Raw genomic sequence first — 55684 nt, forward strand, 5'->3', positions numbered from 1 at the left:
CACGAAGAGAGTGACTAATTTTGTCTGAAGGATTGTTGGCTAGCACAAGTGGGAAAAACTCCCTTCTTATTTCCCTTAGTGTCATGGAACTTCAACATCTATCTGGAAAATAAAGCAGATGGGCTTAGGTTGAACCTCTCATCAGCATGACAAAAGTATGTCTAATGTTGCACCACCTTGTGGGAATCACACTCCATGCTGCAAAACTAGATGGACCCATTCTTGATCCCATACTATCCCCCATCTCCAACCTCTCTTTCCTTTCCAAGGTCCTGGAAGGAGTTGTTGCTGCGCTCCTTCCTCTCCCACCATTCTCTTCACCTCCTAAGGACTTACATCAAATCTTTTAGATAGATATCATTCCTTCAGGCCGGGTATCAGCTCATAATGTCATTGGGACCCAAGTTATTCAATGTAATATACTTTCCATCATACTTTCATACAGCACAAACAAAAGACAAAATAAAAAAATTAAATAAAAGGGCCATCTGAAGAGTGATATACCAATGGGGCAGAGCAATTTACCTTTTGAATGATTTCTGTGAGTTAATCAGGTTTATAATAAAAGTAGATGATTGTGATGCATATCAATCAAGAACAGAGCTCTCCACTGACTCAGTTGTCAAGGCTTTAATTTTCTCATTCCTGAAACTAATTCTGCAGCAAATTTAGAAAAGTGTCTCAGAACTGAGCCCTGTTCATGCTCATTACCTCAGTATGTCCAGGAAGTTTGAATTAAATCAAGAAGGTCTCCGAGGCAAAGGGGCAAAGATTCAAATATCTGTCCTGTGCCAATCAGGATTGCCCCCAGTGACTGGGGGGGAGGGGTGTGGGGGGAGGGGTTTGGGGGGTAATTGATCCCTGTGAACAGGGAGACTGGGCCCCAAAACTACTGCTACACAAACCAGACTAACCCCACCCCAGACTCGCCACTCCACCTGGTAAACCCCTCCCCCAGCGGTCCCTCCCCCACAGCTAGTCCCTCCCCCACAGCTAGTCCCTCCCCCACAGCTAGTCCCTCCCCCCACAGCTAGTCCCTCCCCCCACAGCTAGTCCCTCCCCCACAGCTAGTCCCTCCCCCACAGCTAGTCCCTCCCCCCACAGCTAGTCCCTCCCCCCACAGCTAGTCCCTCCCCCCACAGCTAGTCCCTCCCCCACAGCTAGTCCCTCCCCCACAGTTAGCCCCTCCCCCACAGCTAGTCCCTCCCCCACAGCTAGTCCCTCCCCCCACAGCTAGTCCCTCCCCCACAGCTAGTCCCTCCCCCACAGCTAGTCCCTCCCCCACAATAGTCCCTCCCCCACAAATAGTCCCTCCCCCCACATAGTTAGTCCCTCCCCCACAGCTAGTCCTCCCCCACAGCTAGTCCCTCCCCCCACAGCTAGTCCCTCCCCCACAGCTAGTCCCTCCCCCCACAGCTAGTCCCTCCCCCACAGTTAGTCCCTCCCCCCACAGTTAGTCCCTCCCCCACAGTTAGTCCCTCCCCCACAGTTAGTCCCTCCCCACAGTTAGTCCCTCCCCCACAGTTAGTCCCTCCCCCACAGCTATACCCTCCCCCACAGTAAGTCCCTCCCCCCACAGCCAGTCCCTCCCCCACAGCCAGTCCCTCCCCCATAGCCAGTCCCTCCCCCCGCAGCTAGTCCCTCCCCCACAGCTAGTCCCTCTCCCACAGCTAGTCCCTCCCCCACAGCTAGTCCCCCCCACAGCTTGTCCCCCCCCACAGCTTGTCCCTCCCCCCACAGCTAGTCCCTCCCCCCACAGCTAGTCCCTCCCCCCACAGTTAGTCCCTCCCCCACAGTTAGTCCCTCCCCACAGTTAGTCCCTCCCCCACAGTTAGTCCCTCCCCCACAGTTAGTCCCTCCCCCCACAGCTATACCCTCCCCCACAGTAAGTCCCTCCCCCCACAGCCAGTCCCTCCCCCATAGCCAGTCCCTCCCCCCACAGCTAGTCCCTCCCCCCACAGCTAGTCCCTCCCCCCACAGCTAGTCCCTCCCCCACAGCTTGTCCCCCCCACAGCCAGTCCCTCCCCCACAGCTAGTCCCCCCCACAGCTAGTCCCTCCCCCACAGCTCGTCCCTCTCCCACAGCTAGTCCCTCCCCCCACAGCTAGTCCCTCCCACCACAGCTAGTCCCTCCCCCCACAGCTAGTCCCCCCCCACAGCTAGTCCCCCCCCACAGCTAGTCCCCCCCCACAGCTAGTCCCCCCCCACAGCTAGTCCCTCCCCCCACAGCTAGTCCCTCTCCCACAGCTAGTCCCTCCCCCCACAGGTAGTTCCTCCCCCCACAACAACAAGATTCCATTTATAAAGCGCCTTTCATGTCAGGAGGACGTCCCAAGGCGCTGCACAGTTGGGTCATGACCCGAGCATTGGGGGGAAATGGTCAGGGTGAAGGGAGGGAGCGAGGAGGGGGGAAATGGTCAGGGTGAGGGGAGGGAAGGGGGGGTAGAGAGTCGAGAGGGGAGCTGAAGGCACGGTCGAAGAGAAAGGTTTTGAGACCGGCCTTGAAGGAGGAGAGGGAGGAAGCGGCGAAGGCACTGGGGGATGGAGTTCCAGAGCCTCGGGGCTGAGAGGCTGAAGGCCCGACCACCGATGGTAGGGCGGTTGGGGCGGGGGACATGGAGCACACCGGAGCCGGAGGAACGGAGGGTACGGGCAGGTAGGTAGGGGGATAGTAGGTCGGAGAGGTAGGAGGGAGCGAGGCCGTGAATGGCCTTGTAGGTGAGGGTGAGGATCTTGAAATCAATCCTCTGGGGGATGGGGAGCCAGTGGAGGCGAGCGAGGGTGGGATAGTCCCTCCCCCCACAGCTAGTCCCTCCCCCCACAGCTAGTCCCTCCCCCCACAGCTAGTCCCTCCCCCCACAGCTAGTCCCTCCCCCCACAGCTAGTCCCTCCCCCCACAGCTAGTCCCTCCCCCCACAGCTAGTCCCTCCCCCCACAGCTAGGCCCTCCCCCCATGCTATCCCTATCACAGCTGGAAGGCTCCTTTTATAGACGCCAGCGCCCATGACGTCATGGAAGGCGGGAGCGAGAGGAGAAAATTGGGCTCGTGCTGCGTGAGACGGCGGCGGTGTTGCGTCTGACGTGTGACGCGGGGTTCCTCTTGGGCGCGCGGAGAGGCGGCGGCGGCACTGTGACCAGAGTGAGTGGATCCGTATAACAAAGTGTGAGCCCCGGGGGGTCCCGTCCACACAGCGCTGTCTGCCCGGACACCCCGGAGCGGCTCGGCGGCCGCGCGCCGTTCTGCCCCATGTTATTTATAACCGCTTGTTGTTGTATTTCCGGTAGGAGCAGCCTCGCTGTGAGGGGCCAACAGGAAACAGCATGGTTTAAGGAGATACCAGAGTTTGTCGGGAGGCAAAGGCGCCGGAGAACGGAGATTAAGGTAACAGAGGGGATACTGAACTTTGAATGTAGTTTCTCTGTTCGAGAAGGGGGGAAATCGGTCTAATCTGCGCTCGTCCGAAGTGGGGATCTATCGATCGAGTGCGAACGCCGCACCAAACTTCCAAGGCCCGTCCTCAGTCAGTCAGTCAAACCAGAGAAAAGTTATTAAAACAACTGTGCGGACTGGAGAGGCAGCTGTTGGCATTAAAAGAAAACACCGCACTTCTACAAAAAGAAGATGGTCTGAAGTGATGAAGCCGCACAATATTTGTTTGTTAACTGGATTGGAAGCGAAACATTTTTAGAATGCGGTTATTAGCAAAATAATCCAACAGTAAAACCGACTGCATTGCAGTAACTGCATCTAAAATTATTTATAATAAATTCCTGCTGATTTTGAACTGAAAGTCTGTCCAATCTCGTGGTGCTTCCTGAGTAATTATTGACGAAGTATCCTTTTCAGCTCCACATGGTGATGCAATCTGGTGTGGTTCATGTTTTTTTATTCATTTCTTTTCCAGTATGACATTATGACACTGTATAAAGTCCAGGCAAGGTATCTGACAAAACTATATAACCAGTTAAGAATGATGGTGAAATAAGTTGGAACACTTTTACAACATTAACTTCACTTGTAAAATTAGTCTCCTTCCTTTACACGGTTTTGTAAGGTAAATGTGGAGTTCCAGGGAAATTAAAGTTACAAATAAGCATGCAGAATTGAGTACTTAATTGATTTTTGTGCCTTGGTGATTTATGGATTATGGGAACTATGACTTACTTGTGGTTCCAGCTACTTGGATGAGTTTGATATTTGTGAAAATTTGTGTGATGCATCAATGCATGGCATTGTGTAGACGTCTTGCAAAAGTTGAGGGTTTTGTATTTTATTGCGCTGAGACTGCTGTGAGTCAGGAGCGTGACATTTACTTGAGGTCAAAACAAAAATATGTAATGCAGACCTGAGCAAAAGTAAACGTACACTTTCTCACCTTATCAATTAAACACTTTAAATGATCTTTCACTCATTCTGAAACTGTTATTGTAAAGTTATATACACTTTGTACTATGACTGACTTGTGACTTTATTCACTCTTGGAAAATAACTTTTTAATAAATGCATATAATTCCTTTATTTGGTGTAGCACCAAAATATCTATGTCTGAAAGTGCTTCACTGGTAATTGCTTCAACTGTAGTGACTCTCTAATTGTAGACATGTGGCAGCCATTTTGTGCACAGCAAACACCCATAAACAACTATGAAGCATTTTTCTCTGGAGGATTGTTTGCCAGGAAGTTGTTTTTTAGTATCTGTAGTATAGTGTGGTTTTTAAATTCCAAATGAACTGTTAAATGTGACCTCTCATCGGAAGGACGGCACATCTGACAAACCAGAGCTCTCCAGCACTGCACTGGAGTGTTAGCTTGGACAATGAGCTCATGCCTCAAAGTGGGGCTTGAACTTTCTGACCGAGAGTGCTATCAACTGAGCCAAACTGTCAGCCTGGCTCAGTAAGTAGTATTTTTGCCTCAGTCAGGGTCGGAATGAAATGCGTTTAAGCCCCAACTCAGAATGTGGAACCCATATCATCGCCGAGTGCAGTGCTGGGGGTGGTGTGCTTCTGATGAAATGTTAAACTGAGGGCCCATTTGTCTGTGCTCTTCCACAAAATAGAAACAATCATATCACTTTACATTATATCTTGTGAAGTGCTTTGAGAGGTCTCGATAACATGGTGAAGGTGCTAGGTCAAATGAAAGCATTATATTATAAACTATTTTTTATTAGCTTTTCCAACTTACATTGTAACCAATGGTGACGCTCTTTGGTATTCGGATCTTTTGTTGAGATTGGACTCTGTCTCGAACGTTTCCACCTTGATATTGTTCTGCTTGTTGGAAATTTAATCGGGTGCCCTCCCATCCTGTGGTGCTGAGCTTTACAGCTGATACATTTTTTGACGAGTGAGGGGCAAACTCCTGTCATGACTGGAACAATTGCTATCTCAGTACCAAAAGGGATGCATCTTCCCTTCAACATGTGCGAACCAGAGATATCCTGAGAATATCGTCCAATGCCCGGCTGCTCAGTTCTACCACTTTTTTTTTACCTCCTTGCCGGCCCTTCCCTGAAATAAGCCCTCAAGTGATTTCTGCTCCTGTGTTTCTCTTGCCTCTGCTGTAATGCTGTATATCCAGCCTTTTGTCGGAACCCTCTAATATTATAACTAGAGCAAATAGTTTTAGACACCAGAACCCCTGGTGGTGCAGACTCCTCTTCCACTATCCTACTTCACGTACATGGTACAACATGTGTGTATGAATGTAGAGGAAGAAATTGTAGAAAAATAAATTGTACGTTTCTTATTATGGCCTGTTCCTATGCTTTAAGAATTTATGATTCACACCACTGCTTCACTTGGCATTAATGCTGCAGTGGCAATTAGGCATGTTCCTACAATATTGGCAGTGCCCATGTAGCCAGCCAGAAGGTGACTGACTTCTAGACATATCTAATTTCCTGTTCTATTTTTATCTCTTAGGGATATTGTACCTCCATTCCTACTCACTGGGATTCCAGTGAAACTGAATAGAACAGGAAACCATCTTGTCCTTTGAGACTTGGTGTTGCCAGCCATTATTAAACACCAGGTTTGTGCCAGTGCAATGGTTTTTTTTTCCCCTTTTTGATTGGTTCCAGCATTTGCCTAATAATGAAAATAGACAAGTTGGCATGATTCATAAGTCTCCCACTCAAAATGACTGAAAACAAAGTTCTCCAGAGCAGGCTTATATGGGTGCACCAGATGCAACAACACTAATGTTAATTTGATAGCAAGTTAGCGTTGTTTCTAAACACGCAAACTTTGTTAGTGCTTATTAGTTTAAAGTTTTATGGGTTCTTGCTTAAGTTTGAAAACTGCCCCATTTTTTGCTATCAGGAAAGTGATCCTGAAAAATTACAGAACTAAATTGTCTATAAAATTCATAACTAGAACTGGTAGTTTTTAGACAGCTTAGTAATGCTTTGTTGTGCAATGTTACATTATGAAGCCTGATGTGCACCGGTGGAACCATCTGCACACATGCAGTACCTTTATGACTTGCAATGGGTTGTGTGATGCCTACTGATGTTCGCTGTGCCATCTCCAAAATGGGCAATGATTCCAACTTACTACCAATGCACTACTTAATTATTTATTCATTATTTTCCTCCATCTCACCTCCTCTAGTCTGTAGGAAAGTATGTCTTCTCTTGTTGAGCAGGTTTTTTTGTTTGAAAGTGTCCGCTGGACTATGTGTATGATCTATTTAATATCTGTTTGAACACTGAAGAAGAGGAGAAAGATACACTATTCTGGGACAGGGTAGTTGCTGGTCCTCAATCGTGTCTGTGGCTGTAGGTCTGGTTAAATCATACTGTGTTGGGTTTCTGCAGGTATGCTTTTACACTGGACAGACAGAAGAATGAGATTTGGGAGCAGTGGGGGTCTTCATAAATTTCAACCTCCCTCCCTTCCTCCCCCTTCTCCCTATTTCACCTCCCTTGTTTTATTGGAAAAGGAACGCTTTAGATTAAAATTGGACGACGATTGTCCTTGGCACCCCTGGGCAGGGGAGAATGTGGGCGTGTTATCCATGATGATGTTCCCCTTAGAAGAGAACTGGAGCTACATTATTTTCTTCACTTTTGCTCTCCTGTTCTTTTCAGTGGCAATGAGGTGCTGATTAGAAAGAGTCGTGTAGTACAGTGGAGAGAGGATCTGGGTTTGATTCCCGGGCCGGGCGAAACCTTCGGCAAGTTTTCTTATTCCATATGCCTCTATTTACTTATCAGTAAGAAGGAACCCAGTTGTTGGTCGCTTGGCGGATTGCTTTCCCGGGGTAATAACCCCTAAAAAAAATTCTGATTTGTGTAGAAAAATACTCAAAGGGCAGGGAAGGTTGGATAGGTTGCGTAATTTCTATTTGAGGTACTCCCTCTGATTGTTTGGTTGGAGGTGTGGTGGAGAGAGAGTCATAAATGTATATTTTGACAGGTATCTCTGAGGATTGAGTTGCAGCCCATATCGATTTCTTCAAGTGTGCATGGGGTGGTGACCAAGACCAATGCAGAGCAGCAAATTCTGGTGTAATTTGTGTTTCCTGAAGCTTTGTGTTGAGGAAGCGCCTGCTTGAACTGTGGTTGACTGGTTTCTTTCTACAAGTAAAAGCAGTTGAACAGGAAGTGCTCCTACATTCGCCTAGTGTTTAGAACCACTTGTGAATGTATATGCTCATGTCGACTGCTTTCTTGATGGGAAGAAAACCTGTCAGTCGTCTGAAACAAGCATGGCTACACAATTGGATCTTCCAGTATGTTGATGGTGAGAAAGTGAAGGAATGTTTGTTAAATTAATAAATCAACGCCTTCCAAACCCAACACCACTGACCTAATCAATTCCTAATTCCTTTACAATGAATGAGTGAACGATCAAACTTACAAACTTGGACACTGGTTGCAATGATTGTTGCTGTTATATTATCTGACCCACCCTCTGGAACTCCATCCCGCAGTCCCTCCGCATCGTCCCCTTCCTTGCCTCCTTCAAGACCCATCTCAAGATTTCCTCTTCGACCGTGGTTTTGATCACCCTTCTTCCCACACCCCCCCCCCACCCCGCCCACCACCCTCCCCGATCCCGACCCCCAGCTCAGGTCCAAAACTCTCTCTGTCCAATGCCTTGGGATATCCTCCCAACGCGAAAGGCGCTACACAAATGTAATTTTGTTGTTGTTGTTACTTCAAAAGCCCATTTTCCTGCCGATGAAGCTTATTATGGGCACTATTCCATGTTTTTGGTGCTGTCAGTGTTGATTTTGATCTTGAAGTTTCATGACTTGAGGAGTGTCATGAGGACAGAATTTGTATTTCATAGAATCATAGAATTGTACAGCACAAAAAGAGGCCATTCAGCCCATTGAGTCCGTGTCAGCTCTTTGAATAGAGCAATTAATGTCAGTCCCACTCCCCAGCCCTTTCCCCATAACCCTGCAAACCCGTCCTCCTCAAATACCCGTCCACCGCGTTTTTAAAAGTAGTTATCGAATCGGCCTCGACCATCCTTTCAGGCAATGCGTTCCAGATTCGAACAACTCGCTGAGTGAAAAAAATTCTTCTCACCTCCCCTCTGCTTCTTTTAGATACTTTAGACTACAGACACTCTTGAATGTACAGGCAACGTGATAACATTGTAATTTGCAGAAAACACCAAACCCGAGGGTTGGGGGAGGCATATGGTAAATAATGACAAAGATTGCAAAAAGACAAACGGGTTTGCACAAGGGATGGGTAGGTAGGTGGTAAATGATGTTTAATATAGAGAAATGAGTGAATTCGTTTTTGTAGAAGGAATAAAGAAGAAGCTGTCTATTCCATGGGGTTAGAGAAGCAAAGAGATCAGGACTTTCAAGTTCACAAGACTCTTAAAATAGTTACACAGATGGACAAGACCATAAAGAATGTAAATTGAGTCCTTATCTGTATGTCTAGAGGAATTGAAATAAAAGTAAGGAAGTAATATTAAATTTACAATGCCTTGATTGGACCACATTTGTGTGCTGTTCTGGTTCGATGAGCTGGACATAAATAGGCTGCCAACTTGTAGAATACAATACAGAATTACATTCGTAAAGCACCTTGCACATTGAGAGGATGTTCCAAGGTGCTGAACAGCCAGGGATTAGGGCCCGAGCTGGGGTGTTGGGATCACTGAGGGTTGGGGTAGGTGGGTGGCAGAAGGCATGGTCGAAGAGGAAGGTCTTGAGGCATGCCTTGATGGAGGAAAGGGAGGGACCGAAGGGAATGTGGGTGGAGTTCCGGAGGGTGGGGGCAGAGAGACTGAAAGCCCGACTGCCGATGGTGGGCTGGGTGGGGGACATGAAGCAGGCCAGAGCCTGCTGAGTGGAGGGAGCGGACAGGTTGATAAGGGGTTAGCAGGTCGGAAAGGTAGGAGTGAGCAAGGTCATGGAAGGCCTTGGAGGCGAGGACGAGAATTTTGAACTCGATCCTCTGAGGGATGGGGAGCTGGGTGGGGGTGATGGGTTGCAGAGCCTGGTGCGAGAGAGGACATGAGTTCTGGATGATCTGCAGCTTGTGGAGGGAATAGCTGGGGAGGCGGACAAGCAGGGAGTTGGCATAGTCGAGCTGGTTGTAGTGAAGACCTGTATGAGGGTTTTGGCAGCTTGAGGGGTGAGGTAGTGGCGGAGTCGGGCAATGTTGCTGAGGTAGGGGTATGCAGAGGATCTGGGGGAGAAAGGATAGTTGAGGGTCAAACAAGACGCCTAGGTTCCTGACTGGCTTGGTGAGGTGGAGTGTGCATCCGTGGATGCCGATTCTGCCAGTGCCCGAGGGGCGGATGCGTTGGTGCGAGCCAATCAGCAGAGCCTCATCTTGCTGACGTTCAACTGTAGAAAGTTGGTTCTCATCGAGGACTTGATGTCTGACAGGCAGTCTTGTCAGGATATTAGTGGCCCTGGAGTCGAGTGTGGAGGCAGAAAGATAGTTGGTGAGTACATAAATATGATAGCCACTAGCAGATTTAAAAGAATTTAAGAGGTGCTTCTTTTCACGGAGGGTAGTGAGTTGGTGGCACTCGCTGGAGGAAGCTGTACGTGAAGCAGAAAACATCAATGCATTTAAGCCAGACGGGAGCGCGGATTAGGAGGGGTGGCGGCCCATGTGGATTATGAACAGCACGATAGACTAGTTGGGCCATACGGCCTTGTTTTGGTGTTGTGCAATCTATGTAATTCTATGTAAGTTGCTCTGGATACATTTGGTCGTTTTACAGAGAATGACCTGAGCATTTTCTCCATGCCTAAACCAGTGGTCACTGTTTGTCCTTGCCTGCTGAAGTCCACAATCACACGTTGTGGTAACACGTACATTTGATCTAATGTCAAAACATCTGTGTTGTACAGGTAAATGTGGACAAGTGTGATGACTGTATTTGTGTTATATATACACACACACACCCCACTTCACTTTCCAGTGAGGGGGAGGGGGATCACTGGCTAGCAATCAGATGGGGTGGTTGATGTTTTCCTCCCACCACCCAAGTGCAGTCAAGCCAATTTTGATGCTCCCTGATCACACATTAACTGGTGCAACCTGAGCAAGCGACAATTAGCTTACAAGAGGAAATACCATCTATTTAAAGGGCAACTGTATTTGTAATTAGTAAATTGAAAGACCTAATGAATTTGTGCCCCAATTGGCGTTGCTGTACATACTGGCATTTTCTGTTTCTGCTTGAGATTTCCAGTTTTTGTTTTTGCCCTCAAGTGTCACTGGGAAGTTAGATTAGCCTGGGGAAACATCACTGAAATGCTCTGCTTGTGAATACACGAGTAAACAAGGAAATGTGGGTTGTTTTCGTGCAATTACACCAATGTACTAAGATATCCACTGAGCACTTGTATTAAAGCATCGCTTCTGTACTGGTTATTGTATCGGCATGCATTGGGTTCACGTCGAAGTATTGTTTGCTGGTACCCAACACAACATCTCCACCACTACCCTTGATTCCCAGACTTTTTCTTTGACTGCGTGTATTGACCCAAGTTCTGGGTAAGCCATCAGTTTCTGCAGTTAACATTAGCAAGGCTGAAGTCATCTTGTTTGGTTCTTGCCAGCTTCTATGTGCCTCTGAATTTGTAATCCTCTCAATGTTTGCTTAGGTAGTGTATAGCCTCAGCTTGCTGAACTGTTTCAAACAGCACATTTGGTCTGTTGTCAAGACTGACTTTTCCCATCTCTGGAACATTGTCTGTTTACTCTTGTTACTTCATTCTTCTTACCTCCTCCCCACCCTGTCTGCGGAAATCCTTAATCTATGTGTTCGTCACCTTATAGATAAGTTATTCCAGTGCTCTCCATGCTGGCTTCCTTAGCTCCAATCTCTGGCAACTTCAGCTCATCCAGACTTGGTAGCTGAGGTTTGAGTACATTATCTTTGTGCTTCACGATCGAACCCCTACTATGCAGTCTTCTCCAGCTCAACGTTCCAGACATGTCATCTCTTCTGACCGATCTACTGCTCACTGCCCATTTCATCAGTAGCTGAGACTTTGCCTTCCTGCCCTGTAGTTTAGTACTCTTCCAAACCCACTTCATGTCACAATCTCTCCCTGTTTTCCTACGTCTAAAGATCTTTTCTGACCTTGCGTTTGGTCAACTTTTAAATGTCCTTACTTCCTTGCTCTGTGTCTGCCACTATAGTTCTCCAATGGTGTTACATGAAAAGTGCTAGAATACTGGAGATAGTGAATGGTCCAATCTTGAATACTGACTTCCATGGTGCTGAATGCTTCTTGACTGTGTCCTTGACTGACTTCTTCTGGGGAAAGTCCCTGCTGCACGTGGAATGACCTACATTTCTCTTCTTTTAAAAACAGATAAGCGACCAGGAGCACTCGGAAATATTGAAAGCTATGCATTTTGAAGCCTGTTGTGTCTAATTTTGGTGTGGGCGGAAGAAAACAAACATCACCCTTGTTGTTGTCGACCTTTCACCTGGACCTGTGACCCTCATGTCAGTGCCTGTCATGGACAAACACAAAGTAAAGCGAGCACGACTTGATCGCATTTGTGAAGGTAAGCAGCTGAAGTTCAAAGGAATATGTCATTGAGTTGAGCATAGTCTGTGTTATGAAACACGTTACTGATTACTTTATTGTACTGTATATAATTTTACTTTACTCTCAGGCTTAGCTGAGATCAACTAACTCAAAACAGACCGGGATGTGAACCTGCAACCTAATATGCTATATGGCCAAATCTGATGCCAGTGCCTTTACCCACTAAGTTATGGGTTGGGTGCAGGTGGTGATGAGGGGAGCGGAGTGAAAAGACAGATTACACACACTGACGATGCTGGCCTTTGCTTGGCAGTTACACCTGAGGCATAGCTTGAGGTTGGGGACTTGTGGTGCCATGGGCTGCATCACCCAGTGCTGAGGAGCCTGAACAACCAGGCCTCAGCGGTGCACATCTCCTCACCTCTCCTGTGTGGCACTTCCTTGAACGATAATCAGTATCTTAGTTTCAAGGTTGATGCAAACTTGAACAGTTGTAAATCCTGGTCAATAGAAGTATTATTGTCATCGCTTTTTCTAGGTGCAGAAAACTTGGGCCGAGGTTACTGAGATGCCAGTACAGTTTGTTCCACAAACATGTTTGCCCACAACACATGCCGGGGAGTGTTCAGTCTGTGTATGATTACACATTGTTCTGTAGGCCAATAACCTTTTAATGCAAAAATGTCTTTGGCTGTTAAAACATGTTTGAGAGGTATCTAAATACTTTTTTTTTAAAAAAACAACAGGTAGGTATTTTAAATTCATCCAACTTAGTAAATAAAGGGATTTTCCCACACTTTTTTAAAAAAAAACTTCCTTGAAGTACAGAAAACCTCACATAAGTTATATCAGTTGGGACAATATGACTAGTATGAGTTATATCAAACTTGCATAGAATATAAACTCTTGAACAGGACTTGAGCAGATGTATGACTTGGGCAATTATGCGATTTATACAGGTCAGACTTGTGCATTATATGATTTATATACAAATCAGAATTATGCGCTATATTCCCCTTTTACTTTTTTTTCTTTTGGTAAGGAACAATGGGGCTTTGGGACATCCTCTGGATGTGAAAGGTGCTCTATATATTATATATATATATTAAAAAAATCAAATTTATATTGTTGCAATATTTAAAATTTGTAAACAAAAATGCAGTGAGTTTAATTTGAGAGAAGGTATTCTCGCTGAAGTTAATGTTGGGTGGTGATGTATGGGAAGCATGAATCTGCTATGGAGCATGTTTTGGTGCTGTGCGTCGGTGTGTTGCCTTGGCAGATTTTCAGCAAAGCCTAATGTTGATAAATGTGGCCGAAGTGTTCCTGGTGGTTGGACCACAGTTTTGGTTTATCTAAATATAGGTGAGAGTGGTTAGTTAGAGCACTGGCATGATAGCTGAAGGGATGGTTACAGCTTCATCTTAATGATGGTGGTCACCTTCTTCCTCCCACCACCGTACCTGACCCCAAACTCTCTGTACAAACAGCGCTGCATCATGCGACAATGAAGATTTTTGAAGAGAAATATCTGCAGGATGTGACGTGCAGTTGAACACGTGCAGTTGAACTTGTGTCACATCACATGATGTCGCTGGTTCTCCAGTTGGGTAACCTAAATAATGCGTTTCTGTCGGCTCAAAGTGGTGCAGCATTATTTGAAACATTAATTTGTCTAATTTGGAGAGAAACAAATTCTGAACAGATTACCAAGATCTTAATTGGAAACCGGTGTTTGAAAGACTCCTACTGGAACGTCCTGTGGAACGTGATGGTTACAGCTTGCCCTGTGATAGAGCAGGAAGATTCAGTCCTTGCCTGCCTGCTGCGCCTTCTGGCTGGTTCCTGGTCTCAGCCACTTAGATTGTGTTGCTGCCTCCAACAACTCACCCATCACTCGGAGGTTCACAAATGTACTCTTAGGCCTGCTGCACCAGCTTCTCAACTCCCTCCAGCTCCCAGATGTGAAATCTCACAAATCCATCCTCAATGAGCAATGTTTAAACTGAAAATCTGAGATGCCATGATTTTGATGGGTGGGAGGGGCGAGAGAGAGATTTTCAAACATGAACGATTCTGACTCAGAGGTGGGAGTGCTATCAATTGAGTGAAACTAAATTTTAAAAAATACTTTCTGGTTATTTTGAAATGAGTGACTTTTTTAATGTGAATTTTTAAGTTTCATTTTACAGTTTTTAATTGAGACTCAATGAACTTGCAGGTTTACAATTGCTATCTTACAGAATGTAGCCTGCAGAATTTAAATGTCATTTCACAGAATGTATTGTAAAGAGGATTGACTGTATATCTTGAGGACCATAAAGTTAATTGAACATTATCTAGGGTTGGCAGAGTTTTTGCTGTCAGTATTTGTTACTGTTGCTGGCTGTGTATTGCTATGTGAATCCATTAGGGACCTGATGTATATGAAATATCTGTGGTGACTTGGTGCAGGTAAGCTTGACGCTGAGTGAAGGATACACAGCACCGGAGGACTGGTACTACTGCAATGACATTTATTTGTGATAAGAGACTGTGTGAATAGATTTCTACCACAGCGCGCAGGAAGCAGATGCTAGATTTCCCTGATGACTCAGTTGGTGAAGCCAATACCTCAAGTGAAACTGAATCATACAGACCTAGAAGGTGCTTAGTCTATGCTGAATAAGTTGATCCTGGCTGGGTGTTGGTGGTACAATTGGCTTCTTAGCTTGGGATAGAGGAAATGTAATAATCCAGTGCTTACTTCTATATATTTTACACCTTATTGGTATCTTCCCTTTGCAATAAATGTTTTTTTCTACCCATTTTCATAGTAACTAAACTGGGCGGTGCCCCAGTATTTGGCTCATTTTTCCAGGCGGTAACTTGTTTTATTTATTCTGGTTGCATTGCTGTTCCCGTTCCTTAATGGCGTGTGCCTCTGCTGTTCAGGTTGGAATGAGTACTCCACTCCTGGGCTCCAATGACAATCTGTCCGTGTTCTATATTTATAGAAAGAACCAGGAAGCAGTCAGCATAGGTTCTGCTTCCTTCAATAAGCATATTTTGTTGCCTCTGCTATCCTGCACTCGGCAACAATCTCTGCCTATCTCCAATGTTCCTTGAACTATAGCCAGGTTGCTGGGGCTTAAAATGAAGTGCAGATACCTTATAATGGTGTCGGTCAGATAGCGGTGGGATTCACCATAGCTCACTTGTCTGTTGAAAGCATCTTGATGCTGCGGGGAAAAAATTGTATCTCCGTTAAGTGGCCAGAATGAATAAATCTCAACATTGGACTGAAAATCGTCTTATTGGAGCTTGAACTAGAACCATAGAAATGTACAGCACATTGTGTTTATTGTGGCTTTTTTGAAAGAATATCTATTCAGTCCCATTTACCCGCCTTTTCACAATACCCTTCCATGCTCATTATTCCTCTGTAGATATTCATCTAGATTCTTCTTATAATCCTTTGGGTAACGTCCACTAAAGTTGGGTGTGTTGCGACAAGTGTTCTAAAATAGTTTTGCCTATAACATGATTCAAACCATTTTCTTAATTTATAGCAGCACTTTGTCATTTTTTTTAAAATTGCATTTCTTTTTGTTTTGCCCACAAATATACAGTCAATTCACTTTACAGTATATTCTGTGAAGCACTTTGAGATGTCTAGAGGATGTGAAAAGCACTATCTCAAATGCAAGGATTATTTTATTATTCCCTTAATAACCTTTCTGAAGAACGTTTGTTTTATAAAATCAAGGCGTGGTGATCTATGCAAACAAATCTTTACGACAGGAAACTTGAAGATCTCAACTCATTACGAAATGTTGGGCAACTTTTCTTACTCCACACGCCTCTGTTTACCTAGCAGTAAGTAGGAACCCAGGTGTTAGTCAATTGGTGGATTGCTTTTTCGTGGGTAATAATTCCTTCAAAAAAAAATTGGTCACTTCAATCCATGACTGTTTGTGGGACACTGCTGTGCGACATTGGCTGTCGCGCTTCGCCCACAAAATATATAGTCAATTAACTTAATATATTCTGTGAAGTGCTTTGAGACGTCTCAAAGATGTGATAAAGCACTATATCAAATGTAAGGATTATTATTATTCATTGCATCGATGATTTGGTTCCAAGCTGTGAGGACTACATTGATTCAGCCCACAAAATACAGTCAATTCACTTTACAAACACTTTGAGAAATCTCGATGACACGATAAGGCGAAGGATATCAAATTTTTATTATTCCAACTGGATCAAGAGCCCCCAAGTTTCTATCTTGAGCCTCAGTTATTCCAGCGTTCTTACTTACTGCATTAAGTAAGCATGTGAATTAAGTGCTGGAAATTTGACTGTAACCTCCTTTTTTAACAGTATGGAATACATGCTTGTGTGTCATACTAAAATGGACTTCAGATTGTATTATATTCATAGCATTCTGTTCTGAAGCTACCTTTCCATGAGATGCTGTTTCTTATTTTGCTTCAGGGCGTACTGCTGGATCAATGTTTTTTTTATCTTATCCTAAATAATTATTTTTGAGTGGACCCAAGAGCCAAACCAGATTTAATTTTATCTTACACTTGAAGGCTTTAACCAACCACTTCTAGAGTTGCTTTCAAATCCCATTGTGTAGACCTGTTTTTTTTTCCTTTGAAGAAGTTTACAGGACCAAAAAAAATCTTGAAGAGCGAAATCAAAGATTTTAATCCAGGAAGTTCTCTGTTGATGAATTGCATTGTAGAGTGCTTCAAAAATCTGCTTGATTTCACTTGTAGACAAAAGGTGCCGCGTACACTTATGCGTGCTTGTGCATATGTGCACATGTACATTTAGTCTCTGCTCTCTCTGTCTCTCACCTGCAGTCTTGTCCTCACTCTTGGTATCTGGCCTATGCCCCATTTTGCCTCAACCTCTAGGCCGGTATGGCTTACCTCTGGTTGAATATTTCTTGATTCATGGCATAAATCTAAAATAACCTATTTTGTTAATTCTTTGATTATTTTAGCTAACCACTGCTCTAGGGTAACTTTTTCCACACCTAGTTCCCCCAAAATCATAGCACAGAGCTAAGGACAGTTTTGTGCTATAAGCCCTGGAAACTTTTGATTCTGGTAATTTCATTTCAAATGGGATCCTTCTAACAACTCTCATCCCTTCATTCCAAACTGGATTTGAATCCAGGTTTTCGAGTTGAAGAGTGGTGCCCTATGCAATGGCATGTGTTGAGGTAACGAGTTATGCTTTACTCTTGATCCCTTTTCACTATTAATAGTAGCATCATGTTGCAATGGATGTGGGGATGTTATTATAACTGTTACTTTGTACCTTCATACCTAGCCTCCTGATTGGGTCCCGTTGGTGACTCCACACCACAGATGCTAACAGCATCACCATCCAAAGAAGCACACTCCACCTCACTGAGCCAGTCCCGAACCTTGGCATCTTATTTGACCCTCAACTATCCTTTCTACCCCATATCCGTGCCACGACCTGCTCTGCCTTCCCTCACCTCCGCAACATCTCCCGGCTCCGCAACTGTCTCACGCTGCGGCTGCCCGAAACCCTCATACATGCATTCATAACATTTAGGCTCAACTATGTAAACTCCCTGCTTGTTGGACTCCCCAACTCCTCCCTCCATATGCTGCAGATCATCCAGAACTCTACAGCCCGTGTCTTCTCCCGCACCAGGTTCTGTGACCCATCACCCCCATCCTCGCCCAAGCCCTCCACTGGCTTCCCATAACACAGAGGATACAGTTCAAGATCCTGGTCCTCGCCTTCAAAGGCTCCCAAGGCCCTGCTACCCCCTACCTCTGCGACCTCCTAACCCCCTAACCAACCTGCTCTCTCCCTCCACTCAGCGGGCTCTGGCCTGCTTCATGTCGCCCACCTCACCATTGGAGGACGGGCCTTCAGCCACTCTGCCACCATCCTCTGGAACTCCATCCCGCAGTCCCTCGGCCTTGCCTCCTTCAAGACCCTCCTCTTCAATCGTGTCTTTGATCATCCTCCTTCCCCCTCCCTCCACCTTCCCCGAACCCAACCCCCAGCTTGGATCCCAAACAATGATTGTCTAGCGCTTTGGGATGCCCCCCTGACTTGAAAGTCGCTATACAAATGTCATTTTGTTGTTGTTGGTCTGGAAGTGCTGGTTGGGACACCTTGGAGGGAGCTTTTCTCTGTATTTAACCCATGCTATATTTGACATTTGAGTGCTTGATGCAGTACTAAAAGGGAAATATTCTGTGCATTATTGCAGATGTCCCTCATTATTATGAGCATATAAAGAGTAGTAATTATATATAATAAATAGATTTGTTCAAGAAAAGCTCCTCTTAAGAGAATGCGTACGTGATTTGCTTTAGAGTAGGCTAGAAACATGAGCACATTTCACAGTTTGAGTTTTGTCTTTACACCTATTTCAGATCGGGGTTATAGGTTTTATCCTGTTAGCTGGAGCCCTGACTGGCTGGTATGCAGTTTCTGGTTCTCTCTAATATTCAGGAACCTGGTTGCTGGTCCTGAGACGTGACCCTATAAATTCCATGTTGAGTAATTACAAGCATATTACTGTAATTATTCCCGTTTGTGCTGCGGGCTTTTCGAGGAGAGCGCATTCCTGCATGACTGGCAGGCAGGGCCAGCTGAGTTATCTCAAAAGCCACTGTGTAGCTCCCGACATCTTATCTGCGGCCTCTCCCGAGGGAGGCTGAGTGACGCTTTGTTTAGGCTTTTCCCACTGGGAATTTTTTTAAAAAGGAGAACGAGAGAGAGAAAAAAAATGCACTGAATAAAATCTACTGTTAGTGGTTGGAGCTTCTTAACCAAAAGAGCAAGATGTTTATAGCTAATGAGCTTTGCCATGGTTGGCTGGCATTGAATAATGTCTGGATCTGATTGGTTTGTCTTGAGGCTGTGTGTGTGTGTGTGTGTGTGGAAAGTGAGTATTAGCCACATTCTCCATTGCCTCTCTGAGCTGGACCGGCCTAGTCTGCAGAGAGCTCTAAGGCAGGAATGCAAGGTTTGTTCCTTTCTCCTCCCCTTCTTCCCTTTTTGTTTTGCCGAGGCCCGGAATCTTTGCAGTATTAGTTTCTGTCATATTGATGCTGCAGGGGTTGGGTTTCGGAGTGTGTGGGGGTTGGGGAGGAAGGGGATGGATTTTTTTTATCCCCCGTGTAAGGTCAGGGTGGGGTTGCAGCAGCTGGCTTGCTACTGTTCTGCCGGTCTTTGAACATAAGACTGAACAGTGGTGTCTGTATACTCCTCACAGCTATAGGGAAGGGAGTAGCTGTTTCATTGTTGTAAAATCCACTACCTTGTGAGCTTCAGTTCCATGTTCCTCTCAGTGGTGAGTTGCACTCCTGAGACCGGTGTGGTTTTGTAACAAAGATTCTGTAGGAAAGGCCTGAACTCAGAATACAAGGAATGGGTTATCATTATTCTGGGGGAAAAGAGCCCTCCCCCCACAATGAGAGGATGTAGAATTACTGTTTGGCATTCAAAGTGGAAAATTTTAAAATTTTGTACAAGTTTGATGAGTCGAAAGAAAATGCAAACAAAATATAGCTCCTGATAACAGCTGGATAAACTTGGAGCCTTTTGGAGCTGCTATGGGGGGTGATTTTTACATGCCCTGCAGGGCACATTGGCGCATAAAACTAATGTGTCTGTGTGTCAGTGTGTGTGTTTGTGTCTCTATCAGTCAATGTGTGTGTGTCTCTCTGTATCAGTCCGTGTGTGTCTGTGTTTGTGTGTCTCTATCGGCCAGTGTATGTGTGTCTATGTATCAGTCAGTGTGTATATTTGTGTGTGTCTGTCAGTCGGTGTCTGTGTCTTTGTGTGTGTCTGTGTCTTTGTGTGTGTATTAGTGAGCTGGATGAGGAAATGTACAGCCAGATGAACGATGGGCAAGAGTTCGGCAAAAAGCAGAATTAATCGATGCTTTCGTGTCATTAACCCTTTCAAGAACTGGGCACGAATTTGTAGCTTTTAAATAAAAAATTGCTTAGTTTATTTTCAGAGTTAAGTAAAATTGTAAATGTACTTATCCACATGAAATATTTTTCTACAAAAAATGAGTTATAAATGGTGCAAAATATTCCAGTGTCATACAGTAATAATAATAATAATAATCCTTGCATTTGATATAGCGCTTTTCACGTCGGGAGGACGTCCCAAAGCGCTTCACAGAACACATTGTAAAGTGAATTGACTGTATATTTGTGGGCGAACGCGGCAGCCAATTGCGCACAGCAATGTCCCACAAACAGTCGTAGATTGAAAATGACCAATTTATTATTGTTTTTGGTTTTGGAGGGATTATTATTAGGCTCTGTGTGGAGTAAGGAAACTTGCCCAAGGTTTCACCCTGACCTGCCTGGAATTGAACTCAGGTCTCTCATTTGCAAAGCGAGTGCTCTAGCCACTGAGCTACAGAACTCCATATATTTTTATATAGAGGAGTGTTATTATTTTTAAAGCCTGGGTGCATTGCAAATATCTCTTTAGGGTTAGCTGTATAGCCTGTAATGTTCTGTGAAATAAGCCTTGATTTCATATCAGATGAAAGCTTGTCTGCCAGGTTACCAATTGGCATCAGCAGAGTAATTCTTGCAATGAAATTCTACCATCTGCAGCCTTGTCTTATATAAAATAATGAACCCTAGATTGTTTTTCAAAGATCATTTAGACTTTAGTATAGAATTGCTAACGTCATGTGAGTTTCTCTGGTCCTGTTCAGTGACATATTGCAGTTTGGGTGTATAGAAACAGGCTGAACTGGTAGCACTCTCGTTTCTGAGAAGGTTGTAGGTTCAAGCCCCACACCGTGACTTGAACCCACAAAGCTGACCCTCCAATGCAGTGATCCGGGGTGCAGCATTGTTGAAGATGCTATCCTTCAAATGAGACGTTAAACTGAAGTCCCATCTGCTTGTTTAGGTGGGTGTTAAAGATCCCATGTCTCTCTTCGAAAAGAGAAGGGAGTTTCTCACAGTTCTGGGGTTGACAATCCCCCAAATAAAATTGGACATTTGTTTCACGGCTACTTGGAGACAGCATCAGTGTGCGATTAAGCTGTTGTGTTTCCCTTCAAATACAACAACAACAAAACTATATTTATAGAGCATCTTTCACGTCGGGAGGACGTCCCATATAGTCCTTCTACTTCACACTAAATCCTATGAAGTGCTTTGGGACGTCCTTCTGACATGATGGGCGCTGTACCAAATGCAAGGATAATTATTGTTAATGAACAAATCTAAATTTTTTAGTGCTGTATTGATTAGCTCCTTACATTAACCCTTGTTATTAGACAAAGTGAGTATTGATAACATGGGCCTCCTTGTATCAGAATAAGCATTTTAAGGCTTATTAACTATGCTTCTTTCATGAATAGAGAAATTATATAAATGTCCTTTGTGCAACATTCACTTCACTCTATCTCTGAAACACAAAGCCTTGTTTATATGGCTTTCTGTAAGAGATGTAAACTCCCTCTCAGTAACGTGTCCATTATGATAAAACTATTCTTCTTGTCAATTTTCTCCTGTCCTACTTTCCACTCTCACTTAGTTTCTAAGGGTGCTGGGCTCCATCGCACCTTGCCCAAGGTTCCTGTGTCTGTTCGTGTGTGAGCCTTGTCCATGGGGTTGAGCAGGGATTTGATGGTTAGCATTACATGGGAGGGGTGGCAGACTGCAGGCAGGTCATTGCTGAGGTGGATTCTGTTCTGACTCAGATTTGCAGTCTTGACTGAGATTAGCTGACTGGGATTCAAAGCTGAAACCCATCCTTGTGTGCTGGACTGACCTGAGAATACATCTTCGGAGTTGAGGGAATTTGGGGAACAGCGACTTGTGGTTTGTCGACGAGCAACAGAGGCTGACCAGGCACCTGAACAATAATTATTATCCTTGAATTTGATATAGCACCTTATCATGTCTTCTAGACATCACAAAGCACTTCATAGAATATACTGTAAAGTGAAATGCGGCAGCAGCCAATCCAAACAATCGTAGTTTGAGTGAGTGAACAAATTTTTTTTTTTTTTTGGAGGGATTATTAGCCCCAGAAAGCGATCTGCTAATCAATTAACAACCGGGTTTCTACTTGCTGCTAGATAAACAGAGGCATGTGGAGTAAGGAATCTTGGTTACAGTTTTGCCCTGCTTGGGAATCGAATCCGGGTCCTCTCGCTTATGAGTCGGGTGCTCTAAACCAGCCCAGGGAGCTCCGATTGGGTTGGTGGGGAGAAATGGGGGAGTTAGCTGCCTGTGCTCTGAAGCAACCAGTGTGTAGAGTAGGAATCCTTGGAGTGTTACGTGGTAGAATCCTGGAGGTGATAAACTGGGCTGCAAAAGTGAATCTTGAATGATTTGCAAATGTCAAAGATAGCTATGATTATGTAATTGCTTTACCCCTCACTTAAGTTTATATCAAATAAATAAAGGATTCTCTATATTTCCCTTGATGGCTGAGGGAGTGGGGAAGTTGTCCCTCTGGAAGGCATTGGTGACAGATCTCCAGGAACTGAATCCCACTATTTGAGAAGCGATGATGTATGTTGTATGATTTAACTGCATTTAATACTGTGTGTCTTGGAGAAGTGGGGCTGTGATGTGAGTCTGTGGGGCAGGAATGGGTATTATATGAGATTAGGTCAGTGGTCCTTAATGATCGATTATATGATTAGCTGCCATCTGTGCAGATCTAGCTCTCCCAGGCTTTAGTGGGTGCGTTTCTTCCCCTCTATCTTTCCATAGCTGGGGGCTCAACTCTTGTGGATACAGAATTGTGTACCTAAAACCTGTATTTTGCTTGCTACCCATTACATTGATGCAGTGGGCACTCAGATGCTCTTCAGGAACTGTGCAAAAAATGCATTCAGGGGGTACGGACCTGCTTGGTGCTTTTGCATACTGTGTGATAGAAAAACGAGTTCTAATCACTCGAAGCCTCTGATACAAGGCCTAGTTCTGAATATGTTGACACTTCTTCCTCCCTCTTACCCCCAACTCATCACATATATGAGAGCACACACATTGGATGGGCTGTTAACAAAAAATAAGTCCCCTAATAACCGCACAACTCGCAGGTGCCAAAAATTGCTTTGTAAGTCACAACTCCCTGGTTTCACAGTATGCAGAAAGATTTCTTCAATACATCTTTTTAAATATGTGTATGTAGCTGTTTTTGGCAGTGCCTAACTAGCGAACCGGTAATTACTGGCTGCATGGAACAGTATGTGGTACCTTTACTATCAACCAAAACGCAAAACATTGCAGATGCTGGAAATCTGAAACAAAAACAGAAGTCTCTGGGAACACTCAGCAGGTCAGGCAGCATCTATGGAGAAAGGAAATTGAGTCAAAGTTTCGGGTCCACGACCTATTGTGGATCCAAAACCTTTACTATCAGTTTGAAAAGTGAAGGTGTACAGAAACATGAATATAATTTTTAGTGTTCTTGTGGTACAATAGAAGCTTTCTTTCTCTATATCAACTTGGTTAGTTGGTAGCATTCTCGCATGTGAGTCAAAATCTGCATTATTGAAGGTGCAGATGAGATGTTTAAGGCTCTGATTGCCTGCTGTTGGTGGGATGTTCATATCCCATAGCTCAATTTGAAAAGAAAGGGGCTTTTTCCCTGGTGTCTTGGTCGACAATTCTACAGGTGAGTTGGTCTTTCATCTCACGGTTCTTTGTGGGAATTTGCTGGCATAAATGGCTGCCACATTTTCCTGCAAAAACCAGCATTGGACTTGATGATAATTACCTGTGAAACTCTTTGAGACACTTAATAAACGTGAAACAATGAGAATTCTTTCTCTTAATCTCAGTCCAAGCACAAAGATTGTGCATAGTGTAAAATTGACTCTTAATTGCCACATCACTGATCGTGACATTTGAATGCAAAAACATCTAGCAGTGGCTTGATAGAGGATAAACCACTAGAATAAACTCAGTGTACTAATACAACAACAACAAAATTACATTTATAGAGCGTTTTTCACGTCGGGAGGACGTCCCAAAGCGCTGAACAGTCAGGTGTCGGGGCCCGAGCATGGGGGAGGGGTGGTGTAGGGGTGAGGGAAGGCAGAGAGGTGGAAGGGAGATCAAAGGCACAGTTGAAGAGAAGGGTCTTGAGACCGACCTTGAAGGAGGCAAGGGAGGAAGCGAGGCGAAGGGACCGTGGGTTGGAGTTCCAGAGTGTGGGGGCAGAGAGGCTGAAAGCCCGGTCACCAACGGTAGGGTGGGTGACATGGAGTAGGCTGGGGCTCGATGAACGGAGGGAGCGGGCAGGTTGGTAGGGAGTCAGCAGGTCGGAGAGGTAGGAGGGGGTAAGGCCATGGATGGCCTTAAAGGTGAGGACGATGATCTTGAACGTGATCCTCTGGGAGATGGGGAACCAGTGGAGTCGGGTGAGGGTGGAAGTGATGGGGTCACGGAGCCTGGTGCGTGAGAGTACACGAGCTGCAGAGTTTTGGATGATCTGCAGCTTGTGAAGGGAAGAGTTGGGAAGGCCGGTGATGAGGGAGTTCCCGTAATTGAGCCTTGATGTGATGAATGCATATATTACATATGTTATGTATATTTAACGCATCATCTCCATCTGCATTCTGTCTTTTATAATATATGTATTTAAAAAAAGAGAGAATGCAGATGGAGATGATGCGTTAAGGTGGCATCTGATTACTTTGTTCATGCAAGCAACTTTCACATAACCTTACACAAAATACTGCAGATGCTGGAAACCTGAAACAAAAACAGAGGTCTCTGGGAACACTCAGCTGGTCAAGCAGCATCTATGGAGAAAGGAAGTTAAGTCAACATTTTGGGTCCATGACCCTTCATCAAAACTGGGGCATGTTGGGAAGGAGAGACTTTTAAGGGCTAACAGAGAGGGGGGAGCCAGGGCAAGGAAGACAAAGGAGAAAATGGGGTAGAGGACAGGGAATGATGGATTATAGCGCTGTTAATGATGCAAAACAAAGGGATGGGTGATTGCCACAAAACAGGGGAAAAGAGGTGTTAATAATGCAAAACAAAGTGGAGGTTGGGAATTGCAACAAAATAGGCAGACCGGAGAAAGAAAAGGTGTGTCTGGGTCCCAGATGATGTAATGGTCAGAGAAAAGGGGGAGGGAAAAAGTGAGCTGTTGCGGTCTAAAATTGTTGAAATCAACATTGAGACGAGAGGGTTGTAAGGTCCCTAGCAGATAATTGAGGTGCTGTTCCTCGAGCTTATGCTGTGGCTCATTGGAAAAAAGTAGGAGACCATGCTAGGAGAGTACGAGTGGGAGGGAGAGTTGAAGTGGTAAGAAAACGAAGCTAAGGGTTGTGCTTGCAGACAGAACAGAGGTGTTCAGCAAATCGGTCACACAATCTCCGCTTGGTCTCCCCAATGTAGAGGAGACCACATCGTGAGCAGCGAATGCAGTAAACTACATTGGTGGTAGTACATGTAAATCACTGTCTCACTTCAAAACTGTGTTTGTGGCCCTGGACAGTGGTATGAAACGAGGTGAAAGGGCAGGTATTGCATCTCCTGCGCTGGCATGGGAAGGTGCCGGGGGGGGGAAGAGAGCAACTGTTGGTGGCGATGGAGAAATGAACCAGGGAGTCACGGAGGGAAAGGTCCCTTTGGAATGCTGAGAGGGGAGGTGAGGGAAAGATATGTTTAGTGGTTGGATCACCCTGGAGGTGCCGGAAATGGCGGAGAATTATTTGTTGGATGTTGAGGCTGGTGGGGTGGAAGGTGAGGGCAAGGGGGACCTCTTTAACCCATCATCCCCTGTTCCCAACCCCATTTTCTCCTTTGTCTTCCTTGCCCTTAAAAATCTCCCTCCCAACATGCCCCAGTTCTGATGAAGGGTCATGGACCCGAAACGTTGACTCACTTTCCTTTCTCCATAGAATCTGCCTTACGTGCTGAGAGTTCCTAACGTCCTCTGTTCACATAACCTTATTGAGCTTCGAACAAATCTTGATGGAGATCTTGCCTTCCTTGAACACATTGTTTTTGAAGGTGCAAAATGTGTACCCTTGACCTGTTGAACTACATTTACGTAACACCTTTATATAGTTTCTGCCGAAATGCTTGACTAATATTATGTGGAGCGTTGACTGAGGAGAATTGACGATGTTGATCGGATGGATGGTCAAATAGTAAAGCTTTTGAGTGGGGTTTTAATGGCCAGGAGAGAGGAAGAGAAGCAAAACGATTTGGGAAAAAGTTCCCAAGTGCAGCAGAATTGTGCCTTAGGGTACAACAACAGCTATAGTGTCCTTCACAAGTGTCATGTGTTGGAGCACTTAATAGTAGCGGAGCTTGATATTTTAGGGAGAAAAGGGAAGTAACCTTAGGCACAATTGAACCCTGGGTGGATGGAGGGAGTGAGGACTGACCATTAAACCAGAATAGGCTGGGAGAGGGTATGGGCAGGAGAATAGGATTCAAGGAGATTGCATAGATACTGAGGGATGAGATAGTAAAGCATGATTGCCAGGACAAGTCTAGCTGGAAGTAATGTGTGTATCAAACGTGGTGCTGGAGAGAATACCGGCTGCAGAGTTTTAGGTGAATTGGAAATTGTATAGTGTGGAACTAGGGAAAGCGGCGATAAGAGCATTTAGAAAGGTCTAACCTCGAGGTGACGAAGTAGGTTGGACAGCCAATTAAACATAACATGTTTATTTTCAAATGTATCTCATATAACAGGAGCGTAGTTCACTCAAAATGAGTTGCATGTTCCTGGTTTGTCAATAATGATGTTAAAACAAATAATTAAAGATTATTATAATAATTTTTGCATTTGATAGATTGTCTTGTCTTCAACAAAAGTAAGTTAAGTTTATTTAGCTCTTCGCATGGGGTAGCGTCTTGGAGCATGTTGTCAAAATGTCTCAAACCACTTCACAGAATATACTGTAAAGTGCTGGGCCTCTGACCTCTCCATACACAGTGTCCTACCCTGTTCCAATGAGCCACAGCGCAAGCTCGAGCAACAGCAACTCATTTATCGGTGCGCAATTGGCTGCCGCGTTCGCCCACAAATATACAGTCAATTCACTTTACAGTGTGTTCTGTGAAGCGCTTTGGGACGTCCTCCCGACGTGAAGAGGGCTATATCAAATGCAAGGATTATTATTATTATTACCAGCCTATATTGCCTTCCCTCATTCTTTCTACCAAAATGCATTATCTTGCATTTCTCCACATTGAAACTCGTCTGCCCATTTTACCATTCTGTCTATGTCTTCCTGCAGTTGGCTCCTATCCTTCTCATCCTACCTAACTTTGTGTCATCCGCAAACTTGGAAATGGTACTCGCTATACCCCAAGTCCAGATCATTTATGTATATTAAGAAGAGCAGTGGTCCTAATACCGATTCCTGGGGGACACCACTGTACACTTTCCTCCAGTCAGAAAAGCAGCCGTTCACCACAACTCTCTGCTTTCTGTCTCCCAGCCAGTCCTGGATTCATGCTGCCACTGTCCCTTTTATACCATGGGCTTCTATCTTTCTTACAAGTCTTTCATGTGTCACTTTGAAGTAGTTAAGTCCGAAGCAAAGGTTTTAAATTTAAGTAGAGCCAATTTTGCTGGTATGAGAGAGGATTTAGCCAAAATAAACTATGAAATTAGACTTAAGGATTTGACAGTAGACCAGCAATGGCAGACGTTTAAGGAGATAGCGCAAAATTCCCAGCGAGCACATATTCCTTTGAGGAATAAGAATGCCACGGGAAAGGTGGTCCAACCGTGGCTAACTAGAGCAGTTAGGGAAAGTATAAAGTTAACGGAAGAAGCCTATAAAACAGCTAAGCTGAGTAGTAAACCCGAGGATTGGGAGAAGTTTAGGGATCAACAAAGGAGAACCAAAAAAGTGATTAAGAGGGAGAAAATGGAATATGAGGGCAAACTAGCGAAGAATATAAAGACAGACTGCAAGAGTTTTTATAAATATATAAAGAGGAAGAGGCTGTCAAAGGTAAATGTGGGTCTGCTACAGGCAGAGACTTATAGTAGGGGACAAAGACATGGCAGTCATTAAACAAGTACTTTGCTACTGTCTTCACCTTAGAACCTACCAAGAATAGAGGGGAACTTGGAGGAATTAATATTAGTAAAGAAATGGTTTTAGGTAAATTATCAGGTCTTAAAACTGATAAATCTCCTGGACCTGATGGCCTACATCCTAGGGTTTTAAAAGAGGTGGCTACTGAGATACTGGATGACTTGTCTTTGATCTTCCAAAATTCTCTGGATTCTGGAACGGTTCCCACTGATTGGAAGATTGCAAACGTAACACCACTATTTAAGAAGGGTGGGAGAGAAAAGATGGGGATCTATAGACCAGTTAGTCTGACATCAGTGGTAGGGAAAATTCTTGAGTCCTTAATTAAAGATGTCGTTATGGGATTCCTGGAAGACCATAATAAGATTAGGCAGAGTCAACATGGCTTTACAAAAGGGAAGTCATGCTCAACTAATCTTTTAGAGTTTTTTGAAGATGTATCAAGCAGGTTAGAAAGGGGGAAACCAGTCTATGTAGTATATTTAGATTTTAAAAAGGCATTTATAATAATAATAATAATAATCCTTGCATTTGATATAGCGCTTTTCACGTCGGGAGGACGTCCCAAAGCGCTGCACAGAACACACTGTAAAGTGAATTGACTGTATATTTGTGGGCGAACGCGGCAGCCAATTGCACACAGCAATGTCCCACAAACAGTCGTAGATTAAAAATGACCAATTTATTATTGTTTTTGGTTTTGGAGGGAGTATTATTAGGCTCGGTGTGGAGTAAGGAAACTTGCCCAAGGTTTCGCCCTCTGCCTGGAATTGAACTCAGGTCTCTCACTTGCAAAGCGAGTGCTCTAACCACTGAGCTTCAGGACTCCACAAAGTTAAGTTTGCACAAAGTTAAGGCCCACGGGATTAATGGGAACATATTAGCATGGATTGAAGAGTGGCTAACGGGTAGAAAACAGAGAGTAGGGATAAACGGGTCATTCTCGAATTGGCAGGATGTGACTTGTGGAGTGCCACAAGGATCAGTGCTTGGGCCTCAGCTATTTACAATTTACATCAATGATTTAGACGAGGACATAGAATGTAATAAATCTAAATTCGCGTATGACACTAAACTGGGTGGGAGAGTAAGCTCTGAGGATGATGCAAAAAGATTGCAACGGGATATAGATAGGCTCGGGGAGTGGGCGAGTAGGTGGCAGATGGAATTTAATGTGGGGAAGTGTGAAGTTATTCACTTAGTTAGAAAAAATAGAAAAACAGATTATTTTCTAGAGAGGGAGAGATTAGATAGTGCTAGTGTTCAGAGGGATTTGGGTGTCCTTATACACCAGTCTCAAAAAGTTAGTTTGCAGGTGCAGCAGCAACTAAGAAGGCGAACGACATGTTAGCGTTCATTGCAAAAGGTTTAGAGTACAAGAGTAGGGAAGTCTTGCTGCAACTGTATAGGGCCCTGGTGAGACCGCTCCTCGAGTATTGTGTGCAGTTTTGGTCTCCTTATTTAAAAAAGGACATACTTGCCCAAGAGGGGGTGCAGCGTAGATTCACTCGGTTAGTTCCTGGGATGAGGGGACTGACCTATGAGGATAGGCTGAATAAACTAGGGCTGTATTCTCTAGGGTACAGAAGAATTAGGGGAGATCTTATTGAAACATATAAGATTCTTAAAGGGCTGATAAAGTAGACACTGAGGGTCTGTTTCCCGTGGTAGGAGAATCTATAACCAGGGGTCACAGTCTTAAAATTAAGGGTCAGCCTTTTAGAACAGAGTTGAGGAAACATTTCTTCACTCAGAGTTGTAGATGCTCACTCAGGCTGTAGATGCTCAGTCTTTGAACATCTTCAAGGCTGAGACTGGGAGATTTTTTAAAAAAAGAGGGATTAGGGGATATGGGAATAGGGCAGGTAATTAGAGTTAGGTCAGAAGATCAGCCGTGATCTTATCAAATGGCGGGGCAGGATCGAGGGGCCGAATGGCCTACTCCTGCTCCTAATTCTTATGTTCTTATAAATGCCTTTTGAAAGTCCATATAAACTACATCAACTGTACTACCTTTATCCACCCTCTCCGTTACCTCATCGGAAAATTCTATTAGATTTGTTAGACAAGATTTGCCTTTAACAAATCCATGTTGGCTGTCCCTCATTAACCCATATTCTTCTAAGTGAAGATTTATTCTGTTCTGGATTATAGTCTCCAGGAGTTTCCCCACTACTGATGTTAGGCTGATTGGCCTGTAGTTCCCAGGTTTGTCCTTCTGTCCCTTTTTGTGCAGAGGAGTCACATTGGCCACTCTCCAGTCCTCTGGCACCACTCCTGTGTCCAACGAAGATTGAAGAATTGTAGCCAAAGCCTCCGCTATTTGTACCCGTGCCTCCCATAGCAACCTTGGTTGCATCCCGTCCGGAACGGCGACTTATCTACCTTCAGCGCAGTCAACCTTTTCAATATTTCCTCCCTGTTTATACTTATCCTATTCATTTCCTCTACCCTCTCCTCCGATACTGCGGCATTTGGTGCATCCACTTCTTTTGTGAGGACAGATGCAAAGTACTCATTCAGCACATCAGCTATGCCCTCTGCCTCCACAATAAGATTTCCCCCTTGGTCCTTAATTGGCCACACCCTACCTTTGACCAACCTTTTTTCTTGATATGTTTGTAAAATATTTTAGAATTCCCTTTAATGTTACCCGCTGACCTTTTTTTGTATAATCTTTTTGCCCCTCTTACTTCCTTTTTCAAACCTCTTCTGCACTTCCTATATTCTATTTGGTTGTCTTCTGTATCTTGGGTTTGACATTTGTCATACGCCTCCTTTTTCTGCTTCAATTACCTTTGTCATCCAGGGAGGTTTTGTGGGAATGTATTTATTCTGTCCCCGAGCTATCTCATCCTTGAAGACTTCCCACTGCTCTTTAGTTGTTTTACCTGCCAATCTTTCTTTCTAGTCCACCTTGGCTCGGTCCCTTTTTAACTGACTGAAATTTGCCCTCTTCCAGTTGATTATCTTCACCTTAGATGGTTCCTTGTCCCTTTCCATATGCACTCTGAATCCAATGATGTTGTGATCACTATTGCCCAGATGCTCTCCCATTGAAACCTGCACCATTTGCCCTACTTCATTCCCCAGAACTAGATCTAGCACTGCTTCCTTCCTTGTTGGGCTGGAAACGTACTGATCAAGAAAGTTGTCCTGTATGCATTTTAGGAATCTTTCCTCCTCCTTGCCCTTTGCGCTGTTGTTTTGCCAGTCTATGATGGGATAATTAAAGTCCCCCATTATCGCGACTCTATTGGCCTTGCATCTGTCTGAGATCTGCTTGCAGATCTGCTCATCTATTTCCTTCCCACTATTTGGTGGTCTATAGTATACCCCTACCAGCGTAACAGCTCCTTTTTTGTTCCTTAACTCTAACCAGATAGATTCCGTTTTGGGGCCCTCCAGCACCTCAACCCTTTCCACGGCTATACCGTATCCTTGATTAAAATTGCCACACACCTCCTTTTTTTCCTTCCCTATCCCTCCTGAATACATTATAGCCAGGAATATTCAGCTCCCATTCCTGTCCTTGTTTGAGCCAAGTCTCTGTTACTGCTACTACATCATATCCTCCTATGACCACTTGAGCCTGCAGCTCACCAAACTTGTTTGCTAAACTCCGTGCATTTAGGCACATGCACTCCAAGACCGACTTGACCTGTTCTGCACTCTCCCCCCGTTTTATTTCTCCATTTTCTTGCCCACTGTTTTTTGCTTTCCGTTCCCCCTCAAAACTAGTTTAAACCCTCCCCATCAGCATTAGGTAGCCTGTCTGTAAGGACATTCGCCCCAGCCCTGTTAAAGTGTAACCCATCCATATTGTACAGGTCCCACCTGCCCCAGAACTGGTCCCAATGATCCAGAAACTTGAAGCCCTCTTTTCTGGACCATTTCTCCAGCCAAGCATTCATATGCTTGATCCTGCCATTATTGTACTTATTTGCCCGAGGCACAGGGAGTAATCCAGAGATTACCACCTTGGATGTTCTGTTCTTTAGTTTGTTCCCCAGCTTTTGATATTCACCCTGTAGCATCTCAGCCCTTTTTGTTTACCAATATCAGGATCCCAACCTGGATCACCACTTCTGGATGTTCTCCTTCCTCCTGAAGAATTTTATCCACCTGTTCTGTGATGTCTGAGACTGTTGCATCAGGGAGGCAACATACATACCATCCTTGATTCCCGTCTTCTGTTACAGAAACGCCTGTCTATTCCTCTCACTGTTGTATCCCCTATGACAATAGCATTGCTCCTGTTACCTATGATCCCCTGTTCAACCAATCAGTTTTTACTGTCCTCCCTGGAGATATCAACACTCTCAATGTTCAGTACAGAGTACCGGTTTGAGAGAGCTCACTATTGGGGGCATTCTGCCCTGCCAATCCCTCTTCCTACCATGCGGACAGTCACCCAGTCATTTTCCATCTGAACCCTCGGTGGCTGTGGGGTGACCACCTCCTGAAGTGTCTGGTCCATCAAATCCTCACATCCGTTGTACAAGTTTAAAGCCCAAGACTCCATCACCACTCTCTCAGGGGTCCCATTATCTGCAGGACTGATAAAACTATCCTGTCCCTGACCATTAACCAGATGCAAGCATCTCCCGAGCCTCAGTAGAGTGATGGTTTCCTCCATCATACTGTCCAGGAACCTCTCACTGTCCCTGATGGAGCACAGTGTCTGCACCTTGTCTTCCAGCTCAGCTACTCTCAGCTGGAACTTCCTGAGTTGCAGACACTTGCTGCAGATGAAGTTGCCCGGGCTCAGGGCGCCCTCCATTATCTCCCACATGTCACAGTCCTCGCATTTCACTTGCCACATCATCCTCTCTCTCACAGAGTGTTTTCAATAGATATTTTTTATTTTTGTTTTAATTTGTCGTCAGTGTTGTAGTTTCTGACAGTTTGTAGATGTCTCCCTGGTTCTGCTGTTGAAAATGACATCACACCATTTTTCTTTTTTTTCATTGGTCCGACAGTAGCTTACCTCAGGCTCCACCTCCGCTCTGTCCTGATTGCTCTTCCTGAATCACCGGGAAAAACTTCCTTCTCTTTTCAGATAGAGCCATGGGCTCTTTAATATTCACCTGAATCGGCAAATGGACCTCATCAACTTTGACAATGCAGTGCACATTATACTATGTGATTCCAAGTACTGGGGTTTGAATCCACAGCCTTCTGAGCCGCACTGATTTAAGAGAAGAAAGGAATGTTTCAGAGCTGGGCAAGTAGGTTTGTCCTGATCATCCTGCCTGGAATTGAGCTACTTCTTGCGAAGGACCTCTTCTCATGTGTGTCATCGCAAAAAAAATCTCTCCCATTCCTGTAGATTTGTCAGTGTGTCGCCATTTTCCTCATGGCTCTCCAATGGTCATTGCTCAGCAGTGTGCGTTGGGGTCTTGCTGGGTTCTAACCAGCTAAAACCATGTAGCTTGCCATTGAGAGCATCACCTGGTAAGTTTTCCTGCTGCTTATCCAGTAAGGACCAACCTCCCACTTATGCTTTGGCTTGCAGGGTTAATGGGAGCTGAGTGGGAAGAGTCACTTGTGTGATGACTTGCGCTAGATATGTGATGACTTGCGCTAGATATGTGATGACTTGCGCTAGATATGTGATGACTTGCGCTAGATATGTGATGACTTGCGCTAGATATGTGAGTTGAATTCTCTTGCTGTATCAGGCGGTTGGTTTGAGTCTAGTGCGCTGCTATACACCAGCTGTTCTTATCTGGTTTGCTGGAACTAACAACTTTGCAATTCCTCCAGTGCCTGGGAGCAGGGACAGGCCAGCATTCATAAATATACCATTTGGAGAAGAATAACTCTGGTAAGTAACCAGTTGGCTTTGAACCATTCAGCAGATTTTGGTACTAAATTCAGTCTCGCTCAGTAAGGCTTTGGTGGAAATGTCACAATAATAATAATAATAAAAATAATGCATTAAGCTCATACGGGGGTGGGGATAGGGGAGGGGAAAACACCTCCCTGTTTGCTATGTTCAAGTGCTTCCCCAGGGGGGAAGGGTGCTAAATAAGGACAATTTGTTGTTGTTGCTTATAATTTGCAGTGAACTGTGTAAAGACTTGCATTTGCTATGATGATTTTCTCAAACATGTACCACTTGTTGCTTTGGCTGAATATTTGGAACAGAAGTCGTTGGTATTGGTTTATGTTGAAATCTGGATTTGCTGCATTGTCAGCGGCAAGGTAGGGAGGCCCATTGAAATGAAAAGGCCTAACTGGAGTTCAGTCTAACCACTGTAACCAAGGTTGCTTTTGTTCTAGTTTGAGGATTCTGTATTTGCAGAGGCACGTTCTTATGTTTATTTTACGTGTGACACTGCAACTGAATCGTGAAGATTTGGGGAAGAAGATAACGGTGAGGGGAAGTCTTAACTTTGACTTCATGGGGCAGGGTAGACATTGCAATTGGCCCATACAATCTATTTGGCCTATACGCCATAGATTGTTTGAATATCTCTCATAACTGATTACCAAGTTCCAGAGGTAATGTGCTGTGTATTGTATAAAATACTAATCCTTGCATTTGATATAGTGCCTTATCACGCTGTTGAGACGTCTCAAAGCCTTTCACAAAATATATTGTAAAGTCGATTGACTGTATTTTGTAGGCGAAACATGGCAGGTAATTGTGCACAGCAATGTCCCTTACCCTCTGCATTTAGGATCAGCGATCTGCTAGATTGGAAAAGACCGCTACAGTCTGTCTGGCCAGTGTTTGTAATACCATCTCTCTCTATTCTTGCATCTCCCCCCCCTCCCCGCATCATCAGAACTCCAGCCAATTCCCTTTTGTAACGGCCCACACTAATCATCTCCCGAGGCAAAAAACAATATAGCTGTGAAATCTAAACTTACAACCTGGGCCAATATAGAGACGCATTTTGTGAAACATCCCAGATTAAAACTATAAGCATATTTCCTGATAATACCAATTACGTTTAAAATCGTAACAATGTTAATTTGAATAGTTCAGCACATATCAAGAATTGGTTGCAGTTTAGGCCGCGGATGCCGGGCAAAGCTGCTTTACCGCTCGCACTCCCTGGGTGCTCCGCCACTGTCAAGCCCTCTGGGACTGTACCCTGTGTGATGGGCATTATATAAATGTAAGTTGTTGTGTTTAGTGGGAGAAATTCAGCTGCCAGTTCTGTACAACAGTGTCCCATAAACAGCCAAGGAGTGAGTAACCAATTCTATTTGGGGGATTGTTCGCTAGGTCACCAGGAGAAACTCCTGTCTCTTTATGAATAGTGCTATGGGATCTTTAATTTTTACCTGAACAGGCAGATGGGACCTCTGTTTAACGCCTCATCTGAAGGGCTGAATCTCTGACAATGCAACACTGCATTAAAGTGTCATCTTAGACGATTTGATTCCAAGACCTGAAGTGGTGCTTTAACCTACAACCTTCCAGCGTTTTGGAATGTCCTCCCGACGTGAAAGGCGCTCTATAAATGTAATTTTGTTGTTGTTGTTGTTCTGACTCAAAGGCAAGAGTGCTACTACCAACACTGCGCCAAGCACCGTGCACACTGTGGGTTCCCAAACCTTGGCTTCTCCCAACCTGTCCCTGTTATTTTCCAGAATTCGGAAATAAGGGTGCTTCCCTCTCGGTATCCATTCTAGATAAGTGGGAAGGTTTCATGCATATATGGGACTCAGTCTAGTTTTGATGCACTGAAGAATGCCAATTGGTTTCCACATGTGTCAGCTGAGCTGACCAAACAAAAATATTGTGAGACTTCCGTAAGATCATGCACCAATTGTGTGAATGACAAGTGTGTCCCAGTCACGTGCTGTACTTGCATTGGCAATAGTTTGGCAATGGCAACCAGGTGGCCGCTGATGAGCTGTCCAAGGGGTATTCTCTGTAAGAAGCTCTTCAATGATGTATCAGTGTGTGGTTCATATTTGGGACTGAATCTGATTCAAGATAGTGTGGTGACTTGGGAATGGAGGATGATTCTCTTCTCTTTGAAATATTTGGAACAATTCCATTCTGAATCAGTTTAACAAATGGAGTGCGGAGATGGATTAAAAACATGGTCAGAATCATGAGTTACTGCAGTTCTGAAGTTGCACACAAATATAGAGAGCATTGTGTTTTTTTGGAGGACTATGAGCAAGGGTCTTGATTTCATTTTAAAAGATCTTATCGCGTGATGAAAGACTTTGAAAGAAGCACAGCAAACCTTATGACGTAGATAATTTTCACCATCAAAACACTGGATACACATTTACTTTGATAAATTTTAATTTTAGAAGCCATATTTTCTCCCTTCCCAGCCCTCTATTGTGAGAAACAAAAATGTGTGGAGTTGACAAATAGCAATGACATGTCGGTCCTGTAATGAATTAATATCCAGGGATTTAATATCTTTAAATGCCCGTCTGTTCTATAATTCATTTGATTTCAGCAAAAACATAGGATTTTCCATTGGGAGAGTGGCCTAATGATAGTGAAAGGATATAAAGACGATAAGGAAAGATGTGCAGTGCTGTATGACTAGTACTAACTAATGGATGAATTAGAAGCAGAATGTGCACAATGTAAAATAATTTTTTTTTCCCCCCCAGGCAGAGTCAATGATTCAACAACAACAACTTGCATTTGTATAGCCCCTTCACGTCCAACACAGTGGCAGAGTCTGATAACAATCCGGGGAAGAGGGAGGAGGTGACCGTAAGCACGATCAAAAAGGGAGATCGTTTGGCGGGATTTGAAGGTGGAGAGGAAGGGAGTTAGGTGTAGGGATTGAGGGAAAGAGTTCAAGAGTTTTGAGGCGTAGTGCCTGAAGGCACTGCTACCGATGGTGGAGGAAGCCAGAGGCGGCGGGTGGTGGAGTTGGGGGTAAGCAGGTTGGATAAGTAGGGAGGTGCAAGGGCATGAATGGATTTGAAAACGAGAGAGCGGATCTTGAAATCGATCCGATCGGTAATTGTCAATTGGTAATTGGTAGCCAGTGGAGCCAGGCAAGGACCGGTGTGATGGGGGTACAGTATTTTGTGTGGGTGAATATCCGGGTGGCAGAGATCTGGATTAATTGGATTTTGTGTACGTTGGGCCGGGGAGACCAGCATTGGAATAGTCCAGCCGGGAAGTGACAAAGGTGTGGATGAGGGTTTTGGCTGCTTTGGTTTTGACATATGGACGGAGGCAGATAATGTAACGGAGGTGGCAAAAAGCGGTACCGGTCAAGGAACAGATGTGGGGTAGAAAGGAAAGCGGGGAATCAAACCTGATGCCTAAGTTGCTCACCGGTTTGGAGAGTCTGAGGGAGAGCCCGGGGAGGTTGAGGAGTTCAGACTCGCAGAAGAGAAGATGTTGACGGGAGCCAAAGAGTATGGCTTCCATCTTGACGACACTCAGCTGCAGGAAATTTGCGCTTATCCAGGCCTTGATGTCTGTCAAACAAGCTGACAGGTCATCACCCTACCTTCCCTGCCCTCCACCCCCTCTGGTCCCAACCCCCTGATTGGGTCCAAATCCCTGACTGTCCAGCGCCTCTGAGCATCCTGATGTGGAATGCTCTTTACAAATGTAATTTGTTGTCATTAACATGTACAGCTGACCTTTCCTTCGCTTTGGGTGATTCTGTCGCAGCACAGCATTGTTGCTTGCTTGTGCATTTCTGTGCTTGATAGCTGAAAAGACGGCATCTGATCCTTGTGATACCTGACAGCTGGTCATTTCTCTGTCCCACACATCTTTCCTGACCTCATTGGCTCCTGCCTCATTGCACTCTGCTTACTGCACACCAAATAGCCCAGTTAAATCGGCCATTAGACTGTCTGTGTTAAAATGCACATACCTTGTTTATTACAGGTAGAAAATTTTGACACACATAACCTTGGTACATCAGTCTATTTTACCACCGTAATTTTGTCACAGGTGATTTGATTTCTCCTTTGTAAGTCTTGGGTGAATGTACATAGATCAGTGTACAGTAAGAATGAGTTCTTTAGGGAACTGTGGTATGATTGTTGCAGCTATAAGGATACATTTTAAATTATTTGTTTGGATCAGAAAACAATATTGATGAAAGACTGTAAGATTGCAGTTGGCTGATGCATCAAAGCCGGGATGAGAAGGCGTTATTATGTTACATCTCTCCTGTGTGGATGGTGATGAACATACAAAGAAATTGGGGGTGGGGGGGAAAGAAATCTAGATACAAATTTCGAACTGGTTTTGGCACGTATATGTGTGGTGTGTGTGACGTATATATTTGACTTCAACCTCTTCCCCTCTCCCATCCTCATCTTGGGTAACAAACCAGTATTGTTAAGTGCCCTAGGATGTCCTCCAGATGTGAAAGGCACTATATAAATGTAAATTTGTATTGTGTGTACCTTAATGTTTCTTGTGTGTTGTACCCTTGTTTCTACCACTGCCAACTCCAGTATTTGTCCTGAGTCTTCTCCCAGAGGCTCCACAGATGCGTTTGATGGGATAAATCTACAGTTGTGTTCCTGGGTGTTGTTTTGGGCAAATGTTGATGGTCTCTGAACAGTATTTGTCTTGTGGATCTTTAGTTTTCAGGTTCTTTTCTATTTCAGAATTGCACTAAAAAATCTCCACAAATGTTGCTCTTTTTAGTTAAAAAACAAATTATGGCTTTTTTTTAACAAAAATCTTTTAAAAAGGAAGTCTTGTATTGCAATTTGAATTTCAAAGAAATTCCATGAAAAACAGTGACGCATCATCCCTAATCCCGAAATCCATTTTCTCTGTCTTCTCCCTCCCACCCCTCCGCCCCCCCTCGCATTGTAATAGACAAATTCCAGTTTTGTATTTTGTCTCTAATCTGAGTGAGATTAGCTCTGGAATCTGGTGACACTGATTGATCTGTTGTATTTGGTGGGAAAGGGGAAATCAGTGCTCACGAATGTTTAATATTGAAGCACAAGTTAGATAGATGTGGTAAACCAGTCTCTGATAGCCTGGCACAAACAAAGTCTGGGAACAATGAACAAAATGCTTAATTGAACTGCCTGAACAGTGGATTTCCTGCTCCTCTCCCACCCCTTATTCCTTCAATTCGCTGCTGGGATGGCAGGGTTTGTGAATTCATTTCTTGGCTGTTTGTTGAATACCGTCTTCAGTGAAGAAGGGGGTGGGAAAAGTACAGAAATCTGTGCCGCTTGGTTGGACTGGAAGATGTGTGTTTAGGTTAACAATGCCCAGACCTGCCTGCATGTTGTGGGATCTCTCGATTACATTTGCGGTTTTCTGTCTGCCTTAAATCTTGGATTAACCCCTTTGGGGCTGGAATCTCAAATTTATCGCACAATCTTGTTTATAAACTTTCTGATTAGAGAGAGACTTTATGAATTGCAGCGATCTACGCTGACACTGGCTCGTTGCTACTCGATGTTTGTGACACGTGCAGCAGTGTACAGAAGTGGAGTCTGCATCTGCATTCATGTCTGTGTCGCCCACAAAATACAGTCACTTTAGAATATATTCTGTGAAGCTCTTTGAAGTGTCTCAACAACGTGATCAGGCTCTATAACAAATGCAAGAATTATTATTATTAGCACAATTTGCCTGGAGGGAGAGAGGAAGGGGTTACAGAGCTCATGCTCACTATTTACTGCATCTTAGCTTTTACGTGAGTGGCAATATGGTTGAAGGGTTAAGTGAAGAATGAAAGACTGGGTTGGATCATATTGTAATCAAATGCACTCAGCAGCACATGATGAACCACAAAGCTGCATCAAATTGTGCATCTAAACTCCAAAGCATTTCACAGCCTAGATATTTTTTAATATACATGACAATTTTTCGTTTTTTGTAACTCGGAATAGTGGGGAGAAGGAAATTTGCAGTGCAGCTCTGTGCAACAAGGCAAAAAAATGTCTTCGGTTCGGACCTTATTACGCAGCATAATAATGGGGTGAGTTGCTATCAAGAAATCGTGCACTGAATGTAAGGCTCAACGGTTTGTATTTAGTGCATGTATAATAAGCTAAGTTACTGTACACCTGTAGAGTGCCTCGGTTATAACCAGTAATCACAGGAGAATATATTATATAGAGCAATACAATAAGTCCTGCAATTTACCAATTAATAGTGACATCAATAATAATCATTGCATTTGATATAACGACTTATCATGTCATTGAGACGTCTCAAAGTGCTTCCCAGAAAATATTGCAAAGTGGATTGACTGTACATTTTATAGTGTAATTTAGTGCTGTGTAGTAACATAATATATAACATAATATACAACAGCAACAAAATTACACTTGTTTTGTGCCTTTCACGTCGGGGGGACATCCCAAGGCGCTGGACAATCTGTTTTGGACCCGAGCTGGGGGTGATCGAAGGCATGATTGAAGAGGAAGGTCTTGAAACATGTCTTGAAGGAGGCAAGGCAGGAGGCGAGGTGGAGGGACTGCGGGATGGAGTTCCAGAGGGTGGGGGCAGAGTGGCTGAAGGTCCGCCCACAATTTTCTGTGTAGCACTTTGAGACGGGGGCATGAAGCAGGCCATGCTGAGCGGACGGAGCGGGCAGGTTAGTAGGGGGTTAGGAGGTCGCAGAAGTAGGGGGGAGCAAGACCATGGAGGGCTTTGAAGGTGAGGACCAGGATCGTCAACTGTATCCTCAGTGGAGTCGGGCGAGGATCGGGGTGATAGTATCGCGGAACCTGGTACGGGAGAGGACACGGGCTACAGAGGTTTGGATGATCTGCATAGTCAAACCTGGATGTTAAGAATGCATGTATGACGGTCTCGGTGGCCTGCAGTGTGAGACAGTGGCGGATGTTGTGGAGGTGGGGGAAGGCAGAGCGGGTCATGGCGCAGATATGGAATGTGCATCCATGGATGGTGCTGCTGTCAGCACCTAATGTGAGGAGGCGTTGATAGGAGCCAATCAGGAGGGCTTTGGTCTTGTTGATGTTCAACTGGAGCAAGTTAGCTCTCATCCAGGACTTGATGTCTGACAGCAGTGGTCCTGGAGTCTAGGGTGGCAGCAGAGAGATAGAGTTGGGTGTCATCCGCATGCATGAGGAAGCATGTCTCCGGATGATGTCACCGAGAGGGAGCATATAGATGTTGAAGAGGAAGGGACCAAGGACAGAGCCCTGAGGAACATGGTAAATTACTGATGTAATATACATACAGAAACTTAATGCATAGTATAATGCATAATGATACTTAGCAGTAATAATAATTTGCAATACATAGTGTTAATATAATACATGTGTAATATCTTGGATGAAGGCTGGGGCCAGCAGTGGTTGCATGCAGTACATGTTGATGAATTGCTGAATTGCGTAATGCTGGACAACTGAATGACGAGAACAAAGACTATGTTTGCCCATGAGCTTGACTTCCTGTGACTTGATAAGGCAAAGGATTGAAGCACATACACCCATTCAACTCATAATTAGTTGGAGCCTCAAGGATTTCATGTCAAATTTTCATTTTTCACAAAAAACGTTTTTCAGACTTAGCAGCTAACTGATTAACTATCCAGCTTATTTATTCCTGTTTATAAATCTGCCCTTGTTGCTCCAGGCATTGTGTCGAACCTTATTGTCTGGTGTATTTTTAGATCCAGGATCTGTCAGGATTCTGCAGAACTGAACTTGATATTGGTTTCCTACGCCAGTATTTCTCTCCTTTCCAATAGACTACTTCTGCCTTTTTGTTCTTAATATATAAAGGAAAGATCTCGATGTCCTGATTCCATAGTCACTGGTGCGCAGGGTATTGTAATTTCTATGTGGCAAACGAACAGGATTGTAATTGTAGAAAACAAACAGAAAAATAAGTTTGGCAACTGTATATTAGAGTAAAGATCACATTTCCTGAAAACAGCCAGATTAAAGAAAGATGGTGCATGGGAGTGTACTTACAGCATAGAGCGCACAACAACAACTTATATAGGGCCCTTCATGCGGGGTAGTGTCCCAGAGCGCTTGACAGTGGCGGAATCTGACAATAAGCCAGAGAGAGGGGGAAGTGATCGTAAGCACAATAAAAAATGAAGGTCTTTAGGCGGGATTTGAAGGTAGGGAGGGATTGAGAGACATAATTTCAGTAGTGGCTGAAGGCGCGGCCCGATGGTGGAGCGCAGGGGATGATGGATAAACAAGAAGCCGGAACTAGCTGAACGGTGGCAGCGGGTGGTGGAGTGGGGGTTAAGCAATTCGGATGGGTAGGGAGGTGTGAGTGCATGAAGGGATTTGAAAACAAGTGAGAGGATCTTGTAATCGATCTGTTCAGTAATTGGGAGCCATTGGAGATTGGCAAAGACTCACCCTTCAATGTCGTTTCCAAAAATGGAGTTGATCTTGTGCCTGACTTCATTTATATGGAGACTTGTCTCACCTGACCATTGAGCCACTCGTCATAGCTCACCTGGAAATCATACACTTACATACTCGCATACGGGCATTCTCTCTTTCTATTGAGAAACTCGTTACCAGGATTGAGTATTCAGACCAAACTTCAGTTCCATGCATCCCACCTACACATTGAAATTCAAAGTGAGGATATATATACATGTATAATATACAGTACTTCCATGTATATATTCAAACATGAATGCACGCACACACAAACAATAAATTAACAAATTGGAAAGAATGAAGATTGGAAGAATAATACCACTCAAAAACAACTGATGCTGAGACCATATTCTGAACAGAGGAAATTGGAATAAGCATAGGTGGAGGGAAATGTGGAGATTTTTCATTAGTATCAAGTAAAGTGCAAAATAACCAGTGAGGGTTCTTCCAGTCCGGGGGTGGGAAACTGCAGAATAATGTGGGCATCTATAATGTTTCGTGGAACTTGCACCCAACAGTTTTCCTGTTTGAAGGTTCAAGACCCATGTGTTCATAGACACTTCAGTGCAGTATTAAAGGAATGCTGTGTTTAAAGTGCCACATTTCAAAGGAGACGTTAGGCAAAGTCTTGTCTATTTGTTCCTGTGGTTCATGTGGACATTATAGATGCTTGCATTATTTGAATAATAATAGTAATCCTTGCATTTGATATAGGGCCTTATCATGGCTTTGAGACGTCTCAAAGCCCTTCACAGAATACACTTTAAAGTGAATTGGCTGTATATATTTTGTGGGCGAAACACGGCAGCCAATCACACACAGCAGTGTCCCATAAACAGTCATGGATTGAATTTTTTTTTAAAAAAGTTTGAATGGCAACTGCATATCAGAGTAAAGATCACATTTCCTGAAAACAGCCAGAAAAGCGATCTTCCAATTGACTAAAAACCGGGTTCCTGCTTACTGCTAGGTGAACAGAGGCGTGTGGAATAAGGAAAAATGCCCAACGTTTCACCCTGTCACCCTGCCCAGGAATCGAACCCAGGTCCACTTGCTTGCAAGGAGAATGCTCTTAACCACTGAGCTCCAGGACTCCAGCACTACTCAAGGGTGGGGAGTATTTCTGGTGTCCTGGTCAATGTTCTTACTTCATGCATTTGACACTTAGTTTGACATTTACCACCATAAGGGTCTGTCTAGAGGTGGGCACCAAGGTATTGGTGTGTCTGTGGGTGAGCGTTGAGAAGCTAAGGGTTGTCGAGAAGCTTCTCGTTGAGTGGCTCAAATACTAATCAACTTCCTGGTTTTGTTCCTAGGCATTCGCCCTCCCATTTTAAATGGCCCAATGCACCCGCGCCCCCTGGTGGCGTTGCTGGACGGGCGGGACTGCACTGTGGAGATGCCGATCCTGAAAGATGTGGCGACCGTGGCATTCTGTGATGCGCAGTCTACTCAGGAGATTCACGAGAAGGTAAGACCTCAATAGAAGATAGTCCCAACGGGGGAGGGGAAGACCATTTCAAATCTTGATGGGTACAAGTAGCGCTTCACCTTTTCAAGTATCTATTTGAAAATAATGCATCTATCCTCAGACAGCAGCCAGTGGCTTCCCTGGAACTGTAATTGCCCCAAGAAGACATGCCTGGCAAAGCCCAATCCCAAGACAATATTATGGATCACAAATGAGATACTGAGGTATAGACTGGTCCAAAACTCTGTTGATTGACCCTAGTTGGAAAATCTCCATGCTGTATTAATTCCCTAGTATTGCTTCTAGCAATTATCTCAGTAATATTGACTTTGCCTGTATATCATGGATGTTACTCAGAAGACTGCATATTCTCCACAATATTACCTCTTTTTAAAAAAAATCTCTTGTATCCATTTTGTTCTTTCATGTGAAACCTTAGGCAAGTTTCCTTACTCCATTCTGTTTACCTAGTAGAAGTAGGAACCCGGTTGTTAGTCGATTGGCAGATCGCTATAGGTAATAAAAATAAATCCCTTCAAAAAAAAAAAGTAAATAATTTGGTCACTCAATTCACAACTGGGGCACTAGGCACCACCTAGTTTGGTTACTATGGAAATGGGTCCAAACAAATATGTGTTGCAAAGGGAAGATACCAAGAGCTAGAAAACAAGTGAGGGATCTGAAAAAAAGATGATAACATTCTTGCAGACAGGCACGTGTGGAGTCGCTGTAAGTGAATAAAATGCAAGGTTCAAGGAAAATAAAAACCAAGAAGGGTGCAGAGGTCCTTGGTTCATGGGTATTCATTGATCAGCTCCAAAAGATTGTAATAATCCCTCCAAAAATAAATAAATAATTTGGTCACTCAATACACTACTGTGCCATGTTTCGGCCACAGAATATAGTCAATTTATAGCATATTCTGTGAATCTCTTTGAGAGGTCTCAACGACATGATATGGTGCTATATCAAATGCAAGGATTATTATTATTATTGTCTCCTTACTCCTTAACAATGAGGTACAAACTGTGTAAAACCCATTTGTGCTGAAGGCCATGTGTAATGTTTGGCACTATTGGGTCCTGCAGTGTCTCGAGCCGTTTATTGTACTGGAACAGGATGGATGGCAATTGTATAATAGATATCAAGTTTTATATTCTTACAAGTTATTAAAAGCTGTAGGCAATGATATGGAAGTAAGCTGATGATTTTGTCACAAAACATTGAACTTAACAACAGCTGAATAAATATTTCAGGGCCTGTTCATTAATTGAAATCTAAACTTCCCTGCCATTAGAAAACGAAACCCCTTTAACACCTTCATGGGCATACAGAATAGATGTTGCATATCAGTACAGATGTTCTCTGGCAATTGATATATCTAGATAATGATTAATTGTGGTGGAGATACAATGCAGCAAATTTGTCTCTTCTGCAGCAAACTTTTATCCGCATTTCTCTACACATTTACTTGGAATCAGTAAATCTTTTATGAAACAGAACTGTTATGTATATAGATAGAAGCCATTTAGCCCATCAAGCCTATAACTGTTAGATTACACTTTCAACATGCACTTCTTTGATCATACTTTCAATCATCTTTTCCCTCTGAACTCCCCTCAGCTCTTACCCTAACAGCTTGGGTACCTAATCTGCAGTGCTTTGAGATGTCCTCTTGATATAAAAGACACTATATAAATTGGGTCAAAGGCGGGTATTTGGAGTTGAGGTACAGATCAGCCGTGATTTAATAGAATGGCGGAACAGGTCCTGAATGGCCTACCCCTGTTCCTATATTGTCTTGTACATTGCTGCATTATGCAATGTTAAGAATTACTTTGTTTTGCAATGTTGCCGTGAGTGTTTGGGGTATCGTTTACTAAGTGTAACTGTACCATGCATTCAATGGTATTTTAGGTGAAAACAGGATTGAAGTAGTTGCAGTTAATTTTCTCACTCTCATCCTGAATAGGTACTGAATGAAGCGGTGGGAGCCTTGATGTACCACACTATTACATTAACACGCGAGGACCTTGAGAAATTTAAAGCACTTCGAATCATCGTCAGGATTGGCAGTGGTTATGACAACGTCGACATTAAATCAGCAGCAGATTTGGGTAAGAAATTCCCGCTGGGCTCTGCTTTCTTGGCGCGGCATCTTAAACCCATTGGCACTAGCCAAGGATGAGTGAGAGGGGACACTTACAGAGGATAGATACGGGTGGTCAATAACTGGAGGGTGAATATTAATAATTATCCTTGCTTTCGGTATAGCACCTTACACATCAGGAGGATGTCCCAAAGGACTTCACAGAATTTACTGTAAAGTGGAATGCCTGTAGGTGAACACGGCAGTCAATTCACCACATCAATCTCCCACAAATAGCCATGAAATGAATGACCGATTTTATTTGTGGGAGATTGTTGGCCAGGGCACCAAGAGAAACTCCCTTCTCTTTCCGATTGGTGCCATGGAATCTTTAACGTCCCTGAACAGGCAGATGAGACCTTAATTTAACTTCTCATCTGAAGGACGGCACCTCCTACAATGCAATCCCCCACCCAGCACTGCATTGGAGTGTCAGCTTAGACTATGTAAGTTCACGTTCCAAAGCTTGAATCTGCAACCTTCTGACTCAGAGGCGAGAGTGTTACCACTGAGTCAGGCTAACACACAAGGAAGGAGAGGGAGGCACTAGCCTTGCAACTATGAACATTCTGATGACTGCTTGTCTGTGTTACAGGGATTGCAGTGTGCAACATTCCTTCTTCATCGGTGGAGGAAACGGCAGACTCGACTCTGTGCCACATATTAAACCTCTACAGGCGGACAACGTGGCTCCACCAGGCCTTGCGGGAGGGCACAAGGGTATCAAGTGTTGAGCAGATTCGGGAGGTGGCCGCGGGAGCAGCTCGAATCCGTGGAGAGACTCTGGGAATCATAGGCCTGGGTGGGTGATTAGCGGAGTGTGTCTATCCGTCCTTCCCATGGACTTGTTCTAAATAAATTTATTCTTGACCTCTCACTGCAGTCACTAATTGCTGCTGAGAGACTGGGATGAGGTGCGGGGTGGTGGTACCATAATGAGCGTGTCTCCATTAGGAACCCTTCGATATTGGAGAAAAGGATTAGAGCTTTATCCCAAAGATGAAGACACCAACTCGGTCTAGCCCAGTTATTCTCTGTAGTAGTTGCTACATTGCAGCTGTAGATGGAGTTGAAAATTCAGTTCTGGGTAGGGAGAGATGAAGAGTTGACTTCCCCAACACCAGAAGCACTGAGAAAGGTTTAACCACATTTTTTTCTTTTTGCAATCTTGTATTTTAGAATGTTTGTCCTTGCCCTCTGGTATCTATTCTATGTGCAAACTCTGTATTGTTTATGTATAGTCTGGGTGCTTAGGATCTGGTCACAGAGACAGCTGTGGAGCTCAAGAAAAACTACAAAGTGTATGATGATCAGCTTGGGGTCAGGGTGGCAAGAACACTCTTTTGAGAGGCTCATAACTTAAGATGCTGATCAGCTTCCAGTGCTTTTGTTTGGGTGTTGTTTTCGTAGTTTTGCTTCAAGTTTAGTTTGTGTTTATTAAGATGTGCACATTGTCTCTCTCTATTCCCCTCCTGCCATCCCAACTGGATCCTTTCTCCAACAGGACGTGTTGGTCAGGCAGTGGCTTTGCGAGCGAAAACATTTGGATTTAACGTGATCTTCTACGACCCGTACCTTCCGGACGGAGTGGAGAAGTCGCTGGGTCTCCAGAGAATAAGCACCTTACAGGACCTGCTGGTTCACAGTGACTGTGTCACCCTGCACTGCAGTCTGAACGAGCACAATCACCATCTCATCAACGACTTCACCATCAAACAGGCAAGAACAGCAGGCTTTCCTCTCCACCCCCAAAAATTACAGTGCAACAAACATTCCTACACAGTGGAGTTCTGATCATCCACCCCACCTCTCCCCTACCCCCCCACCCATCGGATTAGATTCCAGCTTGTAAATTCTCAGAAATGCATTATACCCATCTGGGCCGCTCAATTGGATGAAATGGTTTTGAAATGTAATGTGAACCCTGAGATTACATCTTTGAATTTGCTGCCTGCAAATATGTAATTCTGTTTGGGGGGTAGGAAGGTGGGGTGGGGAAGGGAGGTGCCTGCTTTGGGTCCGGTTTCATGCCAACACTACTGCCTCAGAGCAAGTATATTGCCCTCTCTTGCCCATTGTGCAGTGTGTTCCAGCCTACTCTTGTGCGTTTACATGCTGGCTGGTATTAATTTTTTCGTGGAATTTTTCCAATTGTCCGCACACATCGTGCTCTCTTGTTATCTGACCCACAGATGCGTCAGGGGGCCTTCCTGGTGAACACAGCGCGAGGGGGGCTGGTGGATGAAAAGGCTTTGGCTCAGGCTTTGAAAGACGGGCGGATTCGAGGAGCAGCGTTAGATGTCCACGAGTCCGAACCTTTCAGGTGGGGGACCAAGAACATGGAGAATCTCCATCTGGGGGAGGAGAGAGAGGGGGGCTCTGATTAACTGTCCCGTACAATACTCATTTCCTCAGATGTTTTAATAGCAGTAAAGTTTTGGTCGGTCTTTTATTATCATCATTGCATTTGATATTGCCTATTACGTAGAAATGTCTTACAACAATACAGTACAAATTTACATTTATTAGCACCTTTCCATGTTGGGAGGACAATGTAGGGAGATTGAAGAAGAAAATCTTCAGGTGTAGTTTGTAGACAGGCAAAGAGGGGGCAAGACAAAGAGATTGAGGCAAGAAGTTCCAAAGATTCAGAGCATGGTGGCTGAAAGAACAGTAAACAATTGTGGAGCAGAGGGGTTGAGGAATGTGCAGGAGATGCTTGAAACATGGGGGATCATTGGTTAGGAGAACGGTAGAAACTTTTCTGTTTGAATAATGTCATGGGATCTTTAACATTCGTCTCAACTGACAGGCAGGTCCTCAGTTTAATGTGGGATCAATCTCGTACCGTGTTTAACAGCTTGGATCAGATATGGTATCGTACGACATACCTGCTGATACTCGCTTTGTCGAGTTACCTGTGGGACCTACCTGGCACAAGTCAGTGCCAGTTTCTGTTTGTGTGGAAAAAAATAGCATTGACTGAAACAATCCAAATAATAATTCTTAGATTTTGGTGTAGAGTCTTCCATGTTAGGAGGCCGTCCCAAAGTGCTTCACAAGATTCCCTGTTAAATTCACTGTATTTTGTGGATGAAAACGGAAGCCAATTTGTGCAAACAGCCAAGGAGTGAGTGACTAATTTCATTTGGGAGATTGTTGGCTGAAAGGGGGGGGCGAGGAATGTGCAGGAGATACTTGAAACATGGGGGGTTATTGGGGGATCTATTACATAGAAATGTCTTACAACAATAGAATACAAATTTACATTTATTTAGCACCTTTCCATATTGGGAGGACAATGTTGGGAGATCGAAGAAGAAAAAAAATCAACAAATTTTATTTATACAACAAAACGCAAAATATTGCAGATGCTGGAAATCTGAAACAAAAACAGAAGTCGCTGGTAACACTCAGCAGGTCAGGCAGCATCTATGGAGAAAGGAAACGTTGACTCATTTTATTTATACAATGCCTTTCTTGCCGGGAGGATGAACCAAGGTGCTGGACAGTGAAAGGTTATTAATATTCATCCCCCAAGAGTCGAGAGAGGTGAAAGGCAAAGGGGGTGGAAGTGAACATGGGGAGAAACTCCCTTCTCTTTTCAGTTTCAATTTGAATAATGTTCATGGGATATTTAATGTTCACCTGAACAAGCAGATAGGGCCTCAGTTTAATGTCTCATCCGAAGGACGTCACCTCCATGAATGCAGCATTGCATTGGAATGTCAACCTACACTATGAGTTCCAATTTCCGACGTGGGGTTTGAACTCACAACTCTCTGACTCGGAGGCAAGAGTGCTAGCAACTGAGCCAGACATAATACACTGTTTGGACCCTATGTCTGATGTTGACTTTGTTTTCCCCAGTTTTAGTCAGGGACCCCTAAAGGACGCGCCAAACCTTATCTGCACCCCACACACGGCATGGTACAGTGAGCAGGCATCGATTGAAGTCCGCGAAGAAGCGGCTCGAGAGATCCGCAGAGCTATCACAGGTGAGTATGGTCCTGTCTCACCTGAGTGCTTTTATATCACACGTGTGATTGTCTGGACCTCTTTATATCCTCTTCTGAATAACACTGGCAACTGCGCTGTTACTGCGTGAACAAAGAGCATCTGTGTTATCAGTTCTCCAGTTATTTGCAATTTCAATAACAGAACAGAACCAGATTAACCCAAGGAGTTACCCGTTTGCTCTCTTCCTACCCCCCCACCCCCGGATAACTTTAACGCTGGAGTCCTAGGATTTTAGTACTAAACGACTACATTGCTTAGCACTTGCCTCGCAAGCAAGAGACTTGGGTTTGATTCCCGGTAGGGCGAAACGTTGGACAATTTTCCTTATTCCACACACCTCTGTTTACCTAGCAGTAAGTAGGAACCCGATTGTTAGTCGATTGTCGGATCACTTTTCTGGGGTTAAAAATTCCTTCAAAAATAATAATAATAAATTGGTCACTCAATCCTAAACTTTTCGTAGGACACTGCTGTGCACAATTGGCTGCTGCGTTTCGCCCACAAATTTACAGTCAATTCACGTCACAGTATATTTAGTGAAGTGCTTTGGGACTTCTATAAGATGTGATAAGGTGCTATATCAAATGCAAGGATTATTATTATTGGTGCTGTTGTTGGGTGCAGTGTTGATTCTATGTCAGGGGAGGGCACCAGTGTGCTTTTTACAATGAACAAGTGCACTGTGCCACCTGGTGATAGAAAACATTACAGCATAAACAATGCCGAACCAGGTGTGGGAACGAATTATACTTATTTGCACATCGTAGAATTTTACGTCATTGTTGGCAACATGAGTGTTTTTTATGACACCATTGATATTCTGTTTCTCATAATGAAAATTGTGGTACTATTGTAACATTTCAACTACTGACCACACCTATCTGATGCTATTTTACTGCAACACGGGCCATGTTTTTGGATTAGAAATACAAATAGATGCACTTTATGCAAATTGATGATTCTTAAACAACTGCTGTAGGCTAGAGTTGTATTTCAGTATATTTTGTCTCCTGTCTCTTACTCCATCCCTGCCTGTACATTATTCTTATGTGGAGTCCTGTAGCTCAGTGGTAAGAGCACTTCCCTTGTAAGCAAGAGACCTGAGTTCATTTCCAGGCAGGGCGAAACCTTGGGCAAGTTTCCTTGCTCCACACGCCTAATAATAATCCCTCCAAAAACAAAACGATAATAAATTGGTCATTTTCAATCCACGACTGTTTGTGGGACACTGCTGTGCGCAATTGGCTGCCGCGTTCACCCACAAATATATAGTCAGTTCACTTTACAGCATATTCTGTGAAGCGCTTTGAGATGTCGAGAAGATGTGAAAAGCATTATATCAAATGCAAGGATTATTATTATATATTATTCGAGGATGTCCAGGCTCCCAACATTCAGCATTTTGCTGAAGGACGGTCCTACCTGAAACAACCTGCCACTGTTTCAAAGGCAGATCAAGATTTTACATACCTCCAGAGTTTCTTCTGGATTTTTGGCACCGTGGCTTTTCCTATAATCACTGCAGCTCATGTACGAGGGCAATCCCGGGCTTGAGTGATAGCTCAGACCCAAAATGCAGAACCAACCTGCATTTTTATACCCCATGGTAACAAAACATCTTGAAGTGTGTTACAGCAATTCCTGTCGAGTGGAGTGACTGAGTTTGTATTCAAACATTGCAAGCATTTTCCACATTTGACACACAACGACAAGGTGAATGAGTAATTTTATATTTTACCAATTATCATTTTCTGCAGGTCGTATTCCTGATGCTTTGAAAAACTGTGTGAACAAAGAGTATCTGTCAGCCGCGGCTCAGTGGACCAGCATTGACCCTGCAGCTGTTCACCCGGAGCTGAATGGAGCTGCTTACAGGTCAGGAGAGACAACTTTTTATAGCACCTTCTCAAGTCACTGTCTGGTCGCTTCACTGTAATGACTGTCAATCAAGTGTACATTCTTTGTAGGTAATTTTAGAGGACAATTTTCACACAGCAAAGCCCTGTGAAGGGTTATGAGGTGATCTCTGGCAGACCTTCCTGCTAGCTGTACTCAACAACAATATAGCACTCCACACAAGGTACTCAGATACCAGGCTGCAGATTCACACTGACTTGAGGGCATAGGGCAGTGGTGTCCACCCATTATGGTCAGCTAACAAAATAAATGTTCTTGATTGAATATCTCTTGATTTATGGTAAAGAAATATTCAATCAAGAAAAACCTGAATACACACCAGCGATCGAACACGGACTTACCTAGACTTGTGGGCATATCTGGGGTTGGGGGGGTGGGGGCTTCTTGATGGCTCTCTGAGCCAATTCCGGCCCGAGGGCCTCAGGTTGGTGGTAGAGACTGAATTGAGTGAGGATGAATCAATTTGATATGTAGAGGAGATTGAGAGAAGTTTAGAGCAAATTCAGAGGGGATACTCGAACAATGAGATTGTTTAGAAAATTTGATTAAAGTTAAATGTAGTTAGTTGTTAATGTTTAAGAGGTTGTAGGATTTTATTGTAAACAGTTGCTTGAAAAGAAACTGGAAAGATGTACAACAATTTACATTTATATAGCGTCCCTCACATGGGTAGCGTCCCAGAGTGGTTGATAATGGTGGAGTACGACGTAATGAAGCATTGGCAGAGAAAGTAATCGCAGAGAATGGCAGTGTTGTGTGTTGAGTGAAACTCAGTAAAAAAAAAACTTGCCTTTTTATATAGTTTCATGTCAAAATGTTTCCACAGAGATTATTGTCGAGTCTGATGACAGTTTACATGGGTAAATGTGGCAGCCATTTGTGCACAGCAAGGTCTTATAAGCAGCCATGTGGCAAAGGGTTTAATTAATTGAAAAGATTGTTGGCCAGGACACTAGGAGTGACTCCCTTCCAATAGTGGTGTGGGAGCCTTACTTGAGCAGGCAGATGGGACCTGGGTTTAACAGCAACTTGACGCTGCAGGGCTCCCCCAGAGCTGCAGTGAATCACTGGTGCAGCGATGCATGACTTTTACCCCATGGATAATGATTGCACAGTTCGCTCGTTCTCTCGGTCACACTGTAAAGATGAACATGTTTGTTAGTTTGTGGGTTGGGAAACCAAGGTTTGATGCTGTCGTACCCCAGGATAGCTGGTGTTTGTTTAACTTCAGTCTCTCTGTTTGGGTGTTTGCTTTTTTTAAAAAGAATTCCTCTTCCAAACCCCCCAGATTTCCAAGCGGAGTGGTCGGGGTGACAGCAGCAGGTATCCCCTCGGCTGCGGTGGAAGGAATTGTAGCTGGAGCCCTGCCCATGCAGCACGGGATGACTTCAGTTGCCCACCCCTCGCACACTCCATCCCCCGGCTTGACTGCCAAATCGGAACCCGACAGAGAGATCCCTGCCGACCAGTAGCAGCTCTCTTGCTCTCTCTCTCTCTTGCTCTCTCTCTCTCTCTCTCTCTCTATATATATATATCTCTGTCTCTCTCTCTCTCTCTCTCTCTCTGTGGGGGAGGGGGGAACCGAAGAAGAAAAAAAATGGCATTCCTCACCTTTGTCCTTTAAACTTCCATCAGGAAGTAGCCCTAAAGTTCACAGCAAAAAAAAAAGGAAAAAAAGAACTGAGACTATAGACCGTAGAGAATGCAGGTGAAGAACACTGCATTCTAATTAATTGTCAGTAATTTCTTCTGTGACCTTGTAAAAAGGAAAGAAAACCTTGTAGTACCTCAAGTCAGCCATGAATGTACTGTCTGTGTACAGTTTTGTAGATGCCACAGATTTGTTTAGCTGTGAATATACTTTAAAAAAAAGTAAAAATATACAGTACTTCCTACTTTTGCATACAGAAATGCGTTTGGGTCAGTGCACAGAATTCTCAGGCAAAAAAAAACCCTAACTTTGTGATTTCTTTTCTTAGTTGCTTGGTAACTTGCGCCAAGTCCCTTCAGACATTTATTGTTACTTGGCTGGCGATCGAGAGGTTCGGGTCTCTCCCTCTCTCCCCCCTTCCCCCCCCACCCTTTGTGAGTTGTTGCTGGTTTTCTCTCCGTTCCTGTTATAGTATCTAAGGAAGTGTCACCCAGAACCCAAACCACTGTTGGCTTTTTTTAAAAAAAATTAACGGTGTTAACCCCAACTCCCCACCCCAACCTGGCCATTACCACTCCCCCTTTCCCCCTGCTCCCCCCCCCAACCTGGCCATTAACCCTCTTCTCCCCACCCCCCCTCCCCCAATCTGGCCATTATCACTCCCCAGATGAATTCTCTTTAGACTGGAAGTGTTTTTATTTAAGGACTAATGCCATGGGCTTTAGTTGAGCTTCTGGGCACACCACATCTTGCAGTGTATCGCAGGGCTCTCAGAAGCTTGTGCTTTTACTTTTGTGTCTCTATATATTATAACATAATAATATATAAAAAGACAGACGAGCTGTTTTCGAGTTTGCTTTCTAAGCATTAATGTTCGCACCATCTAATGTAGCATTAGAACCTTGCCTCAGGTACGCCTGTGGGGACTTGTAGCAAGTAACTTATTCTTACATCACGAGTTTTCACAAAATATCTTTAATATTAAAAAAGGAAAAAAAAGCCCTAATGTTATTTTTCTTCCGTTTAGAATGGAATGGGAATTTATAATGTTGGTTGTAATGTGAAGTAGAAACCAGGTTAGAAATTCAATCTGAATCCTAAGTTTGTGCTGTTAACGGTCATTGTTACTGTGAGTTTCGATGTCCGAATACAAAAACAAGTTTAACCTTGCTCTCTTTCTCGCTCCTTTCTCTTGCATTCTTTTACTCTCGTTATCCCTCTCTCTCTCTCTCTCTCTCTCACCATCTCTCTCTCTCTCTTGCTCTAGCCTCCTACAGTTTTCCTTTTTTTAAAGTTGGAAACAATCATATTTGTGGCTGTAATCATTGGTATGAAATATTTTAATAAAATCGACGACAAAAAAAAACTTAAACCCTACCAAGTCGGTGTGTTTTTTCTTGCTGTATTGAAATGCTCTTTACTTTTTTAAACGTGTAGGAAAAGCGGAGGGAGGAATGGTGTATGTGCACTTTGTATATGTTAAAACCAATTTACATTTTGTTACCTTCTCATCGCTTTAATGTTTCAAAGTGTTTTTACAGTGATTGCTGTCATGTGTAGTAACTGTTTTTGTACATGAATGTAGCTGCTATTTTGGGCACAACAAGGTCGAAACAGTCCAATTAATGACCAGTTGTATCGGGAAGATTGTTGGCCAGGAACCCGGATGAAATTCTCTTCTTATGAATGATTTCATTGGATTCTAACATGGATCTGAATAACAGGTAGACGGGATCTCGGTTTAATGTCTCACTGGAAACAAGGCTATGCAGCAGTTCTATAGAGTCTCAGCTTGCACTGAGCTTCGAGAGTGAAAAAGGAATAGGCAAGAAAGTGAATCCTAGTTTTTTGGTGTCAGTTTCTTCAGATGCTGACTTGACAGTGTACAGTTTCCAGGTCTCCAGTCAACTAGGCTATTTGGCTATGAGAGCACCACAGCTAAGCCTTACTTGTCCTCAGCACATGCACTCTATAAGAGAGCAATGGGGAGTTTGCAGGAGTTCTGGCTGCTATTTTGGCCATCTTAGCGGTGTCAAAAGCATGATGACTGAATCGCAGCATCCT

The 55684-nt window shown here is 44.0% G+C and overlaps 1 protein-coding gene across 4 annotated transcripts; it reads left to right on the top strand.

Moving 5' to 3' along the window:
• The first annotated feature begins 3024 nt into the window (after nucleotides 1–3024).
• Nucleotides 3025–54180, top strand: LOC103177277 (C-terminal-binding protein 1-like). 4 transcript variants are annotated; one of them, XM_007891373.2, is made up of 12 exons: nucleotides 3025–3138; nucleotides 3285–3381; nucleotides 5928–6036; nucleotides 11824–12022; nucleotides 43729–43883; nucleotides 45856–46000; nucleotides 46628–46834; nucleotides 47537–47751; nucleotides 48225–48355; nucleotides 49903–50030; nucleotides 51810–51927; nucleotides 53258–54180. In XM_007891373.2, the coding sequence occupies exons 4-12, from the start codon at nucleotides 11959–11961 to the stop codon at nucleotides 53439–53441; spliced, it is 1347 nt and encodes a 448-aa protein (XP_007889564.1). In that variant the 5' UTR covers nucleotides 3025–3138; nucleotides 3285–3381; nucleotides 5928–6036; nucleotides 11824–11958; the 3' UTR covers nucleotides 53442–54180.
• Nucleotides 54181–55684: the final 1504 nt, after the last annotated feature.

This window comes from Callorhinchus milii, unplaced genomic scaffold, assembly GCF_018977255.1.
Source record: "Callorhinchus milii isolate IMCB2004 unplaced genomic scaffold, IMCB_Cmil_1.0 Scaffold13, whole genome shotgun sequence".
In the NCBI taxonomy this organism is placed as follows: Eukaryota; Metazoa; Chordata; class Chondrichthyes; order Chimaeriformes; family Callorhinchidae; genus Callorhinchus; species Callorhinchus milii.

What these genes read in the sequence shown, in the direction of transcription:
- LOC103177277 (XM_007891373.2), top strand. Translation starts at nt 11,959, where the DNA reads ATGTCAGTGCCTGTCATGGACAAACACAAAGTAAAGCGAGCACGACTT. An exon ending in TAAATCAGCAGCAGATTTGG is followed by an intron (nt 46,001 to 46,627) that starts GTAAGAAATTCC and finishes TCTGTGTTACAG; the next exon opens with GGATTGCAGTGTGCAACATT. An exon ending in CACGAGTCCGAACCTTTCAG is followed by an intron (nt 48,356 to 49,902) that starts GTGGGGGACCAA and finishes TGTTTTCCCCAG; the next exon opens with TTTTAGTCAGGGACCCCTAA.